We start from the raw sequence: 72,089 nt of genomic DNA, 5'->3' as shown, positions 1-72,089 counted from the left end.
ATTCTCCTCTATTTGAAGTTGAAGTTGTCTGTAGAACTCAGCTTCATCTTTTTCATTGATGTCCAACTTAGATTGCATATCCTTGAGAGTTTCATTACTGGCAATCTTGAGCTGATCTTCAAGTCTGAAAAATCTTCTGACTCCTTTGTTGTCTCTGAACTCCATCAACCAATGAGGTGATTTATGAACTGTAATTCCTCTTTCTTGAATGAGTAATGTTCTAGGCAAGGCATTGGGCTCCCACCAAGTCTTCCTTATATTGGCAATCTTGTTGAGAATCTCAGTCTTGGCAGTCCTGGTAAAGCTAGAATCCCTTTTTATGGCTGAGTAGACTCTAACCAAGGTAGAGTAGCCTTCATTCAGAATCATGTAGAGAGGCCAAGTTCTTTCCCCACTTCCTTTGTATTTGAACACTAGTCTTTCTGGTAGCTGTCGGTAGGCATCTATTCCCCTTACTTCCTCCAGCTCATCCAGATAGAGTTCAATGTCTGAAAATTCCTTTATGTCACAAATGTGAACATAATCATCCTTAGAGGCTTGTGGCTTAGGCTTAGGCTTCTGAGTGAATTTGATTGAGGTTGGAGGAGGTGTTGATTTGATATTTCTTTTCTGCTTCTTTGATGGTGGAGAAGAGGTTAAGAAGGTGGGCAATTTGATGGTGTCCCAATCAATTGGTTCCTCCTTAGGAGTGATTGTTTCACCATGGATGTTTATGAAGGGGTCAGGCACAATGGGTTCAGGAATAAAAAGGTAGTGGTTTGGATTTTGATTGGGTTTCTTCAGTCTCATCTACCATCTTTCTGTTTGCATTGGCCTTCTTTCTGTTCCCTTTCTGCCATTCCTCTCTTTCCTTACTTCTTTCTCCCACATCATCACTAAACATGTCCCCCATACATACATCTTCACTCTTGTCTTCAATTTCTTTCTTTTCTTTAGCTTGACTTGACTTTAGCTATTTTTCAAGCTTTGCTTGTGCTCTTTTGTCAGCCTTTAGCTTTTTGGCTTCTTCCTTCAACCTTCTGGCTTCTTCCCTCTTGGCTATTGAGAATTTGGGATGTCCTTGCATCACACAGATGCTCTTTCCCTCTCTAAAGATAATATCCATGTTCATCCTTTCAGCCACATCCTTGGTCTCTTTGTGCTTTAAGATACTTCCACCCAAAACCTTGTGTTCATCAGGCTTTGGAAGAGGAAAATCTACTTCTTTCATCTGAGCAAAGCTTATAGGATTCTTTGTAGAGTCCATATTAGATCTGTTGTTGGGCTTGAGAACCATAAGTTTCATATTCTTGGAAGAAGTTTCTCCAACCTTATTCCTCCTTACTGGCTTGAACTCCATAATGATTGATTCCACCTTTGTGCTATGCTTCACATATTGTGATTTAGAAGCTGTAGAACCAAAAATTTGTTGCATCTTTTTATCAATTTTCCTCCTTTGCTCTTTGACTTGCAATTCAGCTGCTGCTATCTGGATTAGATCAATTCCATCAAGCTTTCCTTTGATTTGAATAGTTGGAGAAGTGGCGATGGCAGGAATTAGCACTTTAGATATTTAAACTGTTGTTGATGGCTCTCCTTCCCCTTCCCTTTTATTCTCCCCCTTTTTGTTATCATCAAGGGTAGGGGTCAAGCCTTGTGCTTTTGCCAACTGTATTAGTAGAATTGTCTGAGTTTGTTGATTCTGAAGAATGGTGACCATAGAGTCTTCAATGATCTGAACTCTATTTTCCAACCTGGCCAGCTTTTTGTCAGTATCAGATTCTCTCCTCAATCTCACTAACAAATCTTGCATAGTACCATAAGGAATGACTGAATCCAACTTCTCAGCATTGTAGGATTTCAGATCAGCAATATCCTGCTTGAGTTCATCCACACTTAGATTCTGTCTGATATGCTGCAACTGCAAGAGATGCAGAGAGTCTAGATGAGCTTGAAGAATTGCCTTTGTACCAGCATCTGTAGTCTCCTGAAGGGCCTTCTGTATAGACATTACTTGCCTGACCAAAGCTACACCAAACTGTCCTGGTGTAGATTCCTTTGCCCATGCCCATTCAGGTAGATTTGGAACAGAACTTGGGCCTGCTGCTCCCCCTAAGTTCATGCTCTCATCCAAAGAATTAGAGTCATCATCATTAGAATTTACTCCAAATTCTTCAGATGGCTCACCAGCTTGAGAAGGCAGCCTATTAACAGCAGCTTTGTCTCTTAAAAGAGATTCTGAAGTATGTACAATGTTCAAAGTATGCTCTACCTCCACATTGCCCTGAGCAGCCAACAATTGATAGGCTGGAACAGGGTGAGTAAAAGTGTCAGCATCCAAGGAAATGTTATCAATTACAGCTTTGTAATGTTGCCGAAATTGTCTTTCCTTTTCTGCATCATCCACAATCATTGACTCACTAGCAATGGCTGGATCCACCCTTATAGCTTCTGTACCTGCCTTTCTCTCATTTTCTCTATTTTCTTGCATCAGGGGCTCCCCCTGGCTCACACACACCCTCACACCCTCACCCTCACCTGCTAAGGTGGCACTCCCCTCACTTACTTTTGCCATGCTGGAAGAAATAGCATGCATATGTTGACTCTCAACCTCTCCTTTTGCCTGAGAGCAACCCAGCCTCTCACTCAAATTATCACTCCCTTCCCTCAAACCTAAAAGTGATTGAACAGTAACCATGTCTTCTACAGTTGGAATTGTTTCTGTTATATGTATAGAGACCATCAACGGATAGGGAGTATCCGTTGAAGTGGAAACTGATGGTATCAACAGATAACTGCTGTTAAGCTTATCCGTCGAAGAACAACCACTTATCAATGGATGAGAGATATCAGTTGAAGAAGGAAAAGATGTAGATATTGAAAGTGACATAATTGTTGAATCTGTGTGAATTAGTTTTAAGTGAGGTGACACAGATTCTTCAACTATATCTAAAAGAATTGGCTGATGATCCAATAAATCATCTAAAAGATGATGATCATCAGGATTTGAGTGGGGCTCCTCCCTGAGTTTTAAGGAGGGAGAATCAGGAATTGATGTGAATATCATATCCACATCCAGAGAGGGTGATGGAGAGTTTGATGATTGATGTGTTTCTATTATGAGAGAATGAGGCTGTGACTCCACATTTGCTGGAGTCACATCAAGCTGAATTTGAGAAGGCAAAGATACAGGTGGATGTATCTGTGCTGTGTGTGCCCCTGTGTGGAAACTAGGGTTTTAGCCTTCTTTTTCCTTGAAAATGCTTCGATTGGTGAATGTGTGGCTTCAGTGTCCCTCCCTCTTTTGTTCTGTGTCCCTGGTTGGGGACTATTTTCAATAGCTGCATCCTTTTGGGAGGATGCAACTAGGGATGTGTTTGACTCCTTTTGAACCACCACAGTCTTTTGAGAGACTGTGGCTTGGCTGGCTGGGGTACCACTCACCTCTCCCACCTTATCCTGGGGGGTTTCTTGATGTTCACCCCTCCCCTCACCACTCACACCCTGTTCACTCCCTTCAGGGTTTATGGTAGTTGTTACAACTGTTGTCTTTTGAGAAATAACAGAGGTGGTTTTCTTTGACTTGTGTTTTGAAATTTTAGTTTTGGTGGCTTTGGTAAGAACCTGTTGGGACAAAGACACAGATTCCATTGCCACACTAGAAGACAAAGAAACAATGGGGTTGGAAACAGTAGGAGTTATAGAAGTGTTTACCTCACTTACATGTGGTGCATTCATTATTGGAAAATATACCAATGCCACCTGGCTGTTGAGGTTGATTCTCACAAGGTCTGCAAGGACCCTTTTCTCTTGAGCCCAATATTTGAGGTTATTGCTCTCATTAGATATAACCAACCCTTCAGCAACATGGTTAGCCAATAACATAAAGAATCTAGCATAGTAGATGTTATGGGGTCTATTAGCTTTGTTACCTAACCTGGAACCTAGTTCTAGCATGACATAGTTGCTAAAATTAAAGTACCTATCAGAAACTAGCATATAGAGCATATTAACAAGAGATGAAGTTATGACATCAAAATTGCTAATCTTCCCAGAGAAAACCTTGATAAAGGCATCTCCAAGAAAACTCCATTCTTTCCTAAGGCCCTTCCTTCTAATACTACCTAAACTAGCAGAATTAAAAGCATAGCCTATGAAATCTAACATAGCAGATACATCTTTATCAGTATGTGGTATCATGGCATTATTCTCAGGCAACTTAAAGCAGGACTGTATATCATCACTGTTAATGCAATAATCATTACCTTTGAGAGAGAAGGCAATAGTCATATCTGTGGAGTTGGACTCTGCAATTGTCCAAATCTCCTCAATTACCTCACAGTAAATGGTTGGGGCTTCCAGCATTGCATAGCTTAGTTTGCAGTTTTTGATGAAGTCCATCATCTTGTGATAATCAGAATGAGCTTCATTCTTTTTAACCAAGGCTACGAAATTGTTCTTTTCATAAACAAATCCAGACCAAGACATAATTTTGACTACTGGTGCCATTGTTGTGAGTAGAGGTTGCAGAGAAAAACTTGAGAGTTTTGGGAGAGAAAGAGAACAAAAATTGCAAGAAAGCGTAAAGTGAAAATAAGAATTCAATGGGCTTTTATACTTTCTTGAATTAAAACGTAAATAAAATGATTAAATGATACTTTTAAATAAATTACAGCCGTTTGAGAATAAAGAAAACTATAGAAATTCTGAAAACTGCCTTTAATACAAATACATACATCAGTGTATATCTGTATCAATCGGTTAAGTAAAAGAATCAACGACTGTGACTCACTTAAAGTAACTGATGTGACACTTCAACGGATAAGGTAAATAGTTATCCGTTGATGATCAACACTATTTTATCCGTTGAGGGATAAAATTACCAGAAATGTATTTGTCTTTCAACGGATAATGAACATCCGTTGATAGAATAATTTTGGCTTTCAACGGATAGGGAATATCCATTGATAGAATAATTTTTACTTAAAGCCAACTTTGTTCTTGTAGCAAATTCATTTCAGGCTTCAAGGCAGATTATAAAGAGGACATAAATTTATGAATAATTAAGCATACCTAGCTCACTTACTAATCTTGTGAATGTTGATTCATCAAGTGGCTTGATAAATATGTCTGCAATCTGCTTTTCACTTGGAACAAAATGAAGTTCCACTGTACCTTTCATCACATGTCCCTAATGAAGTGGTACTTGATGTCAATGTGCTTGGTTCTTGAGTGCTGTACTGGATTTTCAGTAATGGCAATGGCACTTGTGTTGTCACAGAATATAGGAATTTTGTCAACAGTTAGTCCATAGTCAAATAGTTGATTCCTCCTCCATAGTATCTGTGCACAGCAACTACCAACAACAATGTACTCAGCTTCAGCTGTTGATGTAGAAACAGAATTTTGCTTCTTGCTGAACCATGACACAAGCTTGTTCCCTAGAAATTGACAGGTGCCAGTTGTGCTTTTCCTGTCTATTTTGTAGCCTGCATAATCTGCATCTGAGTAGCAAATTAGATCAAAACCCGACTCTCTAGGGTACCAAATTCCTAGATTTGGAGTCCCTTTGAGATATCTGAAGATTCTTTTAATAGCCACTACGTGAGATTCTTTAGGGTCAACTTGAAATCTAGCACAGAGACATGTAGAAAACATTATATCAGGTCTACTAGCAGTTAAATATAAAAGTGAGCCAACCATGCCTCTATAACTTGAAATGTCCACAGACTTTTCAGCCTTGTTTAATTCAAGCTTGGTGGCAGTGGCCATAGGAGTTTTTGCAGATGAACAGTCCATTAAGTCAAACTTTTTTAAAAGATCATAAATATATTTAGTTTGACTAATGAAAATTCCACCACTAACTTGTTTAACTTGTAAACCAAGAAAATAAGTTAGCTCTCCCATCATGCTCATTTCATATTTACTTTGCATTAACTTAGCAAACTTTTTACAAAGCTTATCATCTGTAGATCCAAATATAATATCATCTACATAAATTTGAACAAGTATTGTAGAGCCATTAACATTTCTAAAGAAAAAAGTTTTGTCAACAGTACCTCTTGTGAAGTGATTATCTAGAAGAAATTTTGACAAAGTCTCGTACCAGGCTCTAGGTGCTTGCTTTAGTCCATAGAGTGCTTTCAACAGATAATACACATAGTCTGGAAAGTTTGGATCTTCAAATCCTGGAGGTTGGCTTACATAAACTTCTTCCTCCAATTCCCCATTTAGAAATGCACTCTTGACATCCATTTGATAGACTTTGAAATTGGCATGGGCTGCATAGGCTAGAAAGATTCTGATGGCTTCAAGTCTGGCAACTGGAGCAAATGTCTCATCAAAATCTATTCCCTCTTGTTGAGAATAGCCTTTAGCAACCAATCTGGCTTTAATCCTTATGACAATGCCATTTTCATCCATCTTGTTTCTGAATACCCATTTTGTGTCAATAGAACTCTTGTTCTTTGGCTTGGGTACCAGCTTCCATACTTTGTTCCTCTCAAATTGGTTTAGCTCCCCTTGTATTGCTAAAATCCAATCTGGATCCAATAGAGCTTCTTCCACTCTCTTAGGTTCCTCCTGAAAGGAATATGTCCTAAGTCCAATCAGGTATTAGGATTTAGGAATAACTTTTATGTAATCTGTTTTGATTTCATTGATATTAATAAAGACTTATTTTGTTTTTGTTACGGGCTCTATCTATTTAAGTGTTTAAATAAGATATACCATAGTTTAGAGTAAAGCTTTTTATGGATTATGATGAGATCATAATAGTGAGACCTAAAAAGATGATAACTCTAAACTTAAATAGTTCCTGGTCATAGGATTACTAATTGGTAATTAATAATCCGCAAAGATCGGTACATACTATGCTTGCTTCATTATGAAGGATGTCTGTTCTCATAGACATTTGTGTGGTGACACTATAGCTAGTATGTAGGTGCTTATTATAGAATAAGTTCACTGAACATGACTCGCACAGCTGAACAACTGATGGAGTTCACTCACGTGTCAGCAGTTGTTCACCTAGTGATAGTTGTACAAGTATCCTTAGACTTGAGGTCATCATAGTCATCTTGTGTACACTGAACTATGCTTTGGTTTAGTTCTTAGTCTTCAGGGACAATTATTAGGGCTCTTTTGGGTATAGGAATTTGTACACAAAGATAGTGTATTATCAATAAAGGATCTACCCCTTCCAGTGAAGGAAGCGAATGTTCAAGGCTGATCCACTTATGCTAGTTCAGGAATCTCTGACCAGAGTAAATGAAATTAGAAAGGAGTTTCTAATTTTTATAGAACTATGCATAGTAAATGGTAAGCAAAGTGATTGAATTAGATAGGCTTGACACGAGATCCATGCCTTATATTTAATTGGGACATTGTAGGGTAGAAGGAGTTTATTGTACGATAACTATTCACTGACAGGTTCTTGGTATTCTAAGCAGTGAATTCATATTATCCGGATAGTCGCGATATGTTGAAAAGCATCACTCACGATGTAGAATAAATGTGATTAATTAATAAATCATATTTAATAAATTAGAGAATTTATATAAATAATGATAAAATAGTTTTATTATTATTTATTTCTACTACCGGCTTAATATTGAACCTACAGGGTCACACCATAAAAAGAGAATGATTTTATGGTGGAGGAATTAATTAATAATGGCTAATAATTATTTATTTGTGAAATAAATAATTAATTGGCAAATTTAATAATTGATTAAATGAGATTTAATTGATTATAAATTAATTAAGAAAAATTCTTAATATTATTAATTAAGGATTTAATTTTTGTAAATTAAATCAAGAGAGAGAATTATTTTTAAAGTGTTTAGAAAAAGGATTAATAATTAAAAGGTGTTTTAATTATTAATGAGAATAATAAATGGGATAATAATAATATTATTTATGGGAAAATTTCAGCTGAAAATTTTGCCTATAAATACACTATTATAGACCCTATTTTATTCTAACCCCAGAAACCCAAAAGTTTTAGAAAACCAAATTCTCTCCACCTCCTCCTCCTCCTAAAAGTCGTTTTCTTGGTGGATACCGGTGGAGTGCTTCACACTTGAGGAGCAACTGCTAAGGATCTCTGATCGTTGTCTCCAAATTATTTTAAAGGTTAGATTCGATCCCTCGAATTTTTATTCACGATTTATATGCTTTTATTTGGATTTTGTATGTGTAAAAATGTTTTGCCATGCCCCGCTGCGTTTAAAAATCCAACAATGGTATCAGAGCATAGGTTGTATGCATATAGATCTGTGGTAAAAATTTCAGAATTTTATGTGCTTGTATGAATTAATTATGATTTTTACAAGTTATATCATGGATTAATTTTTTCTGATGAGAAATCATTTCTCAGAATAATTTTAAATGTTGATCTGGGTTCTACAAGTGTTGTAGATCGTCTGGGTATTTTTTTTCATAATTTTATGATATATAGATTTTTTATTATGAATTTTTGAAGTTCTTGTAATTAAATTCGTAATAAAATATAGATATATATATATATAATATGTTATATATATATATTATATCTGTACTCCATCTGCTGTATTCTGTGCTGTTGTCTGTCTACTGCTGCACGGAAGAAGTAACAGAACTGTCAGGCACGTTTTCCAAGGAAGAAAAGAGCGGCTGCAGAAAAAAAAAAAATAGGGGTGTAACGCATTCCGGGAATGCGTTACACACCTGTGGCGCATTCACGGAATGCGTTACACCCTTTAATGGCTGAAAAGGGGTGTAACGCATCACCGGAATGCGTTACAGACCCTGTAACGCGTTCCTGTAATGCGTTACAGCCCTTCTGTTGATTTTAAAATTGATTTTCTGGGAGTTTCGTAACTCCGTTTTAGGCGTGCAATATACCGTTGGATTCGTTTTTCGAGACGGATCTAATGGAGTGATCAATTTTAGTTTATATAAAAGTTTTGAACTGTTTATATTTCCATAAAGTGTTTTAAAGTTGTTTTTGATTGTTTTAATTGATTTTAAATGCTTCATGTGATACATAGAGATGTATAATGCTTAGACTAATGTGCTAGATGATGTAACATGCCTACCTTGATGTTTATTCATGTTGATATATGTAATATATGCTTAGTTTATCATGCGATGATAGATTTAGGTGAACTTAAATAAACATAAGGCGTTTGTTAGACAACCTAGTATAGTGAAATTGTTTCATAACCTTAAGAATAATATTATGAATACAATCATGAGATTCTTGTGTTTGTGAAACACGTAATTGAATATGAATTTTCGATATGAGAGAAAGGATGATTCTGTCAACAACAGATTTCTATCTGTAAGAAAGGGTTATTAAGTGACGCCTCTTGACAATGCTCCACCCGATCTGGGAATCGTCTGATTATTGATTATTGATTTAAAATATTTAATTTAAAAGGAAGAATTTCTTTGTAATATGATTATGATTGTAACGTAATATAATCCCTCTAAAATTAAATAATATCAAGTAGTAATTGGCCAATGACACAACGGGCTTGTGTCGGTCATAGCCTTCCAACATGATAGAAAGTAGTTCTTATTTTTGAATCATTGTCGTTTCGTGCCACAGCCGAGGGCTTTGATTTCGAAATAAGAAATACTTGTCTATTACATAGAGATGTGTACATTGAATAAGAATCTAAAGGTCGTTACGTGCCACAGCTGTGGGCCTTTGGGGACTGATTCATTTGTACGGAATGTTGGGTTTGACTTGACTTAGAATATTGAGTTTGTCGTGCCACAACCGTGACTCAATTATTCAAGAGGCTAAAGTTTGATTAGGGAATAACATAAGATGTAATTGACAAGAGTTATCTACCTATTGAACATTACATGGCATTTCGTGCCACAGCCGGGATTGTGTAATGGAATGTAGGATCCCTATTCCCACTAGCATTATGAATGCTTAATTTTTCACGTAGAGGGTTGAATAAATTAGATAAACTAGTGGGAGCCACTTATGAATAAAGACCCGATTCATATAGTGTTTTAAAATGAAATCGAATATTTGCTAAGTGTTGTTATGTGTTTATCATTTACAGATTTACTTTGTACGTTATGTCTTCTGCACTATCACTCAGGAGCATACTAGATGCTCACAAATTGACTGGTCCTAATTATGCTGACTGGCTTCGAAACTTGAGAATTGTTCTCAGGATTGAGAAGCTGGAATACGTGATTGACTCACCTAAGCCTACTGAACCTACTAGTGATGCACATAATGATGAACATGTTATGTATCGTAAGTGGATAGATGATGCAAATGTTGCTTAATGCATCATGCTAGCTTCCATGAACATTGAGCTACAGAAGCAACATGAGCATATGGATGCTCACACTATCCTCATGCATCTACAAGAGTTGTATGATGTGGCAGGGAGGACAGCTCGATATGAGATATCGAAGGAGCTGTTCGGGTGTAGGATGTCTGAGGGATCATCTGTGAATGACCATGTACTTAAGATGATCAATTTGATTGAACGTCTTGGACAACTTGGTTTTGCCATGGATGGGGAACTGAGCCAAGACTTGGTCTTGCAATTGCTTCCGAGTTCGTTCTCGCAGTTTGTTGTGAACTTTCACATGAATAAGTTGGATGTCAGCCTGCCTGAACTCCACAACATGTTGAAGACTGCGGAATCGAATTTTCCCCCTAAGAAGAGTTCTGTTCTTCTAATTGGTGAAGGTTCCAATCCTAAGAAAAGGAAGAGGAACTCTTCCAAGAAGAAGAAAGTAGGTGAGAAAACGCCGGTTCCACCAAAAGCTGAAGACCCCGAGAGCAAAGTTGTTTGCTTTCACTGTAACAAGGTGGGGCACTGGAAGAGGAACTGCAAGGTTTACCTTGCAGAATTGAAGAAAAAGGGTAGTGAGACTACCGCTTCTGATTCAGGTATGTTCATGATAGAAATGAATATGTCATTAAATCAAATTTCTACTTGGGTATTAGATACCGCCTGTGGTTCTCAAATCTGCAATTTATTGCAGGGACCAAGGAAAAGTAGGACTCTTGAGGAAGAGGAGGTGATTCTACTGATGAAAATGGAGCAAGAGTTGCTGCTGAAGATGTAGAATCATTTCATTTACATAGGCCTACGGGCAAGACTATTGTTTGAAATAATTGTTATTTTGTTCCCTCGATTGTGAGGAATATTATTCCCATGTTAGACTTGGGTGGATTTTTCATTTATTATTGAGAATAATGAATGTTCTATTCTTAGAGATAATATTCTTTATGGATGTGGTACTTTAAATAATGGTCTGTATATATGTGACATAATTTACTTCAGATTGAACAAACTAATAAAAGAAAAGGGATGATGAAAATCTCACTTTATAGTGGCACTGTAGTCTCCATTTAGTGGACATGGAGAGAGGGCTGCAAATTTGCTAGGAATGGTACACACAGATGTATGTGGACCAATGTCTACGCAAGCCATGGGTGGATTTTCATACTTCATTACTTTCATAGATGATAGATCTGGATTCAGATATGTGTTTGATGAAACACAAATCTGAGGCCTTTGAAAAGTTCAAAGAATATAAGTATGAAATGGAGAAACAACCAAACATAGTATTATAACTCTTCGATTATATCGAGGTGGTGAATACTTTAACGGAGAGTTTCTAGATTATCTCAAAGAAAATGGTATAGTCTCCCAGTGGACTCCTCCAGATTGGTATCTGAAAGGAGAAATCGAACTTTGTTAGACATAGTTTGGTCCATGATGAGCTATGCAAATCTTCCAGTATTCCTATGGGGTTATGCATTGGAAACCTCAGCATATTTACTGAATAAGGTGCTTTCCAAATCTGTTCCTCAAACTCCGTATGAGATATGGAAAGAAAGGAAACCGAGTCTTAAACACGTTAAGATTTGGGGATGTCCAGCTTATGTCAAGAAAGTTGACCCAGATAAGCTGGAATATCGATCCGTAAAATGTAGTTTTGTGGGATATCCTAAAGAGACTATAGGGTATTACTTTTACACCGATCATCGGGTGTTTGTCTCCAGACATGTTACCTTCTTGGAAAAGGAGTTTATCCTTGAAGGAAATAGTGGGAGTAAAATTGAACTTGATGAAGTTCAAGAAGCACAAACTACTACAGATTGAGTGGAAACACCTGTTCTGACTGAACAACCTTTTGTGGAACAGCCCATTCATAGGTTAGGGAGAGTGTCTCGCCAACCTGAGAGGTATTATGGCCTTGTCATTGAGAATGACAATGAGTTGTCGATCATTGATAATGACGACCCTGTGACCTATAATGAGGCTATGAGTAGTGTTGACTCAGAGAAATGGCATAGTGCCATGAAATCCAGAATGGAATCTATGTATACGGTATACAAAAGATGGATTATAGCAGATGGCCAAGTGGAGACCTTTAAGGCCAGGCTTTTGGAAAAAGGATTCAAACAAAGGCAATGGATTGACTTTGATGAAACTTTTTACCTGTAGCCCTGTTAAAATCAGTTCGGATTTTGCTTGCGATTGCTGCTTACTACGACTATGAGATCTGGCAATTAGCCAGGTGGTTTTATTTCCAAGAGAAATGAAAACCTAGTGTGTAAGCTGCTGCGAACCATATGTGGTTTAAAGCAAGCTTCTCGAAAGATGGAACATTCGTTTTGATGAGACAATCAAAGAGTTTGATTTTATCAAAAACGTAGATGAACCATGCGTCTACAAAAGGGTTAGTGGGAGCGCGGTAACATTTCTTATATTGTATTGAATTAGAGTTGACACACATAACAACATAGCAGACCCACTCACAAAGCTACTTTATGAAAGTCACTTTGATCGTCAAGATGGGTATTAGATACCAGAGTGATTGACTTTAGTACAAGTGGGAGATTGAAAGGAATATGTCCTAAGTCCAATCAGGTATTAGGATTTAGGAATAACTTTTATGTAATCTGTTTTGATTTCATTGATATTAATAAAGACTTTTTTTGTTTTTGTTACGGGCTCTATCTATTTAAGTGTTTAAATAAGATATACCATAGTTTAGAGTAAAGCTTTTTATGGATTATGATGAGATCATAATAGTGAGACCTAAAAAGATGATAACTCTAAACTTAAATAGTTCCTGGTCATAGGATTACTAATTGGTAATTAATAATCCGCAAAGATCGGTACATACTATGCTTGCTTCATTATGAAGGATGTCTGTTCTCATAGACATTTGTGTGGTGACACTATAGCTAGTATGTAGGTGCTTATTATAGAATAAGTTCACTGAACATGACTCGCACAGCTGAACAACTGATGGAGTTCACTCACGTGTCAGCAGTTGTTCACCTAGTGATAGTTGTACAAGTATCCTTAGACTTGAGGTCATCATAGTCATCTTGTGTACACTAAACTATGCTTTGGTTTAGTTCTTAGTCTCCAGGGACAATTATTAGGGCTCTTCTGGGTATAGGAATTTGTACACGAAGATAGTGTATGATCAATAAAGGATCTACCCCTTCCAGTGAAGGAAGCAAATGTTCAAGGCTGATCCACTTATGCTAGTTCAGGAATCTCTGGCCAGAGTAAATGAAATTAGAAAGGAGTTTCTAATTTGCATAGAACTACGCATAGTAAATGGTAAGCAATGTGATTGAATTAGATAGGCTTGACACGAGATCCATGCCTTGTATTTAATCGAGACATTGTAGGGTAGAAGGAGTTTATTGTACGGTTACTATTCACTGACAGGTTCTTGGTATTCTAAGCAGTGAATTCATATTATCCGGATAGTCGTGATATGTTGAAAAGCATCACTCACGATGTAGAATAAATGTGATTAATTAATAAATCATATTTAATAAATTAGAGAATTTATATAAATAATGATATAATAGTTTTATTATTATTTATTTCTACTACCGGCTTAATATTGAATCTACAGGGTTACACCATAAAAAGAGAATGATTTTATGGTGGAGGAATTAATTAATAATGGCTAATAATTATTTATTTGTGAAATAAATAATTAATTGGCAAATTTAATAATTGATTAAATGAGATTTAATTGATTATAAATTAATTAAGAAAAATTCTTAATATTATTAATTAAGGATTTAATTTTTGGAAATTAAATCAAGAGAGAGAATTATTTCTAAAGTGTTTAGAAAAAGGATTAATAATTAAAAGGTGTTTTAATTATTAATGAGAATAATAAATGGGATAATAATAATATTATTTATGGGAAAATTTCAGCTGAAAATTTTGCCTATAAATACACTATTATAGACCCTATTTTATTCTAACCCCAGAAACCCAAAAGTTTTAGAAAACCAAATTCTCTCCACCTCCTCCTCCTCCTAAAAGTCGTTTTCTTAGTGGATACCGGTGGAGTGCTTCACACTTGAGGAGCAACTGCTAAGGATCTCTGATCGTTGTCTCCAAATTATTTTAAAGGTTAGATTCGATCCCTCGAATTTTTATTCACGATTTATATGCTTTTATTTGGATTTTGTATGTGTAAAAGTGTTTTGCCATACCCCGCTGCGTTTAAAAATCCAACACCTCCTGTGATAGAAAGCTACTATACAGACATTCATCTTGAGTAGCCCTTCTAGTTTGCACTTTAGATGTAGCATCACCAATGATCAGTTCAAAAGGATGATTCTTGGTCCATTTCCTTTGAGGTGGTAGATTAGCTCTAGATGAGGTTGCCTCAGTATTGTCATGATGTGAGATAGAATGTTGATTGGTTGAAACTCCCCCTGAGTTGCTGATCCTTTGAAAGGAATTGGGAGCTCTATCAACTGATGAAGTGAATTGATTATCCGTTGACAGACTGTGATCAACGGATACTTCATTGTGAACTTCAACGGATGATGCACTTTGTCTTTCAACGGATGCTGCATTGCTTCTTTCAACGGAAGCTGAATTATGACTTTCAACGGATGCAGCATTCTGTGCATTATCCAAAGGCAGATTTTGAATTCTTCTTGAGATGCCTTCTTCATCATTCTCATCTTCACTATCATCACAATATATCTCAATAGTCAAATTTGAGTCCTTCATGATGTCCCTCATCTGTTAGTCCATCAATCTTTTTATCATCAAACACAACATGCACAGATTCCATGACAATGTTGGTTCTTAGATTGTAGACCCTATATGATTTTCCAGCAGAATAACCAACAAATATTCCTTCATCAGCCTTTGCATCAAACTTCCCTTTGTGATCAGGTTGATTCCTTAAGATGTAGCATTTGCAACCAAAGACATGCAGAAAGTTTAAAGTTGGTTTTCTTCTCTTGAATAATTGATAGGGAGTCATGCCTTTTGCCTGATTGATTAGAGAAATATTCTGAGTGTAACATGCACAGTTAACAGCTTCATCCCAAAAATAAGTTGGGAGTTTTGACTCTTCAAGCATTTTCCTTGCAGCTTCAATTAGTGATCTGTTCTTCCTTTCCACCACACCATTTTGTTGTGGAGTCCTTGGAGCTAAGAACTCATGCATGATCCCATTTTCTTCACAGAACAACTTCATGGTTGAATTCTTGAACTCGGTTCCATTGTCACTCCTAATATTCCTTACTTTGAAATCAGGATGATTGTTGACTTGCTTGATATGATTGATAATGATTTCACTAGCTTCATCCTTTGATCCAAGAAAATAAACCCATAAAAACTTTGAGAAATCATCTACAATCACTAGGCAATATCTTTTCCTTGAAATTGACAATACATTGACTGGTCCAAAAAGATCCATGTGTAGCAGTTGTAATGGTTCATCAATTGCAGATTCAAGCTTCTTACTGAATGATACTTTTTTTTGCTTTCCTTTTTGACAAGCATTGTAATATCCGGGATATATCGTGTAATTATTTTTGCTATTATATAATTATTATGTGTGTTCAGTATTTATTCTGTGAGCTAATTGTTAAGTGTTATCTGTACTTGAATATTCAAAAATAATATTAATTGAGTATTTTAATTTTTATATGTCCAAAATAAAATATAGATAATTGTCATATCTTCCTAATTATTTTTATGTTGGTTTATGGATTTATAAGAATCATATGAAATTTCTAAAATCTTTTTCCAGGTAATTAAAATCTATTTTATAAAAACGGGAACCAACCGACGTCACCCGTTATTACGTTTTTGAAACCCGAAACTCTTTCGAGAACTCCTTCCTAACCTAATTGTAATATTCCGAGCATATTCCATGTTTTGACTTTTTCGATCCGGCGTACGGTTTGTTCTGCGCGGGTCCCAGCGCAACATTTTCGATATAATATTCGTTTCGGTAAATCAATAAAACCCGTATTTTCGATAAACGGGAGCTTTTTATTAAACTATCACAATTATCACTTCGTAATACGTGTAACCAGGCGCTGAGACCAAGACCGCAGTACAAATTGTACTGATTTGGATAATTATCCCGAAAACCGATACCGTTTGGATCAGTTTTTACAAATAAACGTACCGTTTTATATCCAGAATGATCCAACGGGATACTAATTTTCCGTAATTATAAATAGCCTTTTACCGTAATTTATTTCGTATCAAAATCATTTGCAGACAGACAATTATACAATTTTCAGAGAAAAACCCTAATTTTCTAAAACTGTTCTAAGAATTAAACAAGCATTTGGAGGTGTTATTGAATTCGGTTTGGAAAGCTCGAGTAACCAATCTGAAGGTCTTGAAGAACTCTACCAGATTCTGTAATCCATACACCTGCAGAAATCAAGGTTATTTTTCTAAAAATATATTTATTTTCGAATTTATTTTATTAAAAATATGATTTTTTGTTCGAATGATTGTTTGTATGATTTGATGATTGCATGTTGTAGAGCTTGTTTTCCTGATAATTTTCATACGTCATACGTCTGATTTGGATTTCAATAACATGTTCAAATTTGAGTTTGATTTTCGAATTTTAAAATTAGGGTTTATAACCCGTATGAATGTTCTTAATTGAAATTTGGGGGTTTCTTATTCTGTGATAGATTGATGTTGTGTTATAGTGGGTTGTGTTCTCTGTGAAATTTGCAATCTAGTCGTATAAGTTTCATGAACCAACGAGGTCTGTAGAGAAGGGAGTTGTGTTTTGAAGTTTTCCGATGTTCGCCGGAAACTGGGAAATTTCACGGCCAAATTTCGGCCAACTCAGGGATTGTTAGGATGAATTGATTGCATGGTTGTATTCCTGGTGTTGTGTAGATGTGATCTGGAGGTGTTGGTGGGGTGAGGACGCCGGGAACGTGTTCTCCGGCCACCTCTGTGTTTTCCGGCGACGGGGTGTAAAAATTACAGTTTAGTACCCCAACTTTTGAAAATGATGCAGTTAGGTCCCTGAAGTTTCCAGACTTTGCAAATTTAGGATTCCTGTTTATAAAATGTTTAAAAATCATATTTCCTATTTATTTTTATTATAAAAATTCATTTTTAAATTCTGAAAATTCTAAAAATTATTATTTTAATTCTGAAAATTATTTTTAATTCACAAATAAATCTAAATTAATTAGTTAATTAATTTCAGTTAATTTATAATTGATTAATTGGTCAATTAATTCGAAAATTAATTGATTAATTGATTTAATTAATTATTAATTGATTTTAATTAATTATTTAATTAGATTTAATTATTTAAAAATGATTTAAAAATTCTGAAAAATAGTTTCGAGCTTTAAAATATTATTCTAAATTATTTTCAAGGCTCGAGAATTATTCTAAAATTATTTCGGAGTCAGAATGGGCCAACCGAACCCTGTTTATTAACCCGAAATTGATCCAACGACCCGTTTTAATTTCGAAAAATGTTTTAAAAATTAAATACCAGAAAGCCTATTTATGACCCGAGACTTCTTTATAAATAATATATCATTGATTACGTGATGTATTATGTGGTATATGTGACTTGTTAATTGACTATCGGTCTATATATATTCGGTGTTTACTTGATTATTGCATAACTTTCAATCCGTTAATCGAATTTGAGTAAAATGAAGGGTAGATAGAAGTATGTGTTGAATAGAATTCCATGAGTAAATTATTGATAGATGCTTATGATATGTGAGCAGAAGAGGCAAGACGTAAGAAAGGGAAACAGATAGTTGAAGAGTAAGACGGTTGTGATTGGAAACGAGTGCAGTGTAGTAAGCTAATATCAGACAAGTGTTCTGAACTTTCTCGAGATATTATAGTACTTGATAATCCTATGATATTGCAAGTGCTTTGAAGTACAGAAACCTAAATCCTGATTTCAGTTATTATTCTTGAGCCATGAATCATATTCTTTCTAATCCATTGATTATTGTATACCCAAACAAGAATCACAAATCTACGATACTACTCCACAAATACATACAAACTAAATACCAAACTCTGAAATGAACTATTATATACTCAACCCATGGTATCTTATACTTGGAAAGACCAAATCCTTGAAACCTTGAAATGTTGATTCCTTTGTTATCCAATTCTTTCATTACCCAGCATCCAAGCTTTTAAATTGCCTTATTGATCCTTACAAGGATTGAAACCCTTTCATTGTTAAACATTTATTATTATTAATGATTTCGGTTATTGTTTATTATTGCATATTCTGTTATTATGTTAGAATTGGATTGTTTTTATAAAATTGTGGACCAGATTCGTGGTCAGACCATATAATGGTCAAGTTAGGCCAATGTGTGCCTTGGATCCAGTAGTTAGAGCAATGCTGTGTGCCTTGCTCGGGGTTAGTGCGTGACTGATCAGCAGCCTAACCTTGGTTTTTAAATTAAAAGTATAATATCCAATTCTAAATCATAATCCATTGTTCACTTGATATTATAACCATATTCATATGATGATCATTATTCTCAGTTTTGTCATTGTGACTTGCTGAGCTAGTTAGCTCATTTGTGCGATGTTGTTTATATTCTTTCCAGTTAAAAAGGAACCAGTTGGTAGTGAGGATCCCCAGTCCAGCGCGAGAGCTAGGGGTTCAGGTTGAGAAAGCTGAGCTAGTAGGCTTCTTTTGGGATAATTTAAGTTTGTAAAAGTTTGTAATAATGTTTAATACTCAGTTTGAGTTTGAAATAGTTGGGATTCGTACGGTTTGTAATATATCAGTGTGTTTGGCTTGTGTGCATACTTTACCCTGTTACGGTCCGTGGTGGTTGGTAAGTAGGGTCACTGCATATATTATTATTATCTTTATTATTGTTATAAGCAGGTTATAAATAAGGTGTGTGTGGACCACAAACTTCTGACCCGGGTTTGGAGGGCGCCACAAGCATCACACAGTCCATCCCTTGTGAATTCCACTAGAGGCATTCCTCTAACTAAATCCTTTTTGACTAGAACATTCATTGTCTTGAAATTCAAGTGGGACAGCTTCTTGTGCCATAGCCAACTTTCAACTGGACTTGCTTTGCTAAAAAGACAAGTACTAGATTCTGCATCTGTAGAGTTGAAGGCAGCTAAATACATATTCCCTTTTCTAACTCCAGTTAGAACCACTTTATCGTCTTTCTTACTTGTGACAATACAGGCTTCAGAATTGAAGGAAACAGTATTCCCTCTGTCACATAATTGACTGATGCTCAATAAGTTGTGTTTGAGACCATCAACCAATGCAACTTCATCAATGATGACATTTTCTTTTGAAATCAAGCCATATCCCATAGTGAATCCTTTGCTGTCATCTCTAAAGGTTATGCTAGGGCCAGCTCTCTCCTTAAACTTTGTGAGCAGGGTGAAATCTCATGTCATGTGTCTTGAACAGCCACTGTCCAAGTACCATAGATTCCTTCTTTTTCCCTGCACACAACAAAATCAATCAAGTTGATTTTGGTACCCAAGTTTCCTTGGGTCCAGCCTTGTTAGTCTTTTTCCTAGACTTCATTCCTCCTGCATCTTTTGACTTAGGTAACTTTGGGTCAACCTTGGTCTCAGATGTAGTTAGTTGAAGTGTAGGGTTAGTCACAGAATCATTTAGCACATTTGATTGAATTTGATAAGGCATAGATTGTGCAAACATATTATTCCATATAGGCATATTGTATGGCATTTGAGGTATACTAAATACAGTAAAATAAGGATTATTAATATATGGCATGTTTGCAAAATGTGCATGGGGATTCTGATGAGACACAACAGGCATATCATGTAGAGGTGACATAGACGTGTTAGGCATGGAGGGATTTGAAGGCATGAGAGCATTCTTAACAGATTTGCAGTTATCAGATAGATGATTAAGACTTTTACAATGCACACAGCTTTTTCTAGGAGCATACTTATCAGGTGTGTAATTGTTATGTTTATTAATCCCTACCTTCCCATTTCTTTTAGATTTTCTTTTAGTTTCCTTTTTATCCTCAACCAACTTGAGCCTATTTTTCAGCTGATCTAAAGTCATGTGTCCTATATTCACCTTACTGGCATCTTTGGATGTGCTAGCTCCTTCTTTGACAAAGTTCTTGAAAGTTGAACCATCCTTCTTATTGAGATTTTTATTTTTAAAATTACTTGCCTGTTTTAATTGATGAGCCTTCAACGGATGCTCTTTTTCTTCCTTCAACGAATAACTTTTATCATCCGTTGATTCCACATCCGTTGGCATTCCATCAATTAATTCTAACTCCTTTTTATTTTTCTTCCAGGCATCCTCACAGAATGATTCAATTCCCTGAACCTTGGCAATCTGAACACTAACATCCCTAGATGTTTTCCAGGCCTTGATTACCTCTTGCTCACTCTCTAACTGTTTAAAAAGGATTTCTACTTTCTTAACAGCTTCTTCTAGTTCACTCTCAACAGTCAAGCATTTAAGTTTAATCTTTTCAAGCTCAATTACCTGATCCTCTAATACAGCATTCCTATCACTTAAAAACACATTATTCTCTTTGATCCTAGTGTTTTCTTTAGCCAGTGATTTAAGGGAAACACGCAAATGATATAGTTCATTGGACATATCAATTATGGCTTCATTGCATTCATTTTTAGAAAGCTGAGAGAGATCAGTAGTAAAAACCTGGTTGCTTGATGAACTAGTTTCATTTTCATCAGAATTAGCCATCAGGGCTAGGTTGACATACTCCATATCATCATCTTCATTGACTCCATCTGTTGCCCAATCATCTTGAGTGAGAAAAGCTCTTTCCTTTTGTTTGAGCAAATCAAAATACTTCTGTTTGTAATCAACTTGCTCAAATTTCTTCTTATCAGAGGTTGGCTTCCTACACTCACTTGCAAAGTGTCCACTAATGCATTGTGAGGTTGAAGCACTTATCCGTTGAAGCTTTAGAGACATCCGTTGAAGCTTTGTTTCTTATCCGTTGAAGGTCTTCAATATCAATTGATACTTCTTCACTTATACAAAATTACAAGGCATGAAATATTTACAATTAGCCCTCCTATTTGCATATCCACTAGTAGTCAACATGACTGATAATTTTCCACAACATCTAAGAATTACAACTTGAATCCAGAGAATGAAATGTGCTATAATACTAAACTTATTTCTAAGTAAAGCTACTCCTTCAACAGATAGCCAAGATGGTCTTATCCGTTGAGGCTACAAATACTAGATTTCTACTTAAGTGTTTTGTTTAACTTATGATCAAACTAATACACATATTCCTAACACAATCTTACTATCTCACTACCATAATAAGCTCCTGCTAGCTCGATCCAACTCAATCTGGAATCCTAGCTCGTACCCTGGACTGAGGAACCTCACTATCAACCATATCTTTTTTAACTATATAATATATAAAAAGATTCGCAAGAGTGAGCTAACTAGCTCAGTAAGTCATTATAATGATAACTGAGGTTAAACAATGTTCAAATGGGATGATTCATAAGAATCAAGTTTTTTATTAAACAATCATTAGAATTGGATATTCATTTTAAAATTTTAAAACCAAGGTTAGGCTGCTTATTAAGGGGTTTATTTATGATTTAAAATTAGAGAACCTGATTTAAAATACATTCCGATTTTCAGAAAATCATTGTGTGAGAACTAGAAGTGCAACTGTTAATGAGTGTCTGCATGCATTTTTCTGTCTCAAAAAGAGCCTAAGAAAACTAAAGAAGCTCTAACGGATCCTGATTGGATATCTGCCATGCAGGAAGAGTTGAATCAGTTTGAAAGGAACAAAGTTTGGGAATTAGTTCATGCACCAAAGAACAAAAGTATTATTAGAACAAAATGGGTGTTCAGGAACAAGATGGATGAAAATGGTATAGTTACCAGAAACAAGGCAAGGTTGGTTGCTAAAGGCTACTCACAGGGAGAAGGAATTGATTATGATGAAACTTTTGCTCCAGTTGCAAGACTTGAAGCAATAAGGATTTTTCTAGCATTTGCTGCACATTCAAATTTTAGAGTGTATCAAACGGATGTCAAGAGTGTCTTCCTAAATGGTGAGCTAGAAGAAGAGGTTTATATACAACAACCACCTGGCTTTGAAGATCCAGAATCTCTAGATTTTATGTACAAGCTACTCAAGGCTCTATATGGACTAAATGAGGCACCTAGAGCTTGGTATGATACATTGTTAGAATTCCTACTGAAACATAGTTTTACTAGAGGTACTATAAACAAGACTCTCTTCTACAAGAAACATGGTGAAGATATGATTCTAGTTCAGATCTATGTGGATGATATCATCTTTGGTTCTACAAATGAAAAGCTTTGCCAAAGATTTTCTAAGCTTATGCAGAGTGAATATAAAATGAGTATGATGGGGGAATTAAGTTACTTTCTTGGACTACAAGTCAGTCAAAAAAGTGATGGAATCTTCATCAGCCAAACTAAGTATGTCAAGGACTTATTGAAAAAGTTTGGTATGGTTGATTGTTCACCTGTTTCTACACCTATGTCTATAGCAACAACGTATAGTAGGATCACCAATATTTGCTTCTCTAGTGTGACTTTTGTCTCACTTCCTTGTGTGAGTTTGTTAACTTGTGCCTTCATCATTTTCTTCACCATTGGTATGACTTGTTGATCCTTCTTCTCTTTTCCCCCTGAGCTTGTGCTATCAAATAAAGGTGTTTGAGATGAGCTTCCATTCCAATGATTTTCTTGTTCAGTAGTCTCTTCATTCATCATCTGTTATGCAGTAGCTTCATCTTCTTCATCAAAATCACTTTTAATGTTGAGGTTTTCAAATGCAAGGGCTTCAGCTTCATTATCATCAAGACATTCCAAGCCTGGACACTTTTCATCATCAAAAATCACATCTGTTCTTTCTATAATCTTCTTTTGATCAATCACATAGACCTTGTAGGTAGTTCAGTATTAAATTCAAGAATGTCTCAAAAATAATGAAAATTATATTTTCATAAGTTTTGAATATTTCGAGAATTTTAAAATTGTTTCTGAAATTTTTCGGATTATATTCACCCGCATGTTTGTTCGTTAAATCGTAAAATACGGGTAGGATGCACAATTCAAAAATATTTTAAAAATTATGAAAATTTTATTTTATTAGTTATTAAATATTCTGAGAATTTTAGAAGTATTTCGGTAATTTTTAGAGTTAGTTTTACTCGAAAGTTTGTTCCTTAAATCACGAAATACGGGTTTAATGTTAAATCTAAAAATGTTTTAAAAATTACAAAATTTATATTTTACTAGTTTTTGAATATTTGGGAAATTTTAAAATTATTTTGGAATTTTTTTGAGTTATTTTCGCCCGCAAATCGGATCCTTAGTAATCAAAATACAGGATAGAAATGAGCCTGAAGTACAGGAGAGGGACACATGTCAATACAAGGACACGTGCCCAGTTATGTGGTGTTGCACATGGCTGTTAGAAGACAAAACAAAACGTGGCAAACCCACCCCATCCAACCTGCCCCCCCGTGTTACCCTCGTTAACCCCCTGCCCCTTTCCTTTTGTTTTTTTTATTTACGCAGATTACTCCCTCCTCTGTCCCTCTTGTTCTCTCCTCTTCTAGTATGTTTAATTACTTTTAATTTTTAAAATTTCATATCTTACAAACCATTCGTCCAAATTTCAATTGTTATATATATAAACGATTAGCGCTTCGATACATACGCAAATGTATATATATTGCAAGGTTTTGAGGAGATAATTTGCGTAGCATAATACCGTGTTAATTTATTTTTGGGGCATAAAAAAGGAATCTGGCGGTGTTGATTACTCTACATGGCATTTCGGCATGTGTATGTGTATGTCTATGGCTATAAATTTCAGATTTTTTTGGAGATATTATTCGGACATCAAATATTCTCTTCGGGGTGATCAAAATTTATTTTGGGTAACGATTTCGACATTCCGCTTTCGTACTTGTGTATATTATAGCATGTTAGTGTTTATATATTTATTTCATAATTTTTTTTGGAAGTTGTTGGAGAAGTCACTTTTGGCTGAATTCTGGTTCAGGTGGCTGTGTTTCTCATTTATGGCGAATTTATACGTGCAAATATAAATTATTGTGTGTTTGAAATATATTGGTTTTATTAGAGTTTAGTTGGATTGTATTGTTTGGAACTGATTTTGAGGGGCTCTGGCCCCGGGGAAAGTTCGTTTTACAAAGAAGTTATTGCGAATTGTTTTTGTAAAAATATTTATTTCAATTTCCAATTATTATCTTTTTTTTTCAAAAATCATATTTTGATTTAATTATATATAATTTGTTTTGATTAATTATTTATTCATTTAATTAATTGGTTAATTCATTTAATCAATTAATATTATTTATAAATAACTGAATGAAGCGTGATTATTTATAATTAAGTCAAATAGTATTCTAAAATTCTTTTCAGCTTTTAAAAATATATTGAGGTATTGAATACTCAATTAATATTATTATTAAATGAATTATTCTTATTTTATTCATAGAAAATAAACCATTCACCCGTTTAATTTGAAACTAACGCGTCTAGACTCAGAAAAATATTCTGCTTTTATTAAAAATACTTTCGAGACATAAAATCTTTCGTTTCGAAAGGTCGCTTAATTTTGTAAACATTTCTAAGTCGTGTAACTATCAAAGAGTTGTATTACAACTCAATTTCAGTTCTAAATGTATTGAGTCGAATGTTGTAATAAACTCAGTTATATGTTATATGAATTCTTTGATGCATGGAATAGGTGTTTACATGTTATAAGAATTATGTGTTGATACGAGTGTCAGAAAATTGGTTCGGTCGTATCTTCTGATCCGTAATTCGGATTCAGACGAAGCGAAAAGTGATTAAAAGCTTACATTGTCTATTTTAATATTTTATAATAAAATGTTTGAGTCATAAATGTGAGTACATATCATTGGATATGTATAATGTGATTTTATATGATCTGATTATGTATTAATTGACGATTATGTGAAGTATTTGTTTATCTCTTGTAACGCCTATAAATATTTGATATAATATTCCGTTTTGTGCACTATATAATTTTTGTGTATTAGATGTCAGAAATTATGTGAATTCAATGTGTTCGTATATGTTATTCATTGTATGGCATTGCGAATATCGTTAGATTATTTATAAGTGTATAATTAAATGTACGCAAGAAAATTTTGTTATACGATTAAATAATATTTGAGTTTAACGCGATCAGATAATAAGTGTAATAGTTGCGATTAGACGATAGATTATCATTCGGTTTAGAATCAAATTACTTGCATTTTCTTATTTGACTTAATTTTTTTTTATATTTATTGTGGCTATTTTAATAGGGAATTGATCTTAGAAAATTCTTTTAAAATATATTCTTGTTCAAAATTTTTGAAAATAGTTTTGTAAACTTCTAAAATCTCATAGTATTTATGGTATTAATTTTGTGATTTATGGAGTTATATTTTATTTACTAAAATCCATTCTTTTTAATCATACTTTTATTAGTTAATAGATTACTAGTATACCCTTGCATGCATATTGGTTTATAATAGGGTCCATTAGCTTTAGATTGCATAAAAACTTGCATTTGGTTAGACACACACACACAAACCCAAAAGCAGCTCAGAACAGGGCACAGTTGGGTAAACTTGACTTTTGGTCAATAATAACTTTGTCATAGGTTAGGCCTTCATGGGGCCTTGGTCTAAGTAGATATAATGAAGTTTTATAAATCTTAGCGAGTCATTAAAACTAATAATTGAACTAGATAAATGAGTTTTAAGTTGGTAAAAACAGGGAAGTTTGGAAATTAGGGGACACAGTTTTGTATCAACTTCCACTTGAGGCCTAGGGAGGCCTGAGTGAGGCCTTTGAGTAATTCCAAGTTTTAGAGTCCTTTTAGAGTCTTAGTAACCCTTGAGAGTTGGTTTGGAGTGAAGGCCCAAGGTGGAGATACTCTATTTTCACCAAAACACATGAGAGTCACCATTTGAGTTGCCTTTGGAAACCCTAGAGGAGTGCATTGCATTTGTGAGTCGTTTTAGTGAGGCCATGATGTCAAACCAATTGAAAAAGTTATTTTAAAGTCATAAGAGTCAGAATATAGCAAATCGCAAGGTAGAAATTCATATTTTTTCCAAGGAACATAAATGGTGCCAAGGTGTACATTCGGGTAAGTTAAGTAGTGTGCATTGCAATTGTGAGTCATTTGAACTGAGGCACAAGTGTGCCTTACTAAATTTAGGTTTAGATGAGGTCTGTAAAGGAGGATTAGTACTATTAGTCAAGATAATTATATGTTATATGGTTAATTGCTTAAGTGATCAGGGTAGTAAAAATCTAAGTGTACTATTGTCATGCCATTTCTTGCTAAGTGTTATGTGGATTATGTGAAGCACATATTACTTTAAATTATTTGTGTTTAAGTGTATATATATGTATGTGTATATATATCTATATATCTATATAAAATATACACGAAAGGGTAGTTAGCAAGTGTTGTGACGAGGATACTATTTATTATAGGTTCAAGTAGGAGGCCAGGAAAGAAACCCATAGATGATTCCATACAAGTGCTCAGTAAGCGTAGTCCAGGAAAGTGAACTCTCAACTTACCTCTATAATTATGTTTTTGTGACTAAATACGCTGTGAATGTATGACCACAGTGTTAACAAGATTAAATTGTCCCCGACATCAGTTAATGATTAGATCTTGGATTTAGTTAATCGCTTTCATACCTGAATTGTTCCTTTTCATTACATATTACCTCATACCCATATGAATTCCCTACACTATTCACTTAATATATCTAATGAATCCTAAACCCTTCATAAATTTCAATTTATATCTTTTTGGAACCCTGATCTTAATAACATTCCCTCATTTGAACTCTGACAATGCATACACTTGTTATCTTGTCCTTGATCAAGAACCCTTTTAATTAAAATGAATTGATAAAAAGAATTGGATGGTATTTTTCTAATAAGACTGAGGCTCCAGTCACTGTTAAAATTTTAAAAACCTCAGTAGTGGGGAGCCTGATGGTTTATATGACCATTGTGTACCGAGGATCCTCAATAGTTATGAATCACTTATTATGTGGTTCAGAGCTTGATGTGGGCTGATCACCCCTCATTGCTCATAGCGCCGTGCAGATTTTCCAATTCCATTCTCTTATTTAGGACTTGAACTTTTATTTGAAATTTCACAGTGTTGATTTACCTTCTGTTATTGTTTTATCGAGCTTATGATGAATTGTTATCCACTATTTTACACTTGTTGAGTGTTTTGCTCATTAATATTGTTATTGATGTTATCCCTTCAGTGAAACCCGAAGATGGTTCATTTCAAGGAAACCGCGCGTAAGACATGTGGGGACTCGGGGTATGCCTACCGTCAGATGTTGGAGCAGGTAGGGAACTAGTAGTTCCCTAAGGGTTATAAAGTTTAGGTTTAAAAATTGGTAGTAATTTGACTTAAGATATTTTTGGTCTGTAATATTAAAAGATGTTAGATGTTGTTCAAACTCAATCCTGTGTATTCGGGGATCGTGGTTAAGGCTTGTAACTTAATATTCTAACTATTGTAGTACTTTACTGTTTAATCAATATTATGCATATTTCTGCTAGTTAGTAAAGTGGGGCAGTCACAGATTGGTATCAGAGGTATAGGCTGAGTCACTGAACAACATAGGTTAAACAAATATAAGATAGGAATTTAGAGGATAAGATGAACTTAGATCATTTGGGTTTTGGGATGTTAGAATCTATAGGTTTTTAACCCTTTTATTTATAATCGCGTATATATATAACTGTTTGACAGGCATCATCCTCATCGACTCCCGGATTCCCTACTACTATGCCATTCCCTCTTTACGAGCAGATGGTAGTGATGGTTGATCGAATTGAAAGCGAGAACACGAATCTTCGACATAAGGTGGACCAGTTGTACCGTGATAACTTGGATGACGAGCCCAACCGACCCCGACTAATAGCCAAGCTTGAGGAGATCATTCAGATGGCTGAGGATCGATTGGCATTGATGATTCCACACCGTGAGAGAGAGTCAGATCACTCTTACCACCATTGCTGACGAGCTTCACCGAGTGATTAGCCGTCTCTGTGCCCCCATTCCCGCACCACCATCCTCTTAGACTATCATATAGTCTACCTATCTCCAGTATCGTTATTGATTAGTACTCTGATTTCCATTTGTACCTTGTACCCGAATTGTTTAGGGAAGATTTTATTTGCACTTTTTTTCCTGTTTGTACCTTATTCACACTTTTTATTTAAACTAATGTTAATTTTGCACTTCGATTATCTTTATTGCCATCTCATTACCATGTTATATGCTTTCTTAGATAGAATTTTGTTGTTAACCCCTTTAGAACTTGATCATATTTAATCTTTCCCTAAGATATCTCGTGAATATACCTTTGCTTATATAATTGTATCTATCAGTTGTGATACCTTGTACCTAATAAGTTGCACCTCATCATAGAATAATAATAATAGACCTTTGCATTGTTGAACATACCTTGAATAAGACCTCATTACTTAACATTTACTCTTGTTATAACTTGTGTATGCAAATATTGAACTATGAAAACCTTTCTTGTCTACATTCAGAATCATGCCTCCTCGTAGAGCTAGTAACACCAATACCGGGGATCATGAAGATCCACCACCCAACTTGGCTCAACTCATGCAAATACTTCACCAACAATCTGTTACCCTTGCTCAACAACAACAACTCCTTCAGCAACAACTTCAACAACAATAACCACCTCCACCACCACAAACCCCTACAACTTTTAAATCATTCCAAGCTGTGCAACCACCAGAGCTTCATGGAACTCAAGAACCTGTGGAAGCCCAATCTTGGCTTAAAGAGATGGAGAAAGTTTTCATGCTAGCTGTTGTTAGTAAAGAAAAGAAGGTCGACTATGTGTCTTATTTTTTGAAAGACGAAGCGAACTATTGGTGGGACTCGACCTGTGCTTTAGAAGAAGAAAAAGTTATCACTTGGGATAGATTCAAGAAGATTTTCTTAGACAAGTATTTCCCGAGGTATATGCAGACTCAAATGGAATTGAAGTTCTTTGAATTGAAGCAAGAAGGAATGACTGTGGGAGAGTATGAGAAGAAATTCACCGAATGGCTAGGTTTGTTGGAGATTATGTGGACACGGATGAAAAGTGGGCGAAAAGATTTCAACAAGGATTGAAGCCTTGGCTACGAAGCAGAGTGGCTGCTTTTGAATTGACCACATATGCTGAAGTGGTCCAGAAGGCGATGGTAATTGAAGGAGAAAGTGATCAAAACTTGAAGGAGAAAGAGAGTAAGAAAAGAAAGTTTGGAAACAATGGTGAAGGATCGACTCGAGGGAGTCAAAGTGGCAAGAATTTTAAGAAGTTTGGATTCCAGAACCAGGAAGGACCCCGAAGCTGTAAGAAGGGTGATAATAAGAGTCAGAAGAATAGGATTCAAGGGCCAAGTGGACAAAGATCCCAGCAAGCAACAAATATGGAGTGTAAATTCTGCAACAAGTGACATACAGGTAACTACAATAAGGCTGGCATCGTTTGTTTCAAGTGCAAATCGAAAGGTCATTATGCGAATGAGTACCGAAGCCCGAAGCCTTATGTTACATGCTTCAAGTGTGGAAAGACCAGTCATATGTCGAGGGATTGCAAGACCCCCGGAAACAATAAGTTAATGCAATTGACGGCCGTCCCTTACAATCAAGCAATGACATCTTCTGTTCCAATTCTTCAACTACCTTCAAATCAACCTTCTGAATCTGCAACTCCAATGTTCCCTCCCTCCTATCCTGCTCAGGTCAAGACATTCAACATGAATATCAAGGATGCTGTGCAGAGTTCTGAAGTTGTGACAAGTACGCTTTCTATCAACAACATCAATGCTAAAGTGCTATTTAATTTTGGAGCTACTAGATCTTTCATATCTGAATCTTTTGTTGGCAAGTTGAATTGTGAAATTGAATTGTTAGTTGAACCCTTATCTATCATTTTGGCTAATCGAGAACAAGTATCTATTAAAAGTATTTGCCCCCGGTATAAAATAGAGATTTCAGGCTATAGTTTCCCTGCTTCCCTTATACCTTTTCAACTAGGAGAATTAGACATTATATTAGGAATGGATTGGTTAGCAGAGCATGGTGCTCAAATCGATTGTAAGAAGAAGAAAGTGGTTCTTAAGTCCCCTCAAGGAAAGAAAGTAGAGTTTAAAGGGCAGAAACAAGTTAAACCATTTTTGACAATGATTCAAGCTAAAAAGTTGTTAAGACAAGGGTGTGAAGGGTATTTGGCTCATGTAATTGATAGAGCTAAGGAGACGCCGAATATAGAAAGTATCCCGATAGTTAGCGAATTTCCTGATGTATTTCCGGATGAACTTTCTAGATTGCCGCCTGATCGTCAAATTGAGTTTTCTATCGACTTAGCACCTGGCATGGAACCCATATCGAAGGCACCTTATTGTATGGCACCAACAGAAATGAAGGAATTGGCCAAGCAACTACAACAGTTATTAGATAAAGGAGTTATAAGGACGAGTTTAACTCCGTGGGGTGCTCCAATTTTGTTTATGAAAAAGAAAGATGGAAGTATGAGACTATGCATCGACTATAGAGAGTTGAATAAATTGACAATTAAGAATAGGTATCCTTTACCTCGTATTGACGATTTGTTTGATCAACTTAAGGGAGCAACTTACTTCTCGAAGATTGACTTATGATCGTGATATCATCAGTTGAAGATTAAGCCGGAAGACATACCAAAGACTGCTTTCAGAACCAGTTATGGACATTATGAGTTTCTAGTTATGGCATTCGGATTGATAAATGCGCCAGCCGCCTTTATGGATTTAATGAACCGAGTATTCAAGGAGTATTTGGATAAGTTTGTCATTGTGTTTATCGATGACATTCTAATATATTCAAAGACCGAGGAAGAACATGTTGAACATCTGAGAATTGAAAGGAATATGTCCTAAGTCCAATCATGTATTAGGATTTAGGAATAACTTTTTATGTAATCTGTTTTGATTTCATTGATATTAATAAAAGACTTGTTTTGTTTTTATTACGGGCTCTATCTATTTAAGTGTTTAAATAAGATATACCATAGTTTAGAGTAAAACTTTTTATGGATTATGATGAGATCATAATAGTGAGACCTAAAAGATGATAACTCTAAACTTAAATAGTTCCTGGTCGTAGGATTACTAACTGGTAATTAATAATCCGCAGAGATCGGTACATACTATGCTTGCTTCATTATGAAGGATGTCTGTTCTTATAGACATTTGTGTGGTGACACTATAGCTAGTATGTAGGTGCTTATTATAGAATAAGTTCACTGAACATGACTCGCACAGCTGAACAACTGATGGAGTTCACTCACGTGTCAGCAGTTGTTCACATAGTGATAGTTGTACAAGTATCCTTAGACTTGAGGTCATCATAGTCATCTTGTGTACATTTAACTATGATTTGGTTTAGTTCTTAGTCTCCAGGGACAATTATTAGGGCTCTACTGGGTATAGGAATTTGTACACGAAGATAGTGTATGATCAATAAAGGATCTACCCCTTCTAGTGAAGGAAGCGAATGTTCAAGGCTGATCCACTTATGCTAGTTCAGGAATCTCTGGCCAGAGTAAATGAAATTAGAAAGGAGTTTCTAATTTGCATAAAACTAAGCATAGTAAATGGTAAGCAAGTGATTGAATTAGATAGGCTTGACACGAGATCCATGCCTTGTATTTAATCGGGACATTGTAGGGTAGAAAGAGTTTATTGTACGGTAACAATTCACTGAATAGGTTCTTGGTATTCTAAGCATTGAATTCATATTATCCGGATAGTCGCGATATGCTGAGAAGTATCCCTCACGATGTAGAATAAATGTGATTAATTAATTAACCATATTTAATAAATTAGAGAATTTATATAAACAATGATAAAATAGTTTTATTATTATTTATTTCTACTACCGGCTTAATATTGAACCTATAGGGTCACACCATAAAAAGAGAATGATTTAATGGTGGATGAATTAATTAATAAAGGCTAATAATTATTTATTTATGAAATAAATAATTAATTGGAAAATTTAATAATTGATTAAATGAGATTTAATTGATTATAAATTAATTAAGAAAAGTTCTTAATATTATTAATTAAGGATTTAATTTTTGGAAATTAAATCAAGAGAGAGAATTATTTCTAAAGTGTTTAGAAAAAGGATTAATAATTAAAAGGTGTTTTAATTATTAATGAGAATAATAAATGGGATAATAATAATAATATTTATGGGAAAATTTCAGCTAAAAATTTTGCCTATAAATATACTATTATAAACCCTATTTTTATTCCAACCCGAACCCCAAAATTTTTATAAAACCTAATTCTCTCCACCTCCTCCTCCTCCTTAACATCGATTTCTTGGTGGATACTGGTGGAGTGCTTCACGTTTGAGGAGTAGCTGCTAAGGATCTCCGATCGTTGCTTTTGGATCGCATATTAAAGGTTAGTAAACGATCCCTATGTTTTACCACGATTTATATGCTTTTATTTGGATTTTATATGTGTAAAAGTGTTTTACCATGCCTCCGTTGTGATTAAAATCCAACAATGGTATCAGAGCACAAGTTATATGCATATAGATCTGTGGTAAAAATTTCAGAATTTTATGTGCTTGTATGAATTAATTATATTTCTTACAAGTTATATCATGGATTAATTTTGTCTGATGAGAAATCATTTCTCAGAATAATTTTGAATGTTAATTTGGGTTCTACAAGTGTTGTAGATCGTCTGGGTATTTTTTTCATAATTTTATGATGTATAGATTTTTATTATGAATTTTTGAAGTTCTTGTAATTAAAATTCGTAATTAAATAAGTAAATATATGTATATATAGTATATATATGTTTGTATATGGGTGTAAATATATTCTGTTGGCAGTTGTTTGCTGTTGTTTGTTGATGGCACGGACAAAGACAAAAAAAGAGTACAGATGAGTTGACAGGGACGGCGGCACGTTGTTCGAGGAGAGAAAAGACGGCGACTGCTGAAACCGAACGAAGGACCGCGCGTCGACCACGCGCGCGTGGGGTTCATGCGCTGGCGTGCCACGCGCGGCGCGTGGTAGACACGCGCTGATGACGTCGTGCTGATATCATGCTAACGTCATTAGATGACGTCATGCTGACGTCAGCATAGGGGTTAGGGCGCGTGGAGCGCGTGTGGCGCGTGGAAGAAAATCAGACATGCTCTGTAAGGCGCGTGTGCGCGGGGCCGCGCGTGGGGAATCTTCTTTCGGCGCGTGTGGGCGCGTGCCAACTCAGAATTGGGCGATTTTGGTGCCGTTGGATTCGTCTTTTGGAAACGCTTCTAATGGTATATTATATGATATTTTATGAAATTGTTTTGAACTGTTTATAACTAACAGAAGTATTTTAAAGCTGTTTTTGATCGTTTGAATTGATTTTAAATGCTTCATGTGATACATAGAGATGAATAATGCTTAGACTAATATGGTAGATGATGTAACATGCCTACCTTGATGTTTATTCATGTTGATATATGTGATATATGCTTAGTTTATCATGCGATGATAGATTTAGGTGAACTTAAATGAACATAAGGCATTTGTTAGACAACCTAGTATAGTGAAATTGTTTCATAACCTTAATAACAATATTATGAATACGTTCATGAGATTCTTGTATTTATGAAACACGTAATTGAATATGAATTTTCGATATGAGAGAAAGGATGATTCTGTCAACAACAGATGTCTATCTGTAAGAAAGGGTTATTAAGTGACGCCTCTTGACAATGCTCCACCCGATCTGGGAATCATCTGATTATCGATTATTGATTTGAAATATTTAATTTAAAAGGAAGAATCTCTTTATAATATGATTATGATTGTAACGTAATATAATCCCTCTAAAATTAAATAATATCAAGTAGTAATTGGCCAATGATACAACGGGCTTGTGTCGGTCATAGCCTTCCAACATGATAGAAAAGTAGTTCTTATTTTTGAATCATTGTCGGTTCGTGCTACAGCCCAGGGCTTTGATTTCAAAATAAGAAATACTTGTCTATTACATAGAGATGTGTACATTGAATAAGAATCTAAAGGTCGGTACGTGCCACAGCCGTGGGCCTTTGGGGACTGATTCAACTGTACAGAATGTTGGGTTAGACTTGACTTAGAATATTGAGTTTGTCGTGCCACAGCTGAGACTCAATTATTTAAGAGGCTAAATTTTGATTAGGGAATAACATAAGATATAACTGACAAGAGTTGTCTGCCTATTGAACATTACATGGCGGTTCGTGCTACAGCCGGGGTTGTGTAATGGAATGTAGGATCCCTATTCCCACTAGCATTATGAATGCTTAATTTTTCACGTAGGGGGTTGAATAAATTAGATAAACTAGTGGGAGCCACTTATGAATAAAGACTCGATTCATATAGTGTTTTAAAATGAAATCGAATATTTGCTGAGTGTTGTTATGTGTTTATCATTTACAGATTTACTATATTATGTCTTCTGCACTATCACTCAGGAGCATACTAGATGCTCACAAGTTGACTGATCCTAATTTAGCTGTATGCTTTCCTTGTAACAAGTTAGGGCACTGGAAGAGAAACTGCAAGGTTTACCTTGCAGAATTGAAGAAGAGGAAGGGTAGTAAGACTACTGCTTCTGATTCAGGCATGTTCATGATCGAAGTTAATATGTCACTAGGTCAAATTTCTACTTGGGTATTAGATACTTCCTGTGATTCTCATATTTGCAATTCGTTGCGAGGACTAAAGGGAAGTATGAATCTTGAAAAAGATGAGGTGATTCTACGTATGGGCAATGGAGCAAGGGTTGCGGCCATAACTGTAGGATCATTTAGTTTACATATGCCTACGGGCAAGACTATTATTTAGAATAATTGTTATTACATTCCCTCTATTGTGAGGAATATTGTTTCTATCCCTATGTTGGGTTTGGATGGTTTTCCATTTATTATTAAGAATAATGAATGTTCTATCCTTAGAGATAATGTTCTTTATGGACGTGGAATTTTAAATAATGGTCTGTATGTATGTGACGTAGAGCATGATTTACTTCAGATTGAACAAACTAATAAAAGAAAATGAGATGATGAAAAACTGACCTATTTATGGCAGTGTAGGCTAGGTCATATTAGTGAAAATAGACTTCGGACATTGCATAAGGAAGGGTTACTAGACCCCTTTGATTTTGAATCATATCCTACGTGCGAGTCTTGTCTATTGGGTAAAATGACCAAATCTCCATTTAGTGGACATGGAGAGAGGGCTGCAGATTTGCTAGGATTGGTACACACAGATGTATGTGGACCAATGTCTACGCAAGCCATGGGAGGATTTTCGTACTTCATTACTTTCATAGATGATAGATCTAGATTCGGATATGTGTACTTGATGAAACACAAGTCTGAAGCCTTTGAAAAGTTCAAGGAATATAAATATGAAGTGGAGAAACAAGCCAAACATAGTATTATAACTCTTCGATCAGATCGAGGTGGTGAATACTTGAATGGAGAGTTTCTAGATTATCTCAAAGAAAATGGTATAGTCTCCCAGTGGACTCCTCCATATACTCCACAGTTGAATGGGGTATCTGAAAGGAGAAATCGAACTCTGTTAGACGTGGTTCGGTCCATGATGTGCTATGCAAATCTTCCAGTATTCCTATGGGGTTACGCATTGGAAACCTCAGCATATTTACTGAATAAGGTGCCTTCCAAATCTGTTCCTCAAACTCCATATGAGATATGGAAAGAAAGCTAATCGAGTCTTAAACACGTTAAGATTTGGGGATGTCCAGTTTATGTCAAGAAAGTTGACCCAGATAAGCTGGAATCTCGATCCGTAAAATGTAGTTTTATGGGATATCCTAAAGAGACTTTAGGATATTACTTTTACACCGATCATCGGGTGTTTGTCTCCAGACATGCTACCTTCTTGGAAAAGGAGTTTATCCTTGAAGGAAACAGTGGGAGCAAAATTGAAATTGATGAAGTTCAAGAAGCACAAACTACTACGGTTCAAGTGGAAACACCTGTTCAGACTGAACAACCTTCTGTGGAACAGCCCATTCGTAGGTCAGAGAGAGTGTCTCGTCAACCTGAGAGGTATTATGGCCTTGTCATTGAGAATGACAATGAGTTTTCAATCATTGATGAAGACAACCCTAAGACCTATAATGAGGCTATGAGTAGTGTTGACTCAGAGAAATGGCATAGTGCCATGAAATCCAAAATGGAATCTATGTATACCAACCAAGTATGGACTCTGGTTGTAGCGCCTGAAGGTGTTAAGCCTATTGGGTGCAAGTGGGTATATAAGAGAAAGATTGGAGCAGATGGCCAGGTGGAGACCTATAAGGCTAGGCTAGTTGCAAAAGGATTTAATCAAAGACAAGGGATTGACTTTGATGAAACCTATTCGCCTGTAGCCCTGTTAAAATTAATTCGGATTTTGCTTGCGATTGCTGCTTACTACGACTATGAGATCAGGAAAATGGACGTGAAAATGGCCTTCCTCAATGGGGAACTTGAGGAGGAAGTTTATATGACACAGCCGGAAGGTTTTCTTTCCAAGGGAAATGAACACCTAGTGTGTAAGCTGCGGCGAACCATATATGGTTTAAGGCAAGCTTCTCGTAGATGGAACACCCGTTTTGATAAGACAATCAAAGAGTTTGATTTTGTCAAAAACATGGATGAACCATGTGTCTACAAGAAGGTTAGTGGGAGTGCGGTAACATTTTTTGTGTTGTATATGGATGGCATACTTCTTATAGGAAATGATATACCGATGCTGCAATCAATCAAAGTATGGCTACCAAAGAACTTCACCATGAAGGACTTTGGAGAAGCATCCTACATTCTTGGTATGAAGATCTATAGAGATAGATCTAGAAGAATGATAGGTCTTACCCAGGGTACATACATCCAGAAAGTGCTTAAAAGGTTTAGCATGGAAAACTCCAAAAGAGGTCTCATACCGATGAGTCATGAAGTGTCCCTTTCCGAAAAAATGTCTCCTAAGACACCTGAGGAAAGAGAGCGTATGAGTAAGATTCCTTATGCTTCAGCAATAGGATCTATCATGTACGCGATGTTGTGTACAAGGCCTGATGTTGCTTATTCAATTAGTCTAACGAGCAGATATCAGTCCAATCCAGGTGAAGACCACTGGAAAGCAGTGAAAAACATCCTTAAGTACTTGCGAAGGACTCAGGACATTTTTCTTGTTTTTGGCGGTGAATCTAAGTTGAAAATAGAGGGTTATACTGACTCTAGTTTTCAATCAGAGAGTGATAGCAAATCCATGTCAGGGTACGTGTTTACTCTAAATAGTGGTGCGATAAGTTGGAAAAGTTCCAAACAGTCGACAACGGTTGACTCCACAGCGGAAGCGGAATATATAGCTAAAAGTGAGGCTGCAAAACAAGCTGTTTGGATGAGGAAATTTGTTTCTGAGTTGGGAGTTGTTCCTAGTGTCAAAGAGCCTATTGTGTTGTATTGTGATAACAACGCAGCAATAGCACAAGCCAAGGAACCTAGGTCTCATAAAAATTCCAAACATGTCCTGCGGCGCTTTCATCTGATTAGGGAGATTGTTGAAAGAGGAGATGTCAACGTTGAGAGAGTTGACACACATAACAACGTAGCAGACCCATTCACAAAGCCACTTTCTCAGAGTCACTTTGATCGTCATAAAGACAAGATGGGTATTAGATACCAGAGTGATTGGCTTTAGTACAAGTGGGAGATTGAAAGGAATATGTCCTAAGTCCAATCATGTATTAGGATTTAGGAATATCTTTTTATGTAATCTGTTTTGATTTCATTGATATTAATTAAAGACTTGTTTTGTTTTTATTACGGGCTCTATCTATTTAAGTGTTTAAATAAGATATACCATAGTTTAGAGTAAAGCTTTTTATGGATTATGATGAGATCATAATAGTGAGACCTAAAAGATGATAACTCTAAACTTAAATAGTTCCTAGTCATAGGATTACTAACTGGTAATTAATAATCCGCAGAGATCGGTACATACTATGATTGCTTCATTATGAAGGATGTCTGTTCTCATAGACATTTGTGTGGTGACACTATAGCTAGTATGTAGGTGCTTATTATAGAATAAGTTCACTGAACATGACTCGCACAGCTGAACAACTGATGGAGTTCACTCACGTGTCAGCAGTTGTTCACATAGTGATAGTTGTACAAGTATCCTTAGACTTGAGGTCATCATAGTCATCTTATGTACATTGAACTATGCTTTGGTTTAGTTCTTAGTCTCCAGGGACAATTATTAGGGCTCTACTGGGTATAGGAATTTGTACACGAAGATAGTGTATGATCAATAAAGGATCTACCCCTTCCAGTGAAGGAAGCGAATGTTCAAGGCTGATCCACTTATGCTAGTTCAGCAATCTCTGGCCAGAGTAAATGAAATTAGAAAGGAGTTTCTAATTTGCATAGAACTAAGCATAGTAAATGGTAAGCAAGTGATTGAATTAGATAGGCTTGACACGAGATCCATGCCTTGTATTTAATCGGGATATTGTAGGGTAGAAGGAGTTTATTGTACGGTAACTATTCACTGAATAGGTTCTTGGTATTCTAAGCAGTGAATTCATATTATCCGGATAGTCGCGATATGCTGAGAATATCCCTCACGATGTAGAATAAATGTAATTAATCATATTTAATAAATTAGAGAATTTATATAAATAATGATAAAATAGTTTTATTATTATTTATTTCTACTACCGGCTTAATATTGAACCTACAGGGTCACACCATAAAAAGAGAATGATTTAATGGTGGAGGAATTAATTAATAATGGCTAATAATTATTTATTTGTGACATAAATAATTAATTGGCAAATTTAATAATTGATTAAATGAGATTTAATTGATTATAAATTAATTAAGAAAAGTTCTTAATATTATTAATTAAGGATTTAATTTTTGGAAATTAAATCAAGAGAGAGAATAATTTCTAAAGTGTTTAGAAAAAGGATTAATAATTAAAAGGTGTTTTAATTATTAATGAGAATAATAAATGGGATAATAATAATAATATTTATGGGAAAATTTCAGCTGAAAATTTTGCCTATAAATATACTATTATAAACCCTATTTTTATTCCAACCCGAACCCCAAAAATTTTATAAAACCTAATTATCTCCACCTCCTCCTCCTCCTTAACGTCGTTTTCTTGGTGGATACCGGTGGAGTGCTTCACGTTTGAGAAGCAGCTGCTAAGGATCTCCGATCGTTGCTTTTGGATCAGATATTAAAGGTTAGTAAATGATCCCTATAATTTTACCACGATTTATATGCTTTTATTTGGATTTTATATGTGTAAAAGTGTTTTACCATGCCCCCGCTGCGATTAAAATCCAACAAGAATAGCTTTGGAGACTTTAAGGAAGGAGAAGTTATATGCCAAGTTTTTTAAGTGTGAATTCTGGCTGTGAGAAGTTCAATTTCTAGGGCATATTATCGGAAGTGAAGGTATTCGAGTTAATACAGCGAAGATAGAAGCTTTAATGAATTGGGAAAGGCCGAAGACCCTGGCTGAAGTTAGAAGTTTCATGGGATTGGTCGGATATTATCGAGGATTTGTAAAGGATCTCTCTAAGATTGCAGTACCATTGACAAAATTGACCCTAAAGAATGAGAAGTTTGAATGGACAGAGAGTTGCGAAAAGAGTTTTCAAGAATTAAAGTAGAAGTTAGTCACCACTCCAGTATTAGCCCTGCCAGATGATCAAGGAGATTTGTAATATTCAGTGATGCGTCACACAAAGGATTGGGTTGTGTTTTAATGCAATACGGGAAGGTGATAGCCTACGCGTCAAGATAACTTAAGCCTCACGAACAAAGGTACCCAACTCATGACTTGGAATTGGCTGCAATTGTGTTTGCTTTGAAGTTGTGGAGACATTACCTATATGGAGAGAAATGCGAGATATATACGGATCACACGAGCCTGAAGTACATTTTCACTCAGAAGGAATTGAACATGAGGCAACGAAGATGGTTGAAGTTGATTAAGGACTACGATTGCACAATCAATTATCATTCCGAGAAAGCGAACGTAGTAGCGGATGCTTTAAGTCGCAAGGAGAGATTGAATATGTTGACTATGGCCCAAGAGTTATCGAAAGAATTTGAGAAGATGGGAATTGAGATTCGAGCTCCAAGTGCACCTACATAAATGTTTTGTATGATGACTTTTCAACCAGAATTATTAGGAAAGATTAAGAAGTGCGAAGAAGAAGTGATGAATCAAAGGATGAATGAATTGACCGGAGAAGAGATTTGCACTCAAAAAGACAACCAAGGAATTATAAGATTCTCATCAAGAATTTGGATACCGAATATGGAAGAATTGAAGAATGAGATTTTGAAAGATGCTCACAACTCAGAATTTTCTATTCACTCGGGAAGCACAAAGATGTACCAAGATTTAAAACAGAACTTTTGGTGGCCGGATATGAAAAGGAGATTGCTTAGTGGATTAGTAAATGCTACACTTGTCAAAGGGTAAAAGCCGAACATCAGATTCTGAGTGGACTAATTCAACCCTTAGAGATACCTGAATGGAAGTGGGAGCATATTGCAAGGGACTATATAGTTGGATGACCAAGGACAAAATCTAATCACGACACTATCTGGGTAATAATTGATTGATTGACTAAGTAGTCTCATTTTCTACCGATCAACGAGAGATTCTCCATGGAAAAGCTGATTCATATGTACCTAAAAGAAATTGTTACTCACCATGGGGTTCCAGTATCTGTTGTGTCGGATAGAGACCCTTATTTCAACTCCAGATTTTGGAAGCAAGTCCAAGAACATTTAGGACCTCGACTCAAGATGAGCATCGCCTACCACCCACAGACGGATGGACAAAGTGAGCGCATAATTCAGACCATAGAAGATATGCTGAGATCTTGTGCTTTGGACTTCAAAGGAAATTGGGATGTACATTTGCCTTTGGTAGAGTTTTCGTATAACAATAGCTTTCATGCCAGTATTGGAATGCCCCCGTACGAAGCTCTTTATGGAAGGAAGTGTAGATCACTTATATATTGGGATGAAGTTGGAAAGCGAAAGGTAATTGGCTCCGAATTGATTCAACAAATAAAAGAAGTGGTAAATTTGATTCAAAATCAATTGATCTCGGCTCAGGACAGACAATGGAAGTATCTTGATCCACACAGAAAGGACGTAGAATACAAAATAGGAGAACCCGTTATGTTGAAAGTGTCACTCTGGAAAGGAATAGCTAGACTTGGTAAAAGAGGAAAGTTTAGTCCAAGATTTATCGGACCTTTTGTAATTTTGGGTAAGGTTGGCAAAGTGGCATACGAGTTGGCCTTACCGCCCCAAATGCAGCACATTCACAACATTTTTCATGTATCATTGCTTAAGAAGTTTAACCCCGACGCCAAATCTATCATAGAGAATGAACCAGTGGAGATTGAGCGAGAGTCTTATGTTGAGCAGCCGGTTAGCATTCTAAATAGAAAAGATAAAGTATTAAGGAATAGAGTAGTTCCTTTAAAGAAAGTTTTGGGGAGAAATCCCAAAGTTGAAGAGTCAACATGGGAATTAGAAAGTGATATGTTAGATAAGTATCCTCATCTATTTGCTTAGATTTTGGGGACAAAATCCTTTAAGGGGGAAGGTTGTAACGCCTATAAATATTTGATGTAATATTCCGTTTTGTGCACTATATAATTTTTGTGTATTAGATGTCATAAATTATGTGAATTCAATGTGTTCGTATATGTTCTTCATTGTATGGCATTGCGAATATCGTTAGATTATTTATAAGCGTATAATTAAATGTACGCAAGCAAATTTCTTTATACGATTAAATAATATTTGAGTTTAACGCGATTAGATAATAAGTGTAATAGTTGCGATTAGACGATAGATTATCATTCGGCTTAGAATCAAATTACTTGCATTTTCTTATTTGACTTAGATTTTTTTTACGTTTATTGTGGCTTGTTTAATAGGGAATTGATCTTAGAAAATTAATTTAAAATATATTCTTGTTCAATTGAAAACAATTTTATAAAACTTCTAAAATCTCATAGTATTTATGGTATTATTTTGTGATTTATGGAGTTATATTTTATTTACTAAAATCCATTCTTTTTAATCATACTTTTATTAATTAATAGATTACTATTATACCCTTGCATGCATTTTGGTTTATAATAGAGTCCAAGGCTAAGACTGCCAATTCCAACCCCACTAACTTGCCAGTTTACTTCTTTAGCCTTGCATGCAATTTTGTCACAACTAGCAAGAGGTACACTTGTGTAAATTCTCCATTCCACTACAATTTTTAGTAACAAAAACACAAGAGCACTCTCATTTTCATTCACACACCCACTCAAACACCTCACCCTCTCCTCACTTCTCTCCCTCTCGGCCAAAGATCACCCCACCCCATTCTTGCCATTTTTCTTCACTTATTTTCATTTTCTTTCACTTCTCAAGCTAGTCAAGCCAATACCTTCATCATCTAGTGGAGTATCTTCATTTAGAGGTGAGTTTTGTGTTTGCATGTTGGTAAAGCCGAAGTTGGGGCCTTAGTTCTTGTGAACTCAAGGTTTCAACCATGGTGGATTAAAGAAATGATCAATATGTGATCTTGGAGAGGTGTTACACTTCTATTTTTCCAAGTCATAATCTTGTTCATAAACATTTGGCCATGATTCCTTAAGAGTCGAATGTAAAGTGTTGATCTTGGGAAGTTTTTATGAAAAATGACCTTGCATGTTGATTTTTAAAGTCTTGCTCTTTATAAATGTTGTTTTGTCAAGATTAAAATCTTGCATGCTATTTTTCCTTCAAGATACCTTAATTTTAGCATTGGCATGTTGGATATAGTATTTGCATGTCGATTTACAAGTGATTTTCAAAGCAGAAACCATACTTAATAATTTTTTGTTTTGATACTAGACTTGTATGAGATGCATGCTATGGTTTTTGGTTATAAAATGCTAGATGAAGTATTCCATGATGATAAGTGATTATATTCAGTAGATATCAAGTGATTATTTTGGAATATATAGTTCAAATTTTGCTTAGAAACTCGAAGAGATGATATTGCTATTATAGATGATCTTTTAACCTCTTGATAATTGATTTTTCTGAGTTGAATGCCATGATTCCTTTGATAAAATGCTAGTTTAGGTTATATATGATGAAATGAGCTTATGGTCAGTAGGTGTCATGATGTTACCATGCATGTTTACTTCGAATTTTTGCTTAAAAATGCTAAGTGATGGCTTGTCTTGTGATGTGTTACCTTGCTTGTCTTTATAATTGATCTTCATGCTAAATAAATTGCAAATAGACCTTATATGTATGTTAGTCAGTAGGTTTTAGTGTACTATAATACTTTCCTTGGTTGGTTGTTGATGTTATTTGGTTTTGTTGAGAAGAAGGGAGTTAAGGTGGAAGGAGTCACATTGGTTATAACTGGGCAGATTTTTGTACTAGAAGTTTAGGTCATTTTAAGTTAGTTTTAGCAAGGCCTTGGTAGGCATGAGCTCAATGGAGTTGGGAATTGGTTCATACTTGAGTCCAGTAGCTTTATATTGTAAAACTTGCATTTGTTTAGGTACACACACACAAACCCGAGTGCAGCTCAGAACATGCCACAGTTGGGTAAACTTGACTTTTGGTCAATAATAACTATGTCATAGGTTAGGCCTTTATGGGGCCTTGGTCTAAATAGATATAATGAAGTCATAGAAATCTTAGCGAGTCATTAAAACCAATAATTGATCTAGATAAATGAGTTTTGAGTTGGTAAAAACAAGGCAATTTGGAAATCAGGGGAGGCAGTTTTGTGTCAACTTCCACTTGAGGCCTAGGGAGGCCTGAGTGAGGCCTTTGAGTCATTCCAACTTTGAGAATCATTTAAGATTCTTAGTTGTAATAACCCCAATTTTTGGAAATTTTTGAAACACGGATGAATAGTAACTTTTGCTGATGATGTTGATTAAGGAAAATTATCAGACCACGCTATATAGGAGTACTGTTATGGAAATTCTAAGATCGTATTAGTATTCCATAAAGAAAATAAGTGTATGTAAAGATCTTCAGAATCCAAATTCGAACACTTTGATTTTTCCCGAAAATCCACCAGATACCGAAATAATTGCGTATATGGTAACATGATTAAAAGGATTTAAATTCAAGGATTATAAGAGTGGATCATAAAAGGAATATAAAATATTAAGAAAGGTTTAGGGGAACCTAAGTAATAAGATCCCAGGTATGATCCCTCAAATGATAAACGAGAACGAAAGTTAAGCGAACTGTATAACAGATAAGCGATCATTAGCCAAGTAATTAGGAGTTAATCAAAGGGGTTAGTGGAGGATGATGTCATCACACCAACAAGAGGAGGACAAGTGTAACAAGATGACATAAGTAGATGACATAAGCATGACCAAATGGGAAGGGTTGGTTGGTTGATTGTGAGCCACACAATTTCTACCATGGTAAAAGGTTAATTAACAAACAAAAAGGAAGCAACCAAGCAAACACATTCATTTCTCTTCCCCCCATTCCTTGCTCACATTTTTTTGAAGAAAAACAAGAAGAAAAATTTCCAAACCCAAGTTCCACTCAATCATAATTCAAGAGGTTTGTTTCTTTGAATCCTATATTTCATAACTAAGAAGAGCAAGTAGTTTGAGTGCTTGAATCAAAGGTTTTCTATCTCAAACAAATCATTTTAGTTTAGGGTGAATAGTAACTTTCAAGAACAAATTTTTGATTGTTGATTTTATTTGTAAGGTCAAGGTAGCTTAAGCGTAGATTAAGGCTTCCATGGGCATTCCAAGGATCTTTCATTGATTAAAAGCTTCAAGGAAGGTATCAAATTCAAACCCTAGCTTTGATTTTATGATTCCATTAAGTTTTATTGAAGCATTGTTAGTTTTAAGGTTTGATCTCTGATTATAAGTAGTTTTGGTGGATTTGTATTGGTTTTGAATATTGGGTCTTTGATTGATTGGATAAATTGGTAAAACATGGAGTTGGGGACTGAGTTTGTAGTATGATGGTTGAATATTGTTGTATTGGTGGTTGTGAGTGAATTGATGATAATTTAGAGTGTTAATTAAATTGGAAATCGCGTAAACATAAACGTCATAATGCCCGATTTTCCTTAACTGTTCTGTTCTTAACTTTAGGACCCGTGAACTCACTAAAAGATTCTAACTTTTGCCATGTTTAGATACTTCATGTTACGAGCTTCGTTTTGATATGTGGTTCGCTTGAATCCGATGTAAGGTTTAGGAGAAACGACCGTTTTAAGTAACGGTGTTTCGTGAACGAACCATTACCCCTCGCCTTACTTTGAAACCTTGGTTAAGGCCCTTAAATGACTAATTGGAGTATGAAAAATTATGTAAAGTGGACTAGGCAGTTGGTAGGGTATTCGCGAAAGCATCGCCTTAAAATTCGTAACGGTTAATTTATTAAAAATGGTGGAGCTGAGGGTACTCGAACGACTTATGTGATTTGTTAAGCGTAGAAATGACCATAAGCAAACGTTAGGGTTCAATTGGTTAAAGTCTAGTTTCTTAAGCGACCGTGGTTTAATTCCGGCTTATGTTGTTGTTCATAGGTTACCAGACCCACTCTAAGCTTAAGTCTACCCCGGAGCACTCAGGCAAGTTTTCTACCCGTTATACTGTTGTTGTGATGTATATATGCATATGCATTATCTTGTGATAAGTGCATGATTGTTATTAGCAAATCTTGCGATATATTAGAGCATGTTGATATGGTATATATGCATGCCTGTTTCGTAATCTTGATATCTAATTGTTGATTCAAATGCTTATAAGTTGCATAATACCTATGCTAGAGATAAGCAGTAGTTGCGTATACCCTTAGTATAGGGGACCCAAAGGTGAACATTTTCTAAACCGGGAGTCGATGTTCCCGAGTATAATATATATATATATATTTATAGATATATAGATATAGTTCTCAAAACTATTAATCGAATAAGGTTTATTCGATAACTTTATTTTATTTAATGAATATTATTTTGAATATTCATTCGAGGAATTATGACTCCGCTTATTTTATTAAATGAATATTATTTTGAATATTCATTCGAGGACTTATGACTCCGCTTATTTTATCAAATAATATTCTTTATATTATTAAAGAATACTGTTTCGATAATCAAAATTATTTTCGATTATTCAAATAAAGATCGTACTTTCGTATAAGTATATATTTGGTTATTTATTATTCATTTCAAGTATGAGTCTTAAAACTTCTACTTCAATTATTTTTATAAGGATTACCCTTATGGGAATATTATTTAAATAATAATATTCAGATATTTTCTAATATATTGGGACTGATTTATTTTATTAAATCAGCATTACTCCAAACATTCTTAAAAATGTTTTTGAGTCTTCAAAATGATTTTAAAAGTTAGAGCGGATCCCAAACCTCGTTTTCAAATTTAAGATCTTCCTTTCGAAGGGGATTTAAATACTCGCTTAAAAATTGAGGGATCCGACTCTGTGGTGTATTTGATATTCGAACGAGGTTGCTGTTTTGATAAATGAATTGATTACTTACCCAACGATCGGGAAGTAAGTCCATCTAATTGAGTCGGCATAAGCGACAGGCCGGGGTACGGTCTATCAAAGTGTAAGTGGCTGGGTGGCAGCCCATCAACGCGTAAGAGGCCGAGTGGCTGTCTAGCACAAGGTCCTAATGAGGCCAGCGTGATGACCGGTGGGGGATTCATCCATCTACTAGTAGAAAAGGTTACTTATTGGTATCTTTTCCTGATCAGCAAGATATCAGGTTTATGCCAAGGTTTTCTCCTTTCCAAATTCATTGGATATTGCAACTCTGTTTAGAATTTTCATAACAGAGGTTTTCAAGGAGTGTATAAAATGTATATATATAGGTGTATATATATATCGGGACTTAATGAAGTATCTCATAAGTTTATTATTTATAATAATATTTCAAAGATTGAATTTATCCAAGTCTTTTCTTGTAGTCTCATCTATGTGATGAACTTTTGAAACTGATTATACCTTGAGCGGTGGTAGTTCAAGTAGTATTCGGAAAAGATATAAGTATATTGGAGTATCTTGTAACTTTATCTTTTCAATTTATATCTAGTTAATCATTATCTTATGCATCACAAAGATTTGCAGAAAAATGTTGAGACAAGGTTAGATATATGAGATCACCTTGCAACGATATTTTTATACAGTTATAAACTGGAACTCTGTGTATATTATGCATGGAAGAGGACTTCCAAGATTTTGAAAAGTATATATACATATATACTGAATATTTTGCGACTTGGTCGTGATAAGGTATCAAACTTGGTTCATTTTTACTTGACCAAGACTTTCATGAGTACTATGAGGATGCTCACATATTGTAAATCATTATACATATTATTTTTGTGGGCTTGTTGCTCACCCTTGCTTTCTTCTTTCATCACACAACATCAGATAGACAAGATGAACAAGACCAAGCTCCCAATTCATGAGCGGATAGGAAACGCTCCTCAGTTTCCTATAGGCGTTGATGTCGCTGTAGCTGAGGTAGGAACTACTAATAGGCTAGGCTTTCAACTTTTGATGTACCAGACTTATGTATCTTTATGAATTGTAATAATGGCAAAGAAATGTAAATTTATTAAGAAACCCTTTTAAGGTGTAATGACATATAATTGTGGAATAAAATGACTCGTGTTATTTTTAGATATTCATCTCTGAGACTATAACTTGTGGTGTGTGTGTATAGTGGGGTCACAGTACGCAATAGTTGGTTGATTATTAAGATTACATATTATTAAGGGAAATGGAACTCGTGACAACCCGGATCCCCGACCCCGGATTTAGGGGTGTTACATTAGCAACCCTTGAGAGTTTGTTTGGAGTGAAGGCCCAAGGTGGAGATACCCTATTTCCACCAAAACACCCGAGAGTCACCATTAGAATTGTCTTTGAAAACCCTAGAGGAGTGCATTGCATTTGTGAGTCTTTTAAGTGAGGCCATGATGTCAAACCAATTTCAAAAGTTAAATTAAAGTCATAAGAGCCAGAATATATCGAAGGCCCAAGGTAGAAATTCATATTTTTGCCAAGGCACACAAATGGTGCCAAAGTGTATATTCGGGTAAGTTAAGTAGTGTGCATTACAATTGTGAGTCATTTGAATTGAGGCACAAGTGTGCCTTACTAAATTTAGGTTGAGATGAGGTCTGTAAAGGAGGATTAGGACTATTAGTCGAGATAATTATATGTTATATGGTTAATTTCTTAAGTGACTAGGGTAATAAAATCTAAGTGTACTATTGCCATGCCATTTCTGGCTAAGTGTTATGTGGATTATGTGAAGCACATATTACTTGAAATTATTTGTATTTAAGTGTATATATATGTGTGTGTATATATCTCTATATATATATTATACACGAAAGGGTAGTTAGCAAGTGTTGTGACGAGGATACTATTTATTATAGGTTCAAGTAGTAGGCCACGAAAGGAACCCATAAACAATTCCATACAAGTGCTCAGTAAGCGTAGTCCAGGCAAGTGAACTCTCAATTTACCTCTATAATTCTGTTTTTTTGACTAAATACCCTGTGAATGCATGACCACAGAGTTAACAAGATTAAATAGTCCCTGACATCACCTAATCATTAGATCTTGTATTTAGTTAATCGCTTTAATACCTGAATTGTTCCTTTTCATTACATATTACCTCATACCCACATGAATTCCCTACACTAGTCCCATAATATATCAAATGAATCCTAAACCCCTCATAAATTTGAATTTATTTCTTTTTGGAACCCTGATCTTAAAAACATTCCCTCATTTGAACTTTGACAATACATACACTTGTTATCTTGTCCTTGATCAAGAACCCTTTTAATTAAAATGAATTGATAAAAGGAATTGGATGGTATTTTTCTAATAAGACTGAGGCGCCAGTGACTGTTAAAATTTTAAAAACCTCAGTAGCGGGGAGCCGGATGGTTTATATGGCCAATGTATGTCGAGGATCCTTAATAGTTATGAATCACTTGTTATGTGGTTCAGAGCTTGATGTGGGCTGATCACCCCTCATTGCTCATAGCGCCGTGCATATTTTCCAATTCCATTCTCTTATTTAGGACTTGAACTTTTATTTGAAATTTCACATTGTTAATTTACCTTCTGTTATTGTTTTATCAAGCTTATGATGAATTGTTATCCACTATTTTACACTTGTTGAGTGTTTTGCTCATTAATATTATTATTGATGTTATCCCTTCAGTGAAACCCGAAGATGGTTCGTTTCAAGCAAACTGCGCGTAAGACATGTGGGGACTCGGGGTATGCCTACCGTCAGATGTTGGAGCAGGTAGGGAACTAGTAGTTCCCTAAGGGCTATAAACTATAGGTTTAAAACTTGGTAGTAATTTGACTTAAGATATTTTTGGTATGTAATATTAAAAGATGTTAGATGTTGTTCAAAATCATTCCTGTGTATTCTGGGATCGTGGTTAAGGCTTGTAGCTTAATATTCTAAATATTGTAGTACTTTACAGTTTAATCAATATTATGCATATTTCTGCTAGTTAGTAAAGTGGGTCCGTCACATCTCTTGTGTTAAGAACGTGATAAGTGAATTAAGTAACATAATATAGTGTCCAGATTGGTATTGGAATTCAGTTTGATTGATTAATTGTTAATTGATATAGAATAACAGGGGGATAGTCCAGTAAATAGGTGAGATAATGTCGGATTTTTGATATGATCTGTACTCGTATTAATTGATAGAATATTGTGTTTAAAATGGTTTGACTGTAAAATAGAGTCAAAGTATGATTATGTGTAACTGATAATTGGTAAGTCAAAGAGGTTATATAGGTTGACTTGTGATTATGTATTAAGTGTTTACTGGTATACGTGATATGTATATGTGAAATTGGTATAGATACAGGGTTTGATAGTTATAAGTTAAAGTCGATAGACTGTTTAATTATTATAGTATTATCTTATTCTCGTAAAGGATCTGGACGAGACGTGCAATATCGACCACGTACAGAAGGTCAAATGATATCGCAAAGCAAATAAGGAATAAGTCAAGAAAGCAACGATGTGCTATAAAGATGATAGTCAGAGGTTATTGGGGAGTTGATATGCATAGATTGTGAAATATGAAGTATGAGACTGAGCTGTGAGTTGAGAATTGAATTTAAGGAAAGTTTCCTAATTCCTTTCTCATAAATGTTACATAAATTGTGATGTTTCTTTCAAAAATATGGTATCATATTTATACTGTGAACTACCTCTGGTAAACCTTTACTTCTGAGAATGAAACCCCTGATTCCTTTCTACCTTCAAGTTCTAAAAAGCCAAACATCTTATCATATCCTATGAACACATACCCTATGATATGTATGATACCACTTCAAAATTATAAGATACCTTTTATTCAACAACTACACACCCTATATACTTGATTTCGTTTCGTGAATACCAAACCTTTGTTATTACAAGGTTGAAATTCTTGTCGCATATGATTTGATTATCAACTGCAAATGATGTTTTATTTAACTATTTTTATAACTATTGATTATGATTTAGTTTATGAATATGAATGTTTTATTTGAATTGAATTATTAGAATTGGATTGTTTTATAAAATATGTGGACCAGATTCGTGGTCAATTGTAGGCCAAAGTGTGCCTTGAATCCAGTATAGAGAACACGACTGTGTGCCATTTTAGGGGTTACTGCGTGACTGATCAGCAGCCTAATTTTTTGTTTTAGTTAAAATGAGATAAGTCCAGTTCTATAATTCTTTTGAAAGATTGAATTCTCCTAGTTTGAAATTGACTCAAAGATTGATGAATCTTTTTATTTAATACCCCGAGTTTATGAATTTTTGATCAATTATTTCAGATCGTTATTGTTATATTGGTACTTACTGAGCATTGTTACTGACCCTTGCTTTTCTTATAACCATTTCAGAAAGGCTTAAAGATGAGTTGCTCGAATTCGATAGCATTTAAGTCTAAGGTTGTGCGAAGAGTATGAGTGGTTAAGTTATCCAGAGGTCAAAGAAGGTATCCAGAGAAATTGTTAGAGAAGGTTCGAGTTAGAGTTGTTTATTGAGATTCATTTGTAAATCAGGTTTGTAAATAAATTAGTAGTGATTCTTCTTATCGAAGATGACTTGATGTTGTAAAATATGTTGTTTAATAATAGTAGTGCCTTATTCTAATTTCAATGTTGTAACCTGTATGCGATCCCGTTTTTAGGGGGTTAAAACTGTTTTCTTTTAAATTATTTTCAAATGTTCAGGTTTTTAAATTCTTTTGTTTTTATTATCTTTTAAAAAATACAGGTTTTCAAAAGTGTTTTAAAATGTGGTTTTTGTGTTATGACGTCAAATCCTGACCCCCAGATTTGAGGGATGTCACAATAGAGATCTCAGAGATATCGACAAGTCACTTCTACATGTCATTTCACATGCAAGGATCTAGAGACCTCGACAAGTCAATTTTACCTATAGAGAACTCAGAGATCTTGATAAGTCATTATGTTTATCGAGATTTCACTTTCTATAGAATAAATTGGAGATCTCGACATACTTCTCAATTACAGAATGTAGACAAGTTCAAGATTCAAGTTTATCAGTCAATAAATAATTCATTTATTCAATTAGAAAGTGTACAAAGCAGGTTAAAAAATACAAGATCAAGGGCCAAAATTAACTAGACAAAGGGTGGTCACAGACCTGCAAGATTCTGCACAAATTTTCTAAGCCAGAATGGAAATAGAAATAGGTTCCTTTAGAAAATGGTTGAGTACATTTTAGTGCAAGTTTTGTAAACTCGTGTTGCTAGTCTACAAAGCATGCACGAGTCCTTAGTTCACAAGTAACAAAACATATCTAGATTTTCTTATACTCTCTTAAGATAGAAGCCGAGTTCTTACTTTCATAAGAACATAAATTTTGTAGCAAGATAAACTTAATTAATACAATTAAGTGAGTTTTTGATATTGTGTGTTTGTGTTATTTATGCTTACTTCAATATCTCTAAAAAGTACTAATTGCTTTATTCACTAATATCCAAACAAGTTTTAAAAGACAAATTATTCAAGAAACACATTCACCCCATGTGTTATATTCTTAGCATTTAATATCTAACATGTGGTATCAGAGAAAAATCTGAAAGTCAAAAGATAAAGATCTTAGAAGAATGAGTGCTCAGAAATTAACAAGCATCAAGATACCAGACTTTGATAAGGTCAACTATGCACTATGGAAAAAAAAATGATGTTGTTCATAAGGATGGAAAATCCCATGTATATTCACATCCTCAAGAATGGACCTTTCATTCCTTTGGTGAGAGTTTCTGAATCTACAGAAGAAGACACAGTCATACCAGCACATTATCCCCCTAAAGACCCTTTAACTTACATAGAGCCTGAAAAGGAAAAGGTTGCACTAGATAGCAGTATCCAACTCATTTTAATTGAGTCTATTGACAATGTAATGTACAAAAACAATATCAACTGTGATTCTGCTAAACCAATTTGGGAAAGATTGAGATAATGTGTGAGGGAATAGATGAAGTTAGATCTAACCAAAGGATAATCTCGGTGTCACAATATGAGGGTTTTAATGCCAAGCCTAAAGAAGGAATTACTGAAGTTTTTGAAAAATTCAACAAATTGATGAATGACTTGCTACTTCATGATAAACATTATCAAGTTGAGGAGGTTAACCTAAAGTTTTTTCTTTCCCTTCCTGACCTTCTTGAACAAAAGATATCTGCAATTAGAGAAGGAGGAGACTTGAGCAGGATGATATTGGAGGTCCTGTATGGGATTTTGAAAATATATGAGCTTGAAATATTGCAAAGAAAGTCATTTACACGTAGTAGATGAATCTAGTGCCTTGATGGTCAATGACAGTAGAATACTTGAAGATGAACAAGAAACTCAAACTCCAGTCACTCATGTTGTTGAGCAAAAGAATAAGGAGCCCCAGAAACAAGTCATATTGGAGCTAGAGGAGAATGAGTAAAACCTTTGATGAGCCAGATGAGATGGATCAATATATGGCTTACCTTGATAGAAAATTTTCTAACATTAGGATGAAGAAGCCAAAGTATTTCAAGAGTAAGGGATAAACCTCATATAGCAACAACTGGAAAGGAAAAACTCAATACAATTCAGGTGGCAAAGGTGGCTACATAATTGGATCTGTTGACAGATCAAAAATAAGGTTCTACAACTCTGATGAGTTGGGCCACTTTAAAAATGACTATAGGAAGCCAAAGAAAGTGAAGAAGGATAAAGCTTATCGGGAGTTCGAAGCAAAATATGAAGCTCTCCTGAAGAAACAACAGGGAAAGGCTTACATAGCTGAAGTCAGGAGTTGGGATGACACTAATGAAGATGATGATAATGAAGAATTCGTAAATTATGCACTCATGGCTTTAGAACAAGGAGATTTATCCTCATCACAATCTGAGGTACCAACTCTAACTACCATTGATTTAAATACAAGCCAATATAAAGAAACCATCAAAAAGATGAGTGTAGAAATGTTTCACATCCACACAAGTATGGTGCAGCTACTGAAGAAGTTAGTAGACTATCAAAGATTAATGAGAAGCTTGAGATTGAAAAGCAAAAATTGGAGCTGCAGCTTTTTGAGCTTGAAATAGTCAAGCAAGAAAATGAATATCTGAAAAACAAGCTCAAGTGTGTAAGTGAAATAAAGTAGTGCTGAGGAAAAACTTGGAAAAGAATGAAGTGAAATTGAAGTCCTTTAAAAATGCATCTCAGTTGATTGGACAATACCATGAGAAAAATAAACCATGTACTAATATAGCTATTGGTTTGGACTATGATGCCTTGAACAGTAACAAGAAAAATGTACGTGAAAAAGGGAAAGTAATTGCTAATCAAGATTTCCCAGTTATGATGAGAAAATTAGATGCACCTTTGTTCAAGGCATGTGAGTTTAATTTCAGTGAGATTGAGTTGGTCATCAAGCAAGAACTTGCAGATGAAGACAGTGAAAAGAAGAATGCAGAAACCACAGCACAAATGAACCTGCAAAGAAGTCAATAATCAATAATGTTATCAAGTCACCAACCAAGGAGATTAAAACTGAGAATGCTGGGAAAAAGAAAAAGAATATGAATGGAAAAATAAGTGTGAACAAGAGCAACAACTATGCCTTTGTTGCAGATACTCCCAGGAAATAGTGTAAAAAATGTGGCTCAACAAATAATGTGGTTCAACAAATCACCTAACTCACCTTTGTAAAAAGGCTGCTAGTGTGCCAAATTCGGGAGCCTGCAAATATAAAGAGGCATCGGCTGAAGATCCCTATTCATTCTGTGATAAATTTGATTGCATTACTTGCAATATAAAAATGATGACATGCTGTCATAAACTGAGAGTAGACCACAAATAAGTTAATTTTGGATCTACAGCTAAAAAGGAAAATGCAAATCAAGCAATAAACACCATTCTTTTTGAATTATCAAATTATACGTCAGCTACTTTAGTGAAAAAGAAGAAAGTACCCAACACTGCTTAGGAAGCTAAACACACTTAATCCTCATTATGTGCAGGGCAATGTGAAGAGAGTCATATGGATCATTGACAATGGATACCCTAGATATATGATATGTGATAAGGCCCTGTTATCATAATTTGAGGAGATGGCTGGCCTATTGGTGACTTTGGAGACAACAACAAAGGATTCACAATAGGATATGGAAAGATGGTTCCTGGAAATATTGTCATAGAGGATGTAACACTGGTTGCTGGGGTTGAAGTTAATCTTCTAAGTATCATCCAATTTACTGACAAAGGATTTAAGGTGAATTTTGAAAAAGAAGACTGCTCAATTATCAGCAAAAAAACTGGTGAAAGTGCTCTGAAATGAGTTAGAAAAGGAATCTTATTTGTTACAGATTTGAGTTCAGCAAACAAGGGTGGTATTTGTTGCTTCTATACCAAAGAATCTATTGAGTGAAGCAACTTGTGGCACACGAAACTCTCTCACCTTAACTATAAAGCAATCAATACCTTGGTGAAAAAGGAATTAGTGAGAGACATGCCAAATTTAGAATTTTCTCAAGATGAAGTTTGTGAGGCTTTTCAAAAAGGAAAAATGAAAAAGTCTTGTCATAAAAGTAAAACTGTGAATCCATAAGTGCATCATTGCAACTTATTCACATGGACTTGTTTGGACCAGTTAATGTCTTATCTATTTCAAGAAAGATATATGCACTGGTGATAGTAGATTACTACTCAAGGTACATGGGTTGAGTTTATGCATTCAAAAGATGAAACTCCACACATTATTATTGAATACATAAAGAAAGTTAGAAAGCAGGCTGAAGATCAAAATTGTCTAAAAAGATTGAGAAGTGATAATGGCACAGAATTCAAGAATGCAACATTGAGTGAATTCTGCAAAGACAAAAGCATTGTTCAAGAATTTTCAGCCGCAAGAACACCTCAACAAAATGGTGTCGTTGAAAGAAAAAATAGAACTTTAGTTGAAGCTGCAAGAACAATGCTGCAAGATGCCAATCTGCAAACAAGTTTTTGGGAATAAGCTGTGAATATTGCATACTATACTCAAAATAGATATTTGATCAACAAAAACCATGACAAATCACCTTACTCAATTCTATCAGAAAGAAATCCTACTATGAAGCATCTGCATGTGTTTGGAAGCAAGTGCTTTGTGCTAAAAGACAACTCTGAATATATGGAAAAATTTGACTCTACAGTTTTTGAAGTAATTTTTCTGGGATATTCATTGGAGAGAAATGCCTACAGAGTTTATATGCTTGAACAAAAGAAAATTATGGAAAGCACATATATGAATTTTGATGATGACAAGTGTCCAGGCTTGGAATTCCTTGATGAAAATGAAGCTGAAACTCTGAAGTTTGAAAATTTCAATATTGACCGTGATTCTGAGGATGATGCTAAGATCAACACAGAAAATATAATAGAGCAAGAAAAAACTGAACAAGTGATCCATGAAAATAAAGATTCTAATCAAGAAAGAATTTCATCTGAGTTTAATGGCACAAACTCAGGGCGAGAAGAAGACGTTGGTTCTGCAAGTCATGCCAATGGTGAAAGCAATTCTAGTCAACAAGATCACACAAGGAAATGGGATAAAAGTCACATTAAGGATGCAATAATTGGTGATCCAAATGCCGGAGTGAGAACTAGAAGTGCTACTATAAATGTAGTTTGCATGCATGTTTTCTGTCACAAGTTGAGCCAAAGAAAACTGAAGAGGCCTTGCTTGATCCTGACTGGATAACTGCCATGCAGGAAGAATTGAATCAGTCTGAGAGAAATAAATATTGGGAATTAGTTCCTACACCAAGAAACATAAGCGTTATTGGAACAAAATGGGTTTATAGGAACAAAATGGATGAAAATGGAATTGTGACAAGAAATAAAGCAAGATTGGTTGCTAAAGGCTACTCACAAGAGGAAAGAATTGACTATGATGAAACTTTTACTCCAGTTACAAGACTTGAAGCAATAAGAATATTTCTTGCATTTGTTGCACACTCAAATTTTAAGTTGTGTCAAATGGATGTGAAGAGTGCATTCCTCAATGGTGAATTGGAAGAAGAAGTCTATGTGCAACAACCACCTGGCTTTGAAGATCCAGAATTTCCAGAAATTGTGTATAATTTGTTAAAAGCTCTCTATGGTTTAAAGCAAGCACCTAGAGCATGGTATGACACACTATCAGAATTCTTGATCAAATATGGATTCACTAGAGGAACTATTGATAAGACTCTATTCTACAAGAAGCATGGTGATAATATTATCCTAGTTGAAATCTATGTGGATGATATCATTTTTGGTTCTACTAATGAAAAGTTATGTCAAAGATTTTCAAGACTAATGCAGAGTGAATAGTAGATGAGCATGATAGGAGAGCTCAGTTACTTCCTTGGCCTTCAAGTTAGTCAAAGAAGTGATGGCATCTTCATTAGTCAAACCAAATATGTTAAAGATTTATTAAAGAAGTTTGGAATGGTTGACTGTTCACCCGCATCTACACCAATGTCTACAGCTACCAAGTTGGATGAAAATAAGAAAGGAAAAAGTGTAGACATATCTGGCTATAGAAGAATGATTGGCTCTTTGTTATACCTAACTGCTAGTAGACTAGATATTATGTTTGCAACATGGTTGTGTGCTAGATTTCAAGCAAATCCTAAAGAATCACAGTTGATAGAAGTAAAAAGAATTTTCTGGTATTTAAAGGGAACAACAAACTTGGGATTGTGGTATCCTAAGGGAACTGGTTTTGAAGCTGTTGGATGCACAGATGCAGATTTTGCTGGATGCAGGGTTGACAAAAAAAGTACTAGTGGAAGCTGTCAATTTCTTGGTCAAAGACTGGTATCTTGGTACAGTAAGAAATAACAATATGTGTCAACTTCTACAACCGAGCCTGAATATATAGCTGCAAGAAGTTGTTGTACTCAAGAGCTTTGGATTAGAAATCAACTAATGGACTATGGTCTAGTGTTACATAAAATTCCTATCATGTGTGACAATACTAGTGCCATATCTATTGTTGCTAGTCCAGTTAATCATTCTAGAACTAAGCACATTGATGTAAGGTACCATTTTATTAGAGAACATACTGCAAATGGTACTTTTGAGTTCATTTTTGTTCCAACAGAAAAACAATTAGCTGACATTTTCACTAAATATTTGGATGGAGCAACTTTCACTAGACTTGTTAGTGAAATTGGAATGTTAAATTCTTCATCCTAAAGGCAAGAACTCAACTAATATGTTGCAGCAGATTAATTTTTGATAAATCAAAATTGATTTGATTTAATTGGAAATTAATTGGAACATGATTTATAAATATTTCAGAATTCTCTATATATTTATTTTTCTAAATATAAAATTCAACTTGGAATTTTTCAAATTCTAAGAAAAACTGTCTAACTATTAATTTATATTTTCAATATATGAAATTAATATAAGACAGAACTGAAAAGAACAAAAGTATGTAGAGAACTGAGTTCTCGATAAGTCTAAATGACTTCTCGACAAGTCATTTTGAGACTTCTCGATAGAGTTCTCGATAAGTCTTTTTTCTGACTTCTCGAAGAACTTCTCGACAAGTATAACGACTCGTACATTTCTGTAATATTTAAATGTGTAATTACTAAATAATTAAATAAATAAACTATGTGTATGGGTTATATCAGCTGGATATTATTTTTGTTAATATTTTTATTAATTATTTCTGATTAGTGATGTTCGAGGATCGTTTGTGTAATTAGTTGTGACGCTGTGCTATTTTGTTTTTATAGTTGAAGGTGATTTTATTCAAAATTTATTTCCATAAATATTTGGATTGTCTTTAAAATCATTTTTATCACTTTACAGTTTTATTTGTTATTTTTAGGAGTTTATAAAATTTAGGAATCAATATTTTATTATTTATTTATCTTTAAATGATTTTCTGATTGTATTTAATTGTAAAATCTGTATTTAATTCCAAAAATTTCGAAATTCATATTTTATTAGGTTTGGAATATTTCGAGAATTTTAAAATTTGTTCAGAAATTTTAAAATTAGTTTGACCCGCCTGTTGTTTTAGTTGATCGATAAATTCGGAGATGAGTTGCGTTTCAAAAATAATTTCAAATTATGGAAAAATTATTTTAAATAACTTTTAATTATTTGTGATATTTTATAAAATATTTTATTAATGTTCGGATTTTAATTACCCGTGAATTGTTCGTTAAAAAGTTAAAATGCAGGTCAGATAGTATAGTAATTGCGGGGATTATTCAATAAAATAAACAAAAACAAAACAAAGAAGGGGGAGGGGTAATCGGGTTCACCCCGTTCTTTCATTTCAGTTCAGGTAAATTCGTCAATCAATCTCCCTCTCCTTCGATCAATCCCCATTCTCTCCTGTTCTTCTCTCTCTCTCTCTCTCACTATTTTCTTCTCTCTCTTTCTCTGCTCCTTCTCCCTCCGTTTCTCTGTTCGCCGTCCCTGTCTTCCCCAACTTCTCTCCTTGTTATCATCTTGTTATTTTTCGGTTGATTTTCTGGTGAGGCCTATGGCTTCTCTAATCGTATATATACATATATAATTGTGTGTGTATATATGTGTTGTGTGTGCGTTTATGTTGTGTGTGTTCCTGTGTTGTGGTGTCGCTTCTGTGTTCTATGGCTTTCATTTTCCGATTGATTTGCTCTTTTCCGGCCGCGCGTGTGCGCGTGGGCCTGGGCAGTTATGTTTTTTTAATTCCTGAAGTTGTATTTTTGATGGAAAATTATGCGAAATTTTCGAGCAGAAAAATATTTTAATAGGTGAAAATTCGCGATGGAAACCAGACTTAATGGGGCACCCGCAAATTTTTTCCGCCATCGGCGATGAGCCTCGGCGTGCCGACGATGGACTATGATGAATATTTCTGAGTCCTACGAATAAAAAATAAAATTATAAAAACACGGGTAATGATAATAAATAACTGTATTTAATTGGTGATTGACAAATTGTTGATTGAATCAGTGGATGGGACTTGGACAATTGGATTTTTAGTGTTTGTGTTATGATTGATTTGACGTCGGGACGCTCAACGGGTTAGCCGATAATTAAAGGAGGTGATGCTCGATTTCTGGAAAATTAAATTATGAAAATGCGAGGCCGTACCCAATGACTATCGGAACGTCGATCGGTTATATATGAGTACTCTCTAAGAAACCTGATTATTTGTTGTGATGAAATATTTTACGAAAACCGATATCCCTAATTTCGTAAAAGGACAAATATACCTATTTTCTGAAAATGAACACCGAACCGACTTTCAAGGACGTGAACCTTAATTGATACGTGTACTATTATATTGAGTATATTGCGAGTCGGGTTTGTTAATGTACGGGTAGATTGTTAGCGAGGATAGTCAAGCGTATTCGGACGTCTAACTTAGGGTATTTCGATTTCTGTAGGTTCCAGTCTAAATCCTTAGCATCCCGGTCGTACAAAGTCAGCCAGTAATAGTTGTTAAAGTGTATTGAGGCAAGTACCCCTGACCATATCTTTATGGTTCAGCATATATGAATATACTGTTGTTTTATTCTCGTAGTGGAACATAACATTTTAAGTTACGTATCCCCTGTGTTTAAAATTTTTTTGTTAACTTGTGTTTTGGGGGAAAAGTAACTTCTGAAAATGTCTATCTCTAAATTTTGAATAAAATGAAAATGTATTTAAAAGTGTGTTGTGATATAATTTTTTTTGACAAGAGATAGGTAAGTGACATGGAAAACTGGACAACAATGATCAGATAATTGGATGAGTGTACGTGGGGGGGCCCGTAATGGCCAGGAAGATAGCGTAAGAGGCGAAGTGGTTGCGCACCCTATTATAACCACCAGCCCAGCGTGACAGAAACCTAGCTAGTCTATGAGTTCCGTAATAAATTTCATAGGATAGCCAAGATAGGGTTGTCCTATGGATATAGCCTGATCGGCTATCTCACCAGGGATCATCCAATACTTTTATATCTGAATGTGGTTTTATGGTTCCTATAACGGAACAAGTTGTTTTGGGTCCCCATAACGGGACAAATGGTTTTATGGGTCCTGTGATGGGACAGAAGATTTGAAAATGAAAATATAATGCTAAAATTTAACTCTGGTATTTACACAGCACATCACAGTTAATGAGATGTTTTATAGAGCATGCTAGCTATTGAGATCCAGTTTTCAATAGTTCATCAGTTTTCATATGTTTATAATTGTTTTACTTGTTTTCTACTAATAAGTCATAATTTTTGTTCCTACAATTGTTTATCATAAACAGTTTTGATTAATATTCATATAGTGGTACTGTTGAGCGATTGATCGCTCACTCTTGCAAATATGTTTGTATATTTTCGCACTGCAGATGCCTAGGAGATGTTGCTGTCTTGGTAAGGGCCAGTTTCCAGTTCCTCTCGTGTTGAGCTTCTCTGAGTGTATTGTGTCAGACCAGGTGTGGTCTGTGAGTTGCTATAGAATATTAGTTATGTCAGGTTGTTTCAATAAGTTGGTTTGTAATAAGTATGTAACCGAAATTATACTTGAACCTGGAAAAGATTCTGTGAAAGGGTTGGTTATATTGGAATAAAAGTGAGTAGATTGTGTTATAATTATAGTTTATTATTATTAGTGATGTCAACTCCTGACCCGGGGTTGAGGCCGTCACAACAAGCCTCATTATGACTTCTCAATAAGTCTTGCAGAGATCTCTACATATGTTTATTAATAGAGTTCTCTACAAGTATAAATTTTATACTTCTCGATAACTTAGAACTAAAAAAATTTAATTTAATAAATTATTTTAGTAAAATACTTTTGATATAAAATCATTCTAATTTTACTTTGATTTATTCAAATAAAAATGGGAAAAGTTCAGTCCATTCAGGACAAACAGGGTATTTATTTAACATCTCAATAAGTCATTATCTAGTTATTGACAAGAGTCTGGACAATACCATCTTAATATGAGTCTATTCATTCACGTGACTTCTCGATAAGCAAATCTCAACTGTTTATTCCTACTTCTCGACAAGTCACTTATCTTTTTCTGTAAATACCCAGACATCTCGACATAACCCCTCTTTACGCTTTCGAGATCTCAATTGCCTAGTTTTTGCAAAACTTAACCGTTCTCTCTGTAACGGCCTCTAGACCCAGGGTATAAGTCTCGGGGTTACTAGCTAATTTCCAAACCTGTACAACCTGTATAACAATTAAAAAGATATTTATTTAAACCTATTTTATACAGACCAAGATCTTTTAAGGTTACAGTATAAAAACAAGAACCACATTCTACTTTTATTACAATTCAAATTTAAAATCTCACAAAACTCTCTTCATTACAAATCATTGTCTAACAAGTTTTAAACTACCTTTCATCTTTATTTAAACACATATTATTATCTACTACACCTGCTCAGGCAATTCAAAACTTTCTTCCTGGATTGGGATCAACACCTTTGGTATGAGAGGGTCCCGTGGCTTGACTCGTTTCTTTACCACTCGAGTCATGTAAAGCATAATGTAACATAATTTGTAATCGAGGAACTATAACTCAACTTGTAACACAATAGATAAACATATATTAAATTATGCACCACGAGAACCCTATAGATGAAGACAAGATAAACACAAAGAACCAAAAGATGCAATTGACTTTTTAAGCCCTCAAACAGGTCATGGGAAGAAGTTCATTAACATGTTCAAGCAGCCAAGAAGAATAAGACATCGAAGGACTTCAAGCATCAGTTGCATGAATTGACTTCAAGTGTTATAAATCAAGGGGTTTAGTGAAAGAAGCAATGGATTTTCACCAATCTGTATCAGCTCAGAAACACAAGATAAATTTAATTAGGTTCTCTCAATGCTAGTTGTGAATCAGACCAGTACACCAAACATCAGTATTCAAGAAGGGATTTTAATTCAGTTACGGAAGAAAGTGTTGATACATTAAAGAATGGAAAAATAGAAGCAAAAACATTCTAAGGTAGAGAACTCATCACTCTGGTCGTCATAGAGGTGTAAGGACTACTAGAGAAGCCCATGTGGTCACCACAGGGGAGTTAGAAGAAATACTCATCCTCAGTCACCACAGAGTTATTTCCACTATGTAACCTTTGTGGTCGCTACAAATGAGTTTATGTGATCTACACTCTGTGGTCGCCATAAGAGCTTCCCTCACTAGGGACACACTGTGGTTGCCACAGAGAAGTTGCCATAGACCAACCCCTCTAAGGTAACACATTGGTCGCCAAAGAGCAACTAATGCTATAAAGTGGCCGCCATAGAAGTCTCTATACAAGAATTAACACTGTGATCTCCATAGAGTACTTGTGAATGTCCAGTGAATTAAACAGCAACAGTTCAAGGATATTTGTGGACTCAGTTGTGCCACCTGTCCAAAGGATTGAAAGTCCACAAATGCAACAAAATAAATATAATTCATTTTTGTTATCTTCTTCAGCTTTCAACAGAGTGTTTACGGGAGCTCCATTAAAGCACCTCATTTATTAAGCTTGTAAACATAGTGTTATGCTACTGAATTTATTGTAGCTAATCAATTCATTGATTAGATTGTAGCAACCTCAAGGATTATATTAATAAAACAATATATTCCTCGAATTATTTTATGTTTATTTTGATTCTGCTCTTATAACGAAGAACTTGTAAACGAATCGAAAAAGATTGTAAGTATCTTATTCAACCCCCCTCTACGATACTTTGGGACTAACAATTGGTATCAGAGCTTGTTGATTGACATACAAATCAAGATCCGGAGAAAAAAACAAGTTCTTGAAAATTTCAAATTTTTTAATTTTCAAAAATTATCATTTCTTTAAATTTTTGAACCTTAAATAATTTAATTCCGCCAAGATGATGAACAACCAAAGAATTAGAAGTATAAAGGTTCCTCCATTCGATAGAGATAATTACAACCTATGGAAGAAAAAGATGATGCTATTTATGAAAGTTTCGAATCCACTTAACATTGGGATATTACTGAATGGCCCTTATGTTCCGATGGAAGTAGTTGCTGAATCCACAACCACAACTGGTGTGAGAATTTCTTCCCATCCACTCCTAGGGATCCGTCAAAATATACAAAAACTGATAAGGAGTTGATAAATCTGGACACAAGCCTTCAACTCATAATTGTGGAATCGACCGATAATGATATGAGTCATCAACTTCTAGGATGTAACAGTGCAAAGGATATGTGGAATACCATTGAGCTTTTAATGGAAGGTACAGAAGAAGTCAAAGAAAACAGGATGGATATTCTGACGACTCAGTATGAGGCATTCAAACTTCAACCCGGAGAAGCACTGTCTTCACTCTTTGAGACATATACAAGACTGTTAAGTGAATTAAAGTTGCAAGGGAAAGTTTACCCTATACGAGAGTCTAACAGAAAGTTTATACTGACGCTCCCAGTTCACCTAGAATAAAAGAACACATCAATCAGGGAAAGAGCAGATTTTATTACTACGTCCCTGGATGTGATCTATGGAAAGCTAAGAACACATGAGCTGGAGCAAGAGCAGAGAGCTATTATCTATGGACCTGGTTCTATTGACAGTAAGAGTACGGTACTTCGAAAAACCACTGCACTTGTAGTTCATGAACCTGAAACCCAAGAAAATAAGGTTGCACCCTCCTCAACAATTAAGGAAATTGTTGTAGCTGAAATTGCTCATGGTGAGCTAGAGGACGAAAGTGAGTTTTACACTCAGGAAAAACTTGAACAGTTGAAGGACAAATCTATGGCATACATGGCTGCAAAATTTAGTCATGTTAGATTCCGAAGGAAGCCCAACTATAAACCAAGAGGTTCATCAGGGAGATTTCAGAAAGGAAACTACTCATCTGGGTCAAGCTCTTAAAGAGGCTACAAGTTAAGTTGGGTAGACAAGAGCAAAACAAGATATTACAACTGCAATGAGTTAGGGCACTGTGCATCTGATTACAGAAAGCCCAATGAAGCAAAAGCAAATGACTCCTATAAAAAGAAGAAAACTTATGAAGATTTGAAAAGGAAGAATGAGAAGTTGAAACAGAAGCTGAATGCTTATGTGGTGAAGGAAAAGGGAAGAGCTTACATTGCTGAAGGAAAAAGCTGGGATGATACTGATTCGGATGAAGAGGAAGAGTATGTAAATCTGGCTCTTATGGAAGACTCTGCAGAGGAATCATCACAATCATCTCAGGTTCCTGAACTTACCACTGTAGATATGTCTGTGTCTGAATACAAATCTACTGTACATGAACTTACTTTAGAATTGTATAATGTTCATACAAGCATGCTTACATATAAACTTAAAAATGATAAGTTAGTTCTTAAATATGAGAGTTTAATCTCTAGGATTGAAGAACTAGAATTGCTTGTAGTTGGACTAGAAGACCTTAAACAAAAGAATGAATATCTAGAGAATAAGGTTAAGTGCAATGCAGACATAGAAGCCATTCTTAGAACCCAAATTGCTGACTTAGAAAAGAAGTTACAGGCGTTTAAGAATGCAGATTTGACTCAAAAGGAGATAATAGATAGTCAAAGATTTAAATCTAAGACTTCAATAGGACTTGACTATTCTAAGCTGAACAGTAAGAAATATAGTGGTACATCTGAGATAAACATGTTTGTTTCAGAAAAGGTTCCATATGTTATTAAGGATGTTGTATCTCCATTGTTCACGGAGTCTGTTTCAGAACCTTTGGATGAAGTAAGTTTGCTAATCAATGAGGAATTGATTACTGAAGATAGAGAGAAGGTAGAGGAATCCCCTAAGACTCCTAAGGTTCCAGCTAGTAAAGCTCAATCCATAGCTGACCTAGGTGATTAGATGAATAGGAAAGCACCTGACATACTTAAGAAACCAGACCCAATAGTTAATTCTAAAACTCATGAGGGTGCTAAGGTTAAAGCTAAGAAAAACAGGAATGGAAAAGTAGGTATTAACAAGAAATTTAATTTTGCATCTTCCTCATCTGCATCTAGAAAGTTATGTAATAATTGCAATTCTGCTGCACACCTTACACATGCATGCACAAAAGTTAAAGTAGAATCTGCTGCAACTTCTCGTATGCCTGCTATGTCTAACATGCTTAGCTTTCATGAGCCCTATGCCGTAGTTGGATGTATGCCATGTGCATCTGTTATCATGTATGAATATTTCAAAGCTTTTCATGCAACTAATAGCACTTGCACTGACACTAAGACAAGCATGAGTAATGAGCACACGCAGACTAAGACTGTAGTACCAGTCTAACAACTCTGATGAGACTAGAAGTAAGAAGGAATCAGTCAAAGTGAAAGCTAAGCCTATTAAGGTTACATTTATTGATCTTGTTTCTACCCCTAAACCTTTAGGACCCAAGAAAGCTTGGGTACCAAAGTCTTCTTAATCAATCTATGTTTGCAGGGTAATATAAGAAAAGAAAAGATCATGTGGATTCTGGATAGTGGTTGTTCTAGGCACATGACCAGAGAAAAGTCCCTGCTCACAGGTGTGGTTGAGAAAGCTGACCCTATAGTTATCTTCGGAGATGACAGCAAAGGATTTACTAAGGGATATGGCAATTTGGAAATTGGCAATGTCATCATTGAAAACATCTCTCTTGTGGAAGGATTGAAGCATAATCTACTGAGCATCAGTCAGTTTTGTGACAAAGGATACAATGTTTATTTCAAGACAGAAAGATGTTTTTGATCGCTCACAGGAAAGATGAGAAGCTTGCTTTACAGGGAGTGAGGAAAGGTAATTTGTACATAGCTGACTTGAAGTCTACCTGTGATGGAGTAATTAGATGTTTCTATAGCAAAACTTCATCAGAAAAAAGTTGGCTATGGCAGCAGAAGCTCTCGCACTTGAACTTCAAGATAATGAACTCTCTGGTTAAGAGACAATTAGTGAGAGGACTACCACATATGGAATTCTGTCAAGAAGGACTCTATGAAGCATGTGAAAAGGGGAAATCAAAGAAAACATCACACAGAAGCAAGGAAATGACAAGCATAACTGAACCTCTTTAGTTTATTCACATGGACTTATTTGGTCCAGTGAATGTGCTTTCACTATCAAGGAAAAGATATGCTTTAGTGATGGTCAATGACAACTACAAATACACATGGGTGTTGTTTTTGCAATCCAAGGATGAAGCACCTCAGCTGATAGTGGATCATATAAAGAAGATTGAGATGGAAGCAAAATTACTTGTCAGGAAGATTAGATCAAACAATGGGACAGAATTCAAGAATGCGTTTCTAAATAAATTGTGTACAGAGAAAGGTATTTCGAGACAGTATTCATCCCCAAGAACTCCACATCAAAATGGAGTAGTAGAAAGGAAGAATCATACCTTGGTTGAAGCAGTAAGGACTATGCTAAGTGAATCAAGACTTCCTACTTACTTCTGGGTTGAATCTGTCAACATAGCGTGTTACACTCAAAATCGTACCCTGATTAATAAAGATCATGACAAGACTCCTTATGAGATAATGGATGACAAGAAACCAACACTGAAATACTTTCATGTGTTTGGTGCTAAATGCTTTGTACTGAAGGAAGAAAATGAGCATCTAGGAAAGTTTGATGCTAAAGCAGAAGAAGGCATATTTCTTGGCTATTCATTGGAATCTAAAGCTTACAGGGTTTATATGATTACTGATCAGAAAGTCATTAAAAGGCTTAATGTAACATTCAACAACACCAAGTTGGCAAGCCTGCAAAGAGAAAAGGATTCTGAACCTCTAGAATTTAAAAATATATCAGATGATCCTTTGGATGTAGTAGAAGCTGAAATTTCTAGAGTTATACCTACAGTACATGGCAATGCTGATTCAGGATCAAGTGGTGGTAATGGTGGAAACAATGATTATGATAATCATGCAGGAACACGTTCAAGAAATACTATACGAAGATCAGAATCATCTAGTCATTGTGGCAGCAACTCAGGGGGAGCAAGAAGAGGATCTACAGTTCATACTCAACATCATGCTGAACAAGGGGATACATCAAGATCTTATCTTTCTCGACAAAAAGTTTGGAACAGAGACCATCCCTTTGAGTTGATCATTGGTGATCCTGACATAGGATTAAGAACTAGACATGTCACTCAGAATGAATGTCATTTTTCAGGGTTTCTTTCAGAAATGGAACCTAAGAAAGTGGATGAGGCACTTGAAGATCCAGATTGGATTATTGTTGTGCAAGAAGAACTCAATTAGTTTGAGAGGCAAAAGGTATGGAAGCTGGTACACCGACCAAAGAACAAGTCAGTGATAGGCACTAAATGGGTATTCAGGAAGAAGTTAGATGAATATGGCATTGTAACGAGAAATAAGGCCAGATTGTTAGCTAAAGGTTACTCTCAAGAAGATGGTATAGATTATGATGAAACCTATGCACCAGTGGCTAGACTTGAGGCAATCAGGATGTTTCTGGCATTCGCAGCGTATCCAGATTTTAAAGTTTATCAAATGGATGTAAAGAGTGCATTCCTGAATGGGGAGCTAGAAGGAGAAGTGTATGTGGAACAACCTCCAGGTTTTGAAGATCTAAATCTGGCTGATTTAGCATACTTCCTATTCAAAGCTCTCTATGGTCTTAAGCAAGCTCCAAGGACATGGTATGACACTCTCTCTGAATTTCAACTTGAAAATGGTTTTACTAGAGGTGTTATAGATAAAACTCTATTTCATAAAATGCACAAATATGATATGATATTAGTTCAAGTATATATTGACGACATTATATTTGGTTCTACTAATGATGATCTTTACAAGAGATTTTCTAAGCTAATGCAGAGTAAGTATGAAATGAGCATGATGGGTGAGTTGAATTACTTTCTTGGACTACAAGTGAGTCAAAGAAAAGATGGTATATTTATTTGTCAATCCAAGTATATCAGAGCAATTCTCAAAATGTACAATCTGGAAGATTCAACTCCAGTAAAGACTCCCATGCCAACAGCCTCTAAGCTTGATCAGGACAAAACATCACAAGCTACAGAGGTAGGATATGCACATTACTTTATCTCACAGCAAGTAGACCAGATATTATGTTTGCAACATGCTTATGTGCTAGATTTCAAACTGACCCAACAGAATCTCATCTTATAGCTGTTAAAAGAATATTTAGGTGTCTTAAGGGAACTCTAAATCTTGGTATTTAGTACCCTAAAGGTACAGGTTTTGACCTAGTTGGCTATACAGATTCAGATTTTGCAGGTTGTAAGATTGACCCAAAAAATACCTCAAGAAGCTGTTAGTTTCTTGGGAGAATATTGGTATGCTGGCATAGCAAGAAGCAGCACTTAGTATCCACATTAACTACTGAAGCTGAATACATAGCTGCTGGAAGCTGTTGTGCCCAAATCTTGTGGACGAGGAACCAACTCCGAGATTATGGTCTGTTGGTATATAAGATTCCAATATTATGTGACAATACAAGTACAATAGCAATCACAAACAACCCAGTTCAACACTCAAAAATAAAACACATTGATATCAGGTATCACTTTATCAGAGAGCATGTCACAAATGGCACTGTGGAGTTACATTTTGTACTCACAGAAGATCAAATTGCAGACATCTTCACAAAACCACTTGATGAAAACACTTTCTCTAACTTGGTTAGTGAACTTGGGATGTTAAATCTTTCTAATTAATAAATTAGAAGTCAGAAACTACAATTTTTCTTGATTAAATTCACTTATTTTTAAATTTCAATAATTTGAGGACATCTGAATTTACATGCCATTACTTATTTCTCGTAATTCAAATATTTATGTGCTTGCATCTAATAAGATATATGTTTCGGAACATTCATGTTGATAAAGCTATGAAATTTAATTTCAGTGGACTTCAAATAATTAATATTTAAAGGGGTCCATTAAAATTAATTTAAATTGCAGCATAATCATTTTTCACAAAAGAACAAGTCAGTGATAGGCACTAAATGGGTATTCAGGAAGAAGTTAGATGAAGATGGCATTGTAACGAGAAACAAGGCCAGATTGGTAGCTAAAGGTTACTCTCAAGAAGATGGTATAGATTATGATGAAACCTATGCACCGGTGGCTAGGCTTGAGGCAATTAGGATGTTTCTGGCATTCACAGCGCATTCAGAATTCAAAGTTTATCAAATGGATGTGAAGAGTGCATTCCTAAATGGGGAGCTAGAAGGAGAAGTGTATGTGGAACAACCTCCAGGTTTTGAAGATCCAAATCTGGCTGATTTTGTATACTTCCTATTCAAAGCTCTCTATGGTCTTAAGCAAGCTCCAAGGACATGGTATGACACTCTCTCCGAGTTTCAACTTGAAAATGGTTTTACTAGAGGTGTTATAGATAAAACTCTATTTCATAAAATGCACAATTATGATATGATATTAGTTCAAGTATATATTGACGACATTATATTTGGTTCTACTAATGATGATCTTTACAAAAGATTTTCTAAGCTAATGCAGAGTAAGTATGAAATGAGCATGATGGGTGAGTTGAATTACTTTCTTGGACTACAAGTGAGTCAAAGAAAAGATGGTATATTTATTTGTCAATCCAAGTATATCAGAGAAATTCTCAAACTGTACAATCTGGAAGATTCAACTCCAGTAAAGACTCCCATGCCAACAGCCTTTAAGCTTGATCAGGACAAAACTGGTAAGAAAGTTGATATCACAAGCTACAGAGGTATGATAGGCTCATTACTTTATCTCACAGCAAGTAGACCAGATATTATGTTTGCAACATGCTTATGTGCTAGATTTCAAACTGACCCAACAGAATCTTATCTTATAGCTGTTAAAAGAATATTTAGGTATCTTAAGGGAACTCCAAATCTTGGTATTTGGTACCCTAAAGGTACAGGTTTTGACCTAGTTGGCTATACAGATTCAGATTTTGCAGGTTGTAAGATTGACCAAAAAAGTACCTCAGGAAGCTGTCAGTTTCTTGGGAGAAGATTGGTATCCTGGCATAGCAAGAAGCAGCACTTAGTATCCACATTAACTGCTGAAGCTGAATACATAGCTGCTGGAAGCTGTTGTGCCCAAATCTTGTGGATGAGGAACCAACTCCGGGATTATGGTCTGTTGGTATATAAGATTCCAATATTATGTGATAATACAAGTGCGATAGCACTCACAAACAACCCAGTTCAACTCTCAAAAATAAAACACATTGATATCAGGTATCACTTTATCAGAGAGCATGTCACAAATGGCACTGTGGAGTTAAATTTTGTACCCACAGAAGATCAAATTGCAGACATCTTCACAAAACCACTTGATGAAAACACTTTCTCTAAGTTGGCTAGTGAACTTGGGATGTTAAATCTTTCTAATTAATAAATAAGAAGTCAGAAACTGCAATTTTTCTTGATTAAATTCACTTATTTTTAAATTCCAATATTTTGAGGACATCTGAATTTACATGCCATTACTTATTTCTCGTAATTCAAATATTTATGTGCTTGCATCTAATAAGATATATGTTTTGGAACATTCATGTTTATAAAGCTATGAAATTTAATTTCAGTGGACTTTAAATAATTAATATTTAAAGGGGTCCATTAAAATTAATTTAAATTGCAGCATAATAATTTTTCACAAAAGAACAAGTCAGTGATAGGTACTAAATGGGTATTCAGGAAGAAGTTAGATGAAGATGGCATTGTAACGAGAAACAAGGCCAGATTGGTAGCTATAGGTTACTCTCAAGTAGATGGTATAGATTATGATGAAACCTAAGCACCAGTGGCTAGACTTGAGGCAATCAGGATGTTTCTGGCATTCGCAGCGCATTTAGAATTCAAAGTTTATCAAATGGATGTGAAGAGTGCATTCCTGAATGGGGAGCTAGAAGGAGAAGTGTATGTGGAACAACCTCCAGGTTTTGAAGATCCATATCTGGCTGATTTTGTATACTTCCTATTCCAAGCTCTCTATGGTCTTAAGCAAGCTCCAAGGACAT

The 72,089-nt window shown here is 35.2% G+C and overlaps 1 protein-coding gene across 1 annotated transcript; it reads left to right on the top strand.

Annotated features, from left to right (window-relative positions):
• The first annotated feature begins 29,481 nt into the window (after positions 1 to 29,481).
• On the top strand, positions 29,482 to 54,623 carry LOC141718431 (uncharacterized). Its single transcript, XM_074520812.1, has 4 exons — positions 29,482 to 29,773; positions 29,885 to 30,916; positions 54,122 to 54,251; positions 54,413 to 54,623. The coding sequence occupies exons 1-4, from the start codon at positions 29,482 to 29,484 to the stop codon at positions 54,621 to 54,623; spliced, it is 1,665 nt and encodes a 554-aa protein (XP_074376913.1).
• Positions 54,624 to 72,089: the final 17,466 nt, after the last annotated feature.

Source organism: Apium graveolens, chromosome 4 (assembly GCF_009905375.1).
Source record: "Apium graveolens cultivar Ventura chromosome 4, ASM990537v1, whole genome shotgun sequence".
NCBI lineage: Eukaryota > Viridiplantae > Streptophyta > Magnoliopsida > Apiales > Apiaceae > Apium > Apium graveolens.
Note: the sequence above shows the minus strand (reverse complement) of the source record. Positions and strands in the feature narration are given on the sequence as shown.

Excerpts from the sequence above, each read along its gene's own strand:
- LOC141718431 (XM_074520812.1), top strand. The coding sequence starts at position 29,482 with ATGGCTAGGTTTGTTGGAGATTATGTGGACACGGATGAAAAGTGGGCG. Across the intron at positions 29,774-29,884 it reads CCAGGAAGGACCCCGAAGCT|GTAACTACAATAAGGCTGGC; the intron begins GTAAGAAGGGTG and ends AGTGACATACAG. Across the intron at positions 54,252-54,412 it reads TATCTGAAAAACAAGCTCAA|TAACAAGAAAAATGTACGTG; the intron begins GTGTGTAAGTGA and ends TGCCTTGAACAG.